Genomic DNA, 70338 nt, shown 5'->3' with positions numbered 1-70338 from the left:
TATACACTTCTATGATGTCTCCTCTGACCTGCCTTTTCTCTAAGCTAAAAAGCCCCAAATGCTGCAACCTTTCCTCGTAAGGGAGTCGCTCCATTCCCTTGATCATTCTGGTTGCCCTCTTCTGAACCTTTTCCAACTCTATAATATCCTTTTTGAGATGAGGCGACCAGAACTGTACACAGTATTCCAAATGCGGCCGCACCATAGATTTATACAACGGCATTATGATATCGGCTGTTTTATTTTCAATACCTTTCCTAATTATCGCTAGCATGGAATTTGCCTTTTTCACAGCTGCCGCACACTGGGTCGACATTTTCATCGTGCTGTCCACTACAACCCCGAGGTCTCTCTCCTGGTCGGTCACCGCCAGTTCAGACCCCATGAGCGTATATGTGAAATTCAGATTTTTTGCTCCAATATGCATAATTTTACACTTGTTTATATTGAATTGCATTTGCCATTTTTCTGCCCATTCACTCAGTTTGGAGAGGTCTTTTTGGAGCTCTTCGCAATCCCTTTTTGTTTTAACAACCCTGAACAATTTAGTGTCATCAGCAAACTTGGCCACTTCACTGCTCACTCCTAATTCTAGGTCATTAATGAACAAGTTGAAAAGTACAGGTCCCAATACCGATCCTTGAGGGACTCCACTTTCTACAGCCCTCCATTGGGAGAACTGTCCGTTTATTCCTACTCTCTGCTTTCTGCTTCTTAACCAATTCCTTATCCACAAGAGGACCTCTCCTCTTATTCCATGACTGCTAAGCTTCCTCAGAAGCCTTTGGTGAGGTACCTTGTCAAACGCTTTTTGAAAGTCTAAGTACACTATGTCCACTGGATCACCTCTATCTATATGCTTGTTGACACTCTCAAAGAATTCTAATAGGTTACTGAGACAGGACTTTCCCTTGCAGAAGCCATGCTGGCTCTGCTTCAGCAAGGCTTGTTCTTCTATGTGCTTAGTTAATCTAGCTTTAATAATATTTTCTACCAGTTTTCCAGGGACAGAAGTTAAGCTAACTGGCCTGTAATTTCCGGGATCCCCTCTGGATCCCTTTTTGAATATTGGCATTACATTTGCCACTTTCCAGTCCTCAGGCACAGAGGAGGACCCGAGGGACAAGTTACATATTTTAGTTAGCAGATCAGCAATTTCACCTTTGAGTTCTTTGAGAACTCTTGGGTGGATGCAATCTGGGCCCGGTGATTTGTCAGTTTTTATATTGTCCATTAAGCTTAGAACTTCCTCTTTCGTTACCACTATGTGTCTCAGTTCCTCAGAATCCCTTCCTGCAAATGTTAGTTCAGGTTCAGGGATCTGCCCTATATCTTCCACTGTGAAGACAGGTGCAAAGAATTCATTTAGCTTCTCTGCAATCTCCTTAGCGTTCTTTAGTACACCTTTGACTCCCTTATCATCCAAGGGTCCAATCGTCTCCCTAGATGGTCTCCTGCTTTGAATGTATTTATAGAATTTTTTGTTGTTGGTTTTTATGTTCTTAGCAATGTGCTCCTCAAATTCTTTTTTGGCATCCCTTATTGTCTTCTTGCATTTCTTTTGCCAGAGTTTGTGTTCCTTTTTATTTTCTTCATTCGGACAAGACTTCCATTTTCTGAAGGAAGACTTTTTGCCTCTAAGAGCTTCCTTGACTTTGCTCGTTAACCATGCTGGCATCTTCTTGGCCCTGGCGGTACCTTTTCTGATCTGCAGTATGCACTCCAGTTGAGCTTCTAATATAGTGTTCTTAAACAACTTCCAAGCATTTTTGAGTGATGTGACCCTCTGGACTTTGTTTTTCAGCTTTCTTTTTACCAATCCCCTCACTTTTGTGAAGTTTCCTCTTTTGAAGTCAAATGTGACCGTGTTGGATTTTCTTGGCAATTGGCCAGTTACATGTATGTTTAATTTAATAGCACTGTGGTCACTGCTCCCAATTGGTTCAACAACACTTACATCTCGCACCACATACTGTAAAACGTTACAGTAAATTAAAATGCATAAATACTATTAAAATACATAAAATGCATTATGCACATACATACATAAAATGCATTATGTATACACATGCAAACATACATACATGTATATATGTGCATACACATATAAGAAAGTGAGAATAAAAGAACTTAAAAGATAAAGATAAAAGATAAAAAACTTAAAAGGGTGTCAGGCTGACCCGTCAGTCCCAACCAAAGGCTCTCCGGACTGGAACAAAATAGTTTTTACAAGTTTCTGGAAGACCATCAGGGAGGGAGCAAAGCGGGCTTCTTGGGGCAGGGAATTCCAAAGTCTGGGAGCCACAATTGAAAATGCTCTCTCCCATGGGCTTATCAATCTAACTTCTTTCATTCCAGGCACGCAGAGGAGATCAGAGGTAGATGATCTTAAATCCAGGCTAGGAACATATGGACATTTAGGGCTTTAACGATCAAAACCAGCACTTTGAATTGGGCCTGGAAATAAATTGGGAACCAATGGAGTCGATAAAGCACAGAGTGATATGTTCCGTGCACCATGCTCCAGTTAACATTCTGGCTGTTACATTTTGGACCAACTGTAGTTTCCAAACCATTTTCAAAGGCAGCTTCCACGTAGAGTGCGTTAGAGTAGTCAAGCCTTGATGTCACCAATGCATGTGTCACTGTGGTCAAGTCAACTGCTTCCAGGAATGGATGCAGCTGGTAGCCCATTTTGAGATGGTCAAAAGCACCCCTGGCTACCGCAGACAACTGATATTCAAGCAGCAGGGCAGGATCCAGGAAGACTGCAGACCTGCTTCTTCAAGGGGGGTGCAACCTGTGATGCCCTTCCCTGGCTCTCCCTGTCAGGTTCCTACCTGCGCGTGGCTACTGCCTGTCACTAGGCACCACCAGGGACTCCACCAGTCCGGACTGTCCTTTTTTATTGTTTCTCTCCCCGCTCTAGCACAGATCTCAACAGATCCCCCTGCTAGGCAACCACCAGTCACGTCCTAATACTAGTATTCCCAGAGACTCTGAATACTGGTATTGTTATTCTCTTCACTGCTGCCACCATTTGTTACAGTTTCCCTTCAGCCTTGGTCATTACCTTACCCTCCCTTCTGGTCTGTGAAACCCCAGCCAAGGATCAGGCCTTTGGTAAACCAAATTAAGTATTTATTAAAGATAACAAAGCTAACAAGATTAACAAGATTTCTTCTTAAGGCACATAAGCATATGGTTTTACTCAATACTAATCCGAACTCCACCCCCCTCCTTCTCCACTCTCTCCTGGTAAACCACTCTCTCAAACCCACCAAACAACCCACTCTTTCTCTTCTCCCCCCAGATTCCACTCTCACTCTTCCTTTTATATGTTCAGCCATTTTAAACACTCAGCCAATCATCTAGCATTCTACTGCCCATTCACTTCCCCTCCTCTTTCACTCCACTTACCATGTATCTTCTAAACAACCAACACTTACCATATATACATTAATATAGGAACATCACATTTCCCCCCCCTTAAACAACGGCAGAGTATTATTCCTGTTCCAGGATTTATACGTCGCGTTAACAATATAAACAAGTCTCTATGGGGAAAATGTCTTTCTTTGTCCCTCCGTCTGGTCACGTCACTGCAGTCCCGGCCACTTGCCTGGAAAGTCCATCGGCCAGTACATTGTCCTTGCCTTTTATGAACTGGAAGTCCACTTGATAGTCCTGTAGGGCCCAGGACCACCTCTGCAGCATAGTGTTATGGTTTTTCATAGTCTGCAACCATAACAAGGCCCGATGATCCGTAGTTACCGTGAATCTTCGTCCCCACACGTATGGGCGCAACTTGTTCAGTCCCCACACGACCGCTAGGCACTCCTGGACCGACGAATAGTTTTTGTCCCTCGGCGTCAGCTTGCGACTCAGGTACGCCACTGGATGTCTGGTGCCTTCTCTCTCCTGCAGCAAGACGACTCCCAGCGCCAGGTCCGACGCATCTGTAGCCACGATGAATGGTTTCTCATAGTCTGATGCTATTAATATGGGTCCTTGGCACAAGGCTTGCTTCAGTAGATCAAAAGCCTTCTGACATTCATCCGTCCATACCACACGCTCAGAACACTTTTTCTTTGTTAATTCATGCAAGGGGGTTGCTATTTCCCCAAAATTTCTCACAAACTTCCTATAAAATCCAGCCACACCCAGAAATACCCTTACTTGTTTTTTGGTTAAGGGGATTGGTCACGCTTGTATTGCCTCCACCTTGCTCCATAAGGGGGTGATTTTCCCACTCCCCACCTTATGTCCTAAATAGATTACTTCTTTTAGTCCAAACTGGCATTTCTTAGCTTTTATTGTGAGGCCTGCTTTTCTTAAGGCCTCCAATACTGTTGTCAGGTGTTGGACATGCTCAGGCACCGACTTGCTAAAAATGGCCACGTCATCGATATAGGCCACTGCAAAATCTGACATGCCTCGCAACACAGTATTGATTAGCCTCTAAAATGAACTTGGTGAGTTCCTTAGTCCCATGGGTAAGGTCACAAACTCATATAACCCATCTGGTGTACTGAAGGCAGTTTTGGCTCTGGATTGCTTGTCTAGTTCCATTTGCCAAAATCCTTTACAGAGATCTAATGTAGAGATAATGGTTGCTGCCCCCAATAACTCTAACATTGCGTCTACCCTAGGCATAGGATATGCATCTGGGACAGTAATTTTATCGATTAGCCGATAATCAATGCAAAACCTTGTCGTTCCATCTTTTTTCGGAACCAGGACAATACTTGAGGCCCAGGGACTGATGGATTCCCTGATCACTCCTAATTCCAGCATATCTTCCACCTCCTTTTTGATCTCACTCAAAACTTTCCCATTCACACGGTACGGAACAGATCTGATTGGGGCATGATCTCCAGTATCAATGGAATGTATAACTATACTGGTTCGGCCAGGTTTGTTGCTAAAGAGATTCCTATAGGTTTTCAAAACTCTCAGAATCTCTTCTTTTACTTCCTCCTTCACCTCCTCTGACCATTCCACTTGATCTACCCCTCCTTTGTCTTTGCTTTCCTGTACCAAATCTGGAAGTTCAGGCCCACTTCCCTCAGGGAATAAGGTAACTTGCAACACCTGTGCATCCCTGGTATGGTAAGGCTTCAACATATTTACATGAACCACTTTGCTTTTGTTTAATTGGTCTGTGGTGATTACATACGTCACTTTGTCAAGCCTTTCTCTGATGGTATATGGTCCTTCCCAGTTAGCCTGTAATTTGTCATGTTTCCTGGGTATGAACGCCATAACCATATCTCCCACGAATACACTGCCTTGATCCGTCAGCACTTCATGAGGAAAACCCAGCCTCATAAAGATTTTTAATAAAGCCTCTGCCACTACAGGGGCTTCTACAGATCTTAGTGCTTCTGCATCTGGGTACCTGGTGGCAAAATCCACCACCACCACTAGATATTTCTTGCCATGCCTTGTGGGTTTGGAAAAAGGGCCCACCAAATCTATTCCCACTCTATAAAAGGGTTGTCCAATTATAGGAAGGGGCTTTAAGGGTGCCTTAGTCTTTACTCCACTTTTTCCCACCTTTTGGCATATTCCACAAGGTAGACAATGTTGTTTTACATCTTTGGAGATGTTTGGCCAATAATAGTGTGCTGCCAATCTCCTCTTGGTCTTTTTTATTCCCAGATGTCCTGCACATGGGACATCGTGGGCTACCTCTAGCAATCTGGTTCTGTATTTGCTAGGTACTATCAATTGCTTCACTGGTTCACATTCATCCTTTCTCTCAGCGGGCATCCACAGTCTATATAAAATCCCATTCTCACACACAACTTGATTCCTCAGTTTGTCAGTGAAAGGAATCTGTTGGGTCAGAGCTTGTTCCTTTATCTGCTTCAAACTTATATCTTTATGCAGCTCTTCCCTGAATTGCTCTGCTTCTTTCTTATCAGAGACCACTTGATACAGTTTGTCTCCTTCAGCAGGCCTGCTAGTGGTTGCTATGGTGACCTGAGGCTGGTTAACAGATTCCACCCTGTTTGTTTCAGCCCCCCTTAATATGGCTTCTTTTTCTCTGCCAATTTGCTGTCTGGTCACTACATATATCTTTCCTTGGGCTCCCATTACATCTCTTCCCAGTATTACTGGTTCTTGTTGCTGGGCATTAATGCCTACTTTATATCGGCCCTCTCGGCCTCTCCAAGTCATTTCCACCAGGGCCACAGGCAAACTTTCTGGTTGACCCCTCACTCCTTGGATAGTCACAGTTTCCTGAGGTAATATTACCTCAGAGTTTATTAAATCTGGCCTTTGTAATGTCTGAGCGGCACCAGTATCAAGCAATGCCCAATAATTTGCCCCTTGTACACTCACTTCCTCTCTCAGACTTGAATCAAGGTCTGTTACTTCTGTCCAGTTTATCTGGCAGAACTGAACCTTTTTCGCTGTTTCTAAAGCCTTGGGCTCTGTTTTCACTGCCCTTGTCTGAGCAGGATTACTAATGGGGTTGGCAACCTCACATTGAAAACATAGGTGCCCCGGTCTACCACATTTGTAGCATAATTTCTCCTCACTTTTAGGGTACACAGATCCACTCTGGGGTGTCCTGTGCCCTTCAGATTTTACTGGAGGACTCACTCGCTGTGGTACCACATCCCTTCTGCCAGCATTATATGGTCTGGGTTTAAAATCTCTTGATGTTTTCCCCACCCAGCCAGTTCTGTTGGAGGCAAAGTGATCCGCCATCTCTGCGGCCTCCTGCACCGATGTAGGGGACCGGTCTTTGACCAGGAGCCTTATTTCTGGTGGTAACTGATGGTATAATTGATCCAATATCATGAGGTTTTTCACCTCCTCCACAGACTGAGCTTTTGCACTTGTCAGCCATTTCCCAAATATGTCCATCAGTTTTGCCCCCAGCTCCACGAAAGACCTCCCTGTCTGTATCTGGCAATTTCTGAAAAGCTTTCTAAAATAATCAGGCCCCAGTCTGAATCTTTTAAACACTGCTTCTTTGAATTCAGCATAGGTGACGGGCCTGTCTGAGAGGAAATATTGGTATACCTCAGCCAATTCCCCTTTAATCAGGTTTGATAAATACTGCATGTATTTATCTTCAGGTAGCCCCCACAACTGAGCTGCTTTTTCAAAGGTTGTGAGATAAATTTGAGGATCTTGACCAGGCTCATAGACAGCAAAGTCCTTTGGAGTAATTTTTATTTTTGCTCCATCTCTGTCTTTCCTTGTCTCATCAGAATGAAACTTCTCTCTTTCAAATTTTAACTTTTCTGCCTGTAATTCCGCATCCACTCTCATTCTCTCAAATTCCAACTCCCTCTGTTTTTCCTTCTCTGCACCTTCCATCCTCAATCTCTCAGCTTCCAACTCCCTCTGCTTGTCTTTCCCATCAGCTTCCATCCTCAATCTCTCAGCTTCCAACTCCCTCTGCTTGTCTTTTTCCTCAGCCTCCCATCTTAACTTCTCTGTCAAGTACTCTATATAAGCGGGATTGCTTAAATATCCTTCTGGGGTCTCTTCCCTGACAGGTTGTTTTTGCTGGGCAGTTGCAAATCCTATAAGTGCTACCCTCAATTCATCTACCCCTTTACCCTCGTGAGGTAAATTGAATGTTATGCACTTCTCCACCAGCTCCTATCTTTTCATTTTTATGTATTCAGCCATGGTGTTTGAGTTCACTCACTCTTTGCCACACACTCTTTGCCAGTCACTCTCACAAGAAATCTTGTTTTGTTATTTCTGTTTGCCACACCACTGTTCTGGATTCTCTAGTATTCGTATCTGGATTCTCTGTTGTTCGTATCCCACCGCTACTGCCACCACGTGTGACGCCCTTCCCTGGCTCTCCCTGTCAGGTTCCTACCTGAGCGTGGCTACTGCCTGTCACTAGGAACCACCAGGGACTCCACCAGTCCGGACTGTCCTTTTTTATTGTTTCTCTCCCCGCTCTAGCACAGATCTCAACAGATCCCCCTGCTAGGCAACCACCAGTCACGTCCTAATACTAGTATTCCCAGAGACTCTGAATACTGGTATTGTTATTCTCTTCACTGCTGCCACCATTTGTTACAGTTTCCCTTCAGCCTTGGTCATTACCTTACCCTCCCTTCTGGTCTGTGAAACCCCAGCCAAGGATCAGGCCTTTGGTAAACCAAATTAAGTATTTATTAAAGATAACAAAGCTAACAAGATTAACAAGATTTCTTCTTAAGGCACATAAGCATATGGTTTTACTCAATACTAATCCGAACTCCACCCCCCTCCTTCTCCACTCTCTCCTGGCAAACAACTCTCTCCAACCCCACCAAGCAACCCACTCTTTCTCTTCTCCCCCCAGATTCCACTCTCACTCTTCCTTTTATATGTTCAGCCATTTTAAACACTCAGCCAATCATCTAGCATTCTACTGCCCATTCACTCCCCCTCCTCTTTCACTCCACTTACCATGTATCTTCTAAACAACCAACACTTACCATATATACATTAATATAGGAACATCACACAACCCCATCCAGAATAGGTTGCAATACTACCCTGACACAGTTTTTCCCTTGGCCAGCAACACTTTCATCTTGTTTGGATTGTTTCAATTTGTTAGCCCACATCCAGTCCCACAGCCTCCAGGCACCGGTTTAGGATGAGCATTCCCTCCCTGCAAACAGATGATAGGGAGAGATCGAGTTGATCTTCATCAGCATATTGATGACATTGTACTCCAATTCTCTGGATGACCTCTTCCAGCGGTTTCATATAGATGTTGAAGAGCATGGGAGACAGAATGGAACTCTGCGGGACCCCATAGGCCAACGGCCAGGGGAACTAGCAGTAGTCTCCCAGCACCACTTTCTCAGTCCTCTCCATCAGGTAGGATCGGAACCACCATAATGATAGCCATCAGCCTCAAGTAACACATCATTGGCTGGCAGCAGTAGCTGGGAGGAACCAGCCACACATATAAAGTCAGAGCACCCTAGCGAGGGAGCCTGCTCCACGAGCTAGAGGGAGCCCCAGCTGACGAAGCGTCAAGGCCCCAGCTGACAAAGCGTCAAGGCGAGTTAAGCAGCAGAGCGAGTTCAGCAGCAGGGCGAGGAGGCCAGGGCCCCCCACTCTGCCTGTCTGTTCCCTGACCTCAACTAAACCGCAGTCTCCAACCCATTGATGTAATAAACCTTAAACAAAACTATGCAGGTAAGAAGCCAGCAGGGGTGTGGGGGCTTTCCAGTGTTTTGCACCGCCTGCAGCATGTACGACTATCTGCCTGTTGGACAGAAGTTGTGGGTGTGCTCTCGGTGCAATGAGCTCCTGGCTCTCCGGGAATGACTTCATTTCCTTGAGGCCAAGGTGGCAGACATGGAAAAGCTGAGAGAGGCAGAGAGGTGTGTGGAGGATGCCTTCAGGGACGTTATAGCTGTGTCCCACTCCAACGATGATAGCTCTCCTGCTATCATGGACAACGATGGTCTCGGGGAAGGAGAGCATCCAGCTGAGGAAGAGGGAAACGATCCCTTACAAGGGACCCATTCCTTGGGGGATGAGCAGCTATCCTCTCGTGCCGAGGATATATCTCCAGGGGGTGGAGGGATCCTTGTAGTGGGTGATTCGATCATTAGGAACATAGACAGTGGGGTGTGTGATGGGCGTGTAGACCGCAAGGTGTTTTGCCTGCCTGGTGCGAAGGTTGCGGATATCACCCATCGTTTAGATAGTTTGGTAGACAGTGCTGGGAAGGAGTCAGTGGTCGTGGTGCACGTTGGCACCAACGACATGGGGAAATGCAGCCGTGAGGTCCTGGAAGCAAAATTTAGGTTGCTAGGTAGGATGCTGAAAGCCAGGACCTCCAAGGTGGCTTTCTCTGAAATGCTACCGGTTCCACGCGCAGGACCAGCCAGACAGGCCCAGCTTCGCAGTCTCAATGCGTGGATGAGACGATGGTGTCGGGTGGAAGGGTTCGGATTTGTTAGGCACTGGGGAACATTTTGGGACAAGCCGGGCCTGTACAAAAGGGACGGGCTCCACTTGAACCAGAATGGAACCAGACTGCTGGCACTTAAAATTAAAAAGGTAGCAGAGCAGCTCTTAAACTGACTGAGGGGGGAAACCCGACAGGAGCTGAGAAAGGTCCGGTTCGGAATAAACCTCCCCCCTGGGATAAAAACCAAAGAAATGATGAAATTTTAAAAGGGGTAGGCCTAGAAGTAGGCATTGTGAGAGCAGGGGCACAGGATATAAATTCAGAACAGCAAAATTACCACAGGCCTAACCACAAGTGCCAAAGACACTTGAAGAGAGACACTGCTTACAAGTGCCTATACGCTAATGCAAGGAGCCTCCGAACCAAGATGGGAGAACTGGAGTGCTTGGTCTTAGGGAAGAGCATTGATATAGTGAGCATAACCGAGACCTGGTGGAATGGAGAAAACCATTGGGATACGGTTATCCCTGGATATAAACTATATCGGAAGGACAGGGAAGGACGTATTGGTGGCGGAGTCGCTCTATACGTGAAAGAAGGCATTGAATCCAGCAAGCTCGAAACCCCAAAAGAGGCAGACTCCTCCACAGAATCGTTGTGGGTGGTGATACCATGCCCCAGGAGGGACTTAATACTGGGAACGATCTATCATCCCCCTGATCAAAATGCTCAGGGAGACCTTGAGATGAGATATGAAACTGAGGAAGCATCCAAACTAGGAAATGTGGTAGTAATGGGTGACTTCAACTACCCGGACATAGACTGGCTGCATATGTGTTCCAGTCATGACAAAGAAGCAAAGTTTCTAGATATTCTAAATGACTATTCCCTAGATCAGTTGGTCATGGAACCGACCAGAGGGACGGCAACCCTGGACTTAATCCTCAGTGGGGACCGGGACCTGGTGCGAGATGTAAGTGTTGTTGAACCGATTGGGAGCAGTGACCAAGGTGCTATTAAATTAAACATACATGTAACTGGCCAATTGCCAAGAAAATCCAACACGGTCACATTTGACTTCAAAAGAGGAAACTTCACAAAAATGAGGGGATTGGTAAAAAGAAAGCTGAAAAACAAAGTCCAGAGGGTCACATCACTCGAAAATGCTTGGAAGTTGTTTAAAAACACTATATTAGAAGCTCAACTGGAGTGCATACCGCAGATCAGAAAAGGTACCGCCAGGGCCAAGAAGATGCCAGCATGGTTAACAAGCAAAGTCAAGGAAGGTCTTAGAGGCAAAAAGTCTTCCTTCAAAAAATGGAAGTCTTGTCCGAATGAAGAAAATAAAAAAGAACACAAACTCTGGCAAAAGAAATGCAAGAAGACAATAAGGGATGCTAAAAAAGAATTTGAGGAGCACATTGCTAAGAACATAAAAACCAACAACAAAAAATTCTATAAATACATTCAAAGCAGGAGACCATCTAGGGAGACAATTGGACCCTTGGATGATAAGGGAGTCAAAGGTGTACTAAAGAACGATAAGGAGATTGCAGAGAAGCTAAATGAATTCTTTGCATCTGTCTTCACAGTGGAAGATATAGGGCAGATCCCTGAACCTGAACTAACATTTGCAGGAAGGGATTCTGAGGAACTAAGACAAATAGTGGTAACGAGAGAGGAAGTTCTAAGCTTAATGGACAATATAAAAACTGACAAATCACCGGGCCCGGATGGCATCCACCCGAGAGTTCTCAAAGAACTCAAAGGTGAAATTGCTGATCTGCTAACTAAAATATGTAACTTGTCCCTCGGGTCCTCCTCCGTGCCTGAGGACTGGAAAGTGGCAAATGTAACACCAATCTTCAAAAAGGGATCCAGAGGGGATCCCGGAAATTACAGGCCAGTTAGCTTAACTTCTGTCCCTGGAAAACTGGTAGAAAGTATTATTAAAGCTAGATTAACCAAGCACATAGAAGAACAAGCCTTGCTGAAGCAGAGCCAGCATGGCTTCTGCAAGGGAAAGTCCTGTCTCAGTAACCTATTAGAATTCTTTGAGAGTGTCAACAAGCATATAGATAGAGGTGATCCAGTGGACATAGTGTACTTAGACTTTCAAAAAGTGTTTGACAAGGTACCTCACCAAAGGCTTCTGAGGAAGCTTAGCAGTCATGGAATAAGAGGAGAGGTCCTCTTGTGGATAAGGAATTGGTTAAGAAGCAGAAAGCAGAGAGTAGGAATAACCGGACAGTTCTCCCAATGGAGGGCTGTAGAAAGTGGAGTCCCTCAAGGATCGGTATTGGGACCTGTACTTTTCAACTTGTTCATTAATGACCTAGAATTAGGAGTGAGCAGTGAAGTGGCCAAGTTTGCTGACGACACTAAATTGTTCAGGGTTGTTAAAACAAAAAGGGATTGCGAAGAGCTCCAAAAAGACCTCTCCAAACTGAGTGAATGGGCGGAAAAATGGCAAATGCAATTCAATATAAACAAGTGTAAAATTATGCATATTGGAGCAAAAAATCTGAATTTCACATATACGCTCATGGGGTCTGAACTGGCGGTGACCGACCAGGAGAGAGACCTCGGGGTTGTAGTGGACAGCACGATGAAAATGTCGACCCAGTGTGCGGCAGCTGTGAAAAAGGCAAATTCCATGCTAGCGATAATTAGGAAAGGTATTGAAAATAAAACAGCCGATATCATAATGCCGTTGTATAAATCTATGGTGCGGCCGCATTTGGAATACTGTGTACAGTTCTGGTCGCCTCATCTCAAAAAGGATATGATAGAGTTGGAAAAGGTTCAGAAGAGGGCAACCAGAATGATCAAGGGGATGGAGCGACTCCCTTACGAGGAAAGGTTGCAGCATTTGGGGCTTTTTAGTTTAGAGAAAAGGCGGGTCAGAGGAGACATGATAGAAGTGTATAAAATTATGCATGGCATTGAGAAAGTGGATAGAGGACTTCCGGGAAGGGTGACTTCGCTTGTGCCTGCTTTTGAGACGGGCTCCCGCCTCAAAAGAAGCTTATTCAGATATAAATCAGTCAGAACATTTTTTTTTTGACTGATGAAATTTCTCCCGGGCAGGGAGAAACGTAGAGATCAACCTCAAAAGCCTGTTTTTGTTGGGAGGACTGGATTTCATTAATTTATGAGAAAAGGTCCAGCCAACAATGCCGGACGGACTTCCAACTTTTGCTCTATCTGTTTAATGCGATACGTTTATCTTTTCTTCAAAGAGAAAACCGACTAACAGGCAAGCACCCTTCTTTCTATTATTTTTCTTACTTGGTTTAAATTGTTGCAGCAAAAGGAGATTTGTCAGATTGATCGGCTTTGAAGTACTTCTGGGTGAGCTATAAATCTTCTCTGTTATTCACGAAATTAACAGCTTATCTCTGTTTCTGTTGCAAAAAGCTGTCCTGGAAGTGCATTTTAAAGATATAAACAGAAGAGGGATTTCTATTCCGAGGAATGTTATATTGTCTGGGACTATTCTCTTTTTGGTCTATTTTATTTCGACGAATCTGCTTCTTCACGACGCCACTAACTGTTTTGATGCTGGGAACCAAATTTGTTTTGTATTCTTGAACATAGAGAGATAAGGCAGGCTGCTCTGTTTATACTGTGATGTCATCAAGCCTGGAATATTAACCCAATTGCTGCTGAAATAAGAAGTGGTTCTTCTTTACTTCTGTTTTGCTTTGTTTTCGTGGTTTTAAAAATGGCAATCAAGAAAGTGGCTGAGAATCTGGAAGTAATTATGTTTCAGAAAATAATGGATGAGATTGAGATAACGAAACAAACCCTGCGACAGGGCAGTAAGGAGCTGAAAATTGAACTGAGCAAAATGACGCAGGAGCTTAAAGAAATAGGGGATCCTGTGAGAGAGGAGAATGAGATCAGAGACGTTATCTCTGAAGAAATTAATGAAGATATTAGAGATAAAGTTATCAATGGCTTGGATAATCTTCTGGACTGGAATGACGTGATGGAGTTTGATATAGTGAAAATCTATGGAATTAACTGCAGCCATGTGACAATGGAAAAACTCTCAAGAGATGAGCCAGTGCATTTTGTAAAAAAGAAGAACAGAGATATGACTTTACAACAGTACTTCAGCAACTTATTCAGAATGGATGGCAAGAAAATATTTGGGATAGAGGAAATTCCCATCAGACTCTTATTATATGACTATGGCTATGACAGCAAGATTATTATGGAATACTGATAATGGAAGATTGGACACTGAAATTACTGGACTTAACAGGACTATTGAAGATGGAAGATGAAATTAATAGGGATAATGGAATAATGGCTATTGAAATTATTGGACCTAACAGATTTTGATGAGATGGATTAATCCAAATGTTTATTTGGAAAAAAATTGATAGATATATTTCTTAAAGAATTGAAACCTCTCTTTGACTTTTTGTGGAAAGAATAAAGTAATGTTTATGAGATTTGATGATTAATTAAGATAACTACTGGAGGAAAGTGATTTTATAATATAATTTAAGAGACAGGATTGTTATATATTGTAGACCTATAACTGATCTGCGACAAATGGGAAGTCAATATTTTATTTTTATTTTTTGTTTAATCATTTTTGTTTTGTTTTGTTTTTTGTCTTTGAATGTTTTATGATTTTGTTTTGTATGTTTTATGAAAATTTGAATAAAAATTATTGTAAAAAAAAAAAAGAAAGTGGATAGAGAAAAGTTCTTCTCCCTCTCTGATAATACTAGAACTCGTGGACATTCAAAGAAGCTGAATGTTGGAAGATTCAGGACAGACAAAAGGAAGTACTTCTTCACTCAGCGCATAGTTAAACTATGGAATTTGCTCCCACAAGATGCAGTAATGGCCACCAGCTTGGACGGCTTTAAAAGAAGATTAGACAAATTCATGGAGGACAGGGCTATCAATGGCTACTAGCCATGATGGCTGTGCTCTGCCACCCTAGTCAGAGGCAGCATGCTTCTGAAAACCAGTTGCCGGAAGCCTCAGGAGGGGAGAGTGTTCTTGCACTCGGGTCCTGCTTGCGGGCTTCCCCCAGGCACCTGGTTGGCCACTGTGAGAACAGGATGCTGGACTAGATGGGCCACTGGGCTGATCCAGCAGGCTCTTCTTATGTTCTTATGTTCTTATAAAACAGTGCCTCCCAAACCCATCCCAGCTAGACAACCCAGAAGGATACCATGGTCGATGGTATCGAAGGCTGCCAAGAGGTCCAGCAGCACCAACAGGGACGCACTCCCCCTGTCTGGTGCCTGGCATAGGTCATCAAGCAGGGTGACCAGGGCAGTCTCTGTCCCATGACCAGGCCTGAAGCGTGATTGAAAAGGGTCTAGATAATCCGATTCATCCAGGAAAACTTGGATTTGAGCAGCCACCACCCTCTCATAAGAACATAAGAACATAAGAAGAGCAATTTTACACTTGTTTATATTTAATTGCATTTGCCATTTTTCCGCCCATTCATTCAGTTTGGAGAGGTCTTTTTGGAGCTCTTCGCAATCCCTTTTTGTTTTAACAACCCTGAACAATTTAGTGTCGTCAGCAAACTTGGCCACTTCACTGCTCACTCCTAATTCTAGGTCATTAATGAACAAGTTGAAAAGTACAGGTCCCAATACCGATCCTTGAGGGACTCCACTTTCTACAGCCCTCCATTGGGAGAACTGTCCGTTTATTCCTACTCTCTGCTTTCTGCTTCTCAACCAATTCCTTACCCACAAGAGGACCTCTCCTCTTATTCCGTGACTGCTAAGCTTCCTCAGAAGTCTTTGGTGAGGTACCTTGTCAAACACTTTTTGAAAGTCTAAGTACACTATGTCCACTGGATCACCTCTATCTATATGCTTGTTGACACTCTCAAAGAATTCTAATAGGTTACTGAGACAGGACTTTCCCTTGCAGAAGCCATGCTGGCTCTGCTTCAGCAAGGCTTGTTTTTCTATGTGCTTAGTTAATCTAGCTTTAATAATACTTTCTACCAGTTTTCCAGGGACAGAAGTTAAGCTAACTGGCCTGTAATTTCCGGGATCCCCTCTGGATCCCTTTTTGAAGATTGGCATTACATTTGCCACTTTCCAGTCCTCAGGCACGGAGGAGGACCCGAGGGACAAGTTACATATTTTAGTTAGCAGATCAGCAATTTCACATTTGAGTTCTTTGAGAACTCTTGGGTGGATGCCATCTGGGCCCGGTGATTTGTCAGTTTTTATGTTGTCCATTAAGCTTAGAACTTCCTCTCTTGTTACCACTATGTGTCTCAGTTCCTCAGAATCCCTTCCTGCAAATGTTAGTTCAGGTTCAGGGATCTGCACTATATCTTCCACTGTGAAGACAGATGCAAAGAATTCATTTAGCTTCTCTGCAATCTCCTTATCGTTCTTTAGTACACCTTTGACTCCCTTATCATCCAAGGGTCCAATTGCCTCCCTAGATGGTCTCCTGCTTTGAATGTATTTATAGAATTTTTTGTTATTGGTTTTTATGTTCTTAGCAATGTGCTCCTCAAATTCTTTTTTAGCATCCCTTATTGTCTTCTTGCATTTCTTTTGCCAGAGTTTGTGTTCTTTTTTATTTTCTTCATTCGGACAAGACTTCCATTTTCTGAAGGAAGACTTTTTGCCTCTAAGAGCTTCCTTGACTTTGCTCGTTAACCATGCTGGCATCTCCTTGGCCCTGGCGGTACCTTTTCTGATCTGCGGTATGCACTCCAGTTGAGCTTCTAATATAGTGTTTTTAAACAACTTCCAAGCATTTTCGAGTGATGTGACCCTCTGGACTTGTTTTTCAGTTTTCTTTTTACCAATCCCCTCATTTTTGTGAAGTTTCCTCTTTTGAAGTCAAATGTGACCGTGTTGGATTTTCTTGGCAATTAGTCATTTACATGTATGTTTAATTTAATAGCACTGTGGTCACTGCTCCCAATCGGTTCAACAACACTTACATCTCGCACCAGGTCCCGGTCCCCACTGAGGATTAAGTCCAGGGTTGCCGTCCCTCTGGTCGGTTCCATGACCAACTGGTCTAGGGAATAGTCATTTAGAATATCTAGAAATTTTGCTTCTTTGTCATGACTGGAACACATATGCGGCCAGTCTATGTCTGGGTAGTTGAAGTCACCCATTACTACCACATTTCCTAGTTTGGATGTTTCCTCAATTTCACATCTCATCTCAAGGTCTCCCTGAGCATTTTGATCAGGGGGACGATAGATCGTTCCCAGTATTAAGTCCCTCCTGGGGCATGGTATCACCACCCACAACGATCACCTTTGGAAGAAAGGGGAGATTAGAGACTGGGCGGAAGTTTTAAGATCTGCAGGATCTAACAAAGGCTTTTTAACAAAGGTCTTATCGCAGCCTCCTTCAACAATGTTGGCATAGAACTTTCCCTTAAGGAGGTGTTAATGAAACATACCAGCTAACCAGCCCCTCCCAATCTGGCAGATTTAATTAGCCAGGATGGGCAAGGGTCAAGTGAGCAGGCAGTGGCCCTCATTTCTCCCAGAGTCCTGTCCACATCCTCAGGCTTTACAAGCTGAAAAGTATCCATAGGAAAATGACCAGAGGAAGCCTCGAGGACATCTGGCACAACTGCAATTAACAAGGAGTCCAAGTCAGTCCGAATGCAGGCAATTTTATCTGCAAAGTGCTTCACAAACATGTCACAACAAGTGACTGAGGGCTCAGAATCTAATGTAGGGCCAAAGCCCAGAAGGCCCTTGACCACCTGGAAAAGCATCATCGAATGGCACTGAGCAGACACAATGGTGGCAGAGAAGTGAACTTTTTTCGCTGCCATCACCACCACATGATAGGCTCAATAATGAGCTCTAGCCAGTGTTCAGTCGAAAGCAGATTGAGTTTTCTCCATCGTCGCTCTAGCCATTGTCCCTGCCGTTTCATCAGACCCAAGGTTCGAGTAAACCAAGGTGTATTATAGGCCTTCCCTGGTGGGAGAAGGCACTTTGGAATGATGGTGTCACTGCCCAGGACACTTCCACATTCCAGAGATTGACCAGGGCTTCAGTGGTATCGCCAGCCATGTTGGGAACATCCCCCAGAGCATTCAAGAAACCATCTGGGTCCATAGGTCTCCAGGGGCAGACCATCTTAATCCTCTCTTCACCCCTGCAAAGATTACCGGGGGCACAAAGTCTGAACCTGATCAGGTGGTGATCTGTCCATGACAACAGAGTCACTAAGAACCCCTCCACCCTCAGATCATCTTCTTACTGTTCCAAACAAAAGACACGATCAATCGTGTGTCATGCCACGTGTGTTGGTCCAGATTATATTAAGGACAGCCCCATGGTTGTCATGGCAGCCATGAAGTCCTGAGCCAGACCTATGAATCTAACCTTGGCATGTGTGTTGAAATCACCCAGAACAATCAGCTTGGGGAACTTCAGCACCAATGCCGAGAGCAGCTCCACCAGCTCAGGGAGGGAGACAGTTGGGCAGCAGGGTGGATAGTACATCAACAGCGTCCCAACTTTTTGCCGTAAGCCATGGCTTCTTTCACTGAAAGTGTACCAGAGTAGCATAGAGGAGGAATTTTAAATTAGGTCTCCAGAACTTTTGGTGGGCTGTTTTTCTTTTGTGTTTTTTTAAAGTGTAAAGGCAAGGGTCTTGCTGGTTGGTTTACTGAGAAGAAAAATGTGCAGGTAATATTCTACTCAGTCAAAGCATGACACAACATAAGGGGCTTACCTTCAGCATGGGGAGACATAAGTAAGAATTATGACCCTCAGAAATAAATAGCATGAGCATGCATAGAGTGCATCTGCCTCCCCAGTGAGGAATCTCTATTTGTATTTATTAAGATGATTTCATAATAACCTGAAATATAAACTGTTCATTGCCAGTCAGCCACATGGAATCACTGCTATTCTTTTATCAAATGGATCCCCAAGATCTGAACAACTTTCGCCCAGTCTCAAATTTGCCATTCTTAGGCAAGGCGATTGAGCGGGTGGTGGCAAAACAGTTGCAAGCGCACTTGGAGGAAGCGGATTATCTGGATCCATTTCAATCGGGCTTCAGGCCTGGACATGGGACTGAAACAGCCTTGGTCGCCTTGGTAGATGATATGAGGAGGGCGTGGGATAGGGGCGAATGCACCTTCCTTGTCCTCCTTGATCTGTCAGCGGCTTTCGATACCGTTGACCACGTTATCCTCCTGGACCGCCTGAAGAGGTTAGGCATAGGGGGCACTGTATTGCAGTGGTTCCACTCCTTCCTCTCTGGTAGGTACCAAAGAGTGGCATTGGAGGATGAGGTTTCGGATCCTTGGCCTCTCACTTGTGGGGTGCCACAGAGTTCCATCCTCTCCCCGATGCTGTTCAACATCTATATAAAGCCGCTGGGGGCAATCATCAGGAGATTTGGGCTGCAATGTCATCAGTATGTGGATGACACGCAGCTCTATCTCTCATTTAAATCTTCACCGAGGTTGGCTGTAGAAACCCTGTCCAAGTGCCTGGAGTCGGTGAGTGGCTGGATGGGAAGGAATAAGCTGAAGCTGAACCCTGACAAAACCGAGGTACTGTTTGTGGGAGACAAGGGAAGGCTGGGGGATGTGGACCTGGTGCTCAATGGGGTACGTTTGCCCCTGAAAGACCAGGTCCGCAGCCTGGGGGTCATTCTTGACTCCCAGCTGACCATGGAGGCTCAAGTCTCGGCTGTGAGCCGGGCAGCGCTGTATCAACTCCATCTGATACGGAGGCTGCGCCCCTACCTTCCCAACCATCTGCTCCCACCAGTAGTACATGCCCTGGTCACCTCTTGCCTAGACTACTGTAATGCGCTCTACGTGGGGTTACCCTTGAAAACGGTCCAGAAGCTGCAACTGGTACAGAATGCGGTGGCTCGTCTGATTAAAGGCTGCCGCCGGCAAGATCACATCACTCCAGTGCTGAAGGAGTTGCACTGGCTACCGGTTGTTTACCGGGCCCAATTCAAGGTGTTGGTTTTGACCTTTAAAACCCTATACGGTTTTAGCCCAGTCTATCTGAAGGAGTGCCCCCAGCATTGTCAGGGATGCCGCTCAACAAGATCAGCCTCAGAAGACCTTCTCTCGATCCCACCGGTTAAAACAGCTAGACTGGTGAGGACTAGAGAGAGGGCTTTTTCAATAGTGGCCCCCACCCTGTGGAACTCTCTCCCAAATGATCTCCACCATGCCCCTTCTATGATAAGCTTCCGCCGGGCCTTGAAGACCTGGCTCTTCAGGCAGGCTTTTGGGATGGGTTAGGTTTCTTACTGTTATAGTTTTAAATTTTAATGTTTTAATGTATTGTGTTATCTTGTATGTCGCCCAGAGTGGCTGGACAACCAGCCAGATGGGCGACTAATAAATTAAATAAATAAATAATAATAATAAATTGCCAAGAAAAGAAAAGAATCCAGTAAGTGTTTTATGTCTTTCACTGGAGACTAGAACGTAACAAAAACTCAGGAGCCTAGGCTCTGAGGCTGTTGAAGAGAAAGATTTCTGGTTATCATGCCTAATGTGTGTTCCAGTTCATTCTAAATAGGTGTTCTTTGTGCAAGGAATACATCTAACCAGAGCTTGGAAAAGTTACTTTTTTAAAACTACAACTCCCATCAGCCCCAGCCAGCATAGCCACTGGATTGGGCTGATGGGAGTTGTAGTTCAAAAAAAGTAACTTTTCCAAGCTCTGCATCTAACAATCACCACACAATATTGTTCTCAGAGCTTGGAAAAGTTACTTTTTTGAACTACAACTCCCATCAGCCCCAGCCAGCATGGCCATAGGATTGGGCTGATGGGAGTTGTAGTTTAAAAAAGTAACTTTTCCAAGCTCTGATTGTTCTGCCCTCAGTCTCTCCATATCAAAACTGGCAATGGCTTACCCAATAAATAATCCGTGGTTAAATCAAGCTGTGAGAGCATGTGTGCATGCACACACACACACACCTTCTCAGACTCTTTTAGAGCTTTAAACTACCATTCCCATCATGCAACAAGTTGCCAAGCTCAGTATTCATTGCTAGCCAAAAAGAAATGCATGTCCCAGTATGCCTTTGAAAAAAGCCTCTCTCCCCTTCATAATTACTCTATTACTTCCATCAGCTTTTAAAGAGGATGAACTGCTGCAGAACTGTCAAACACATTTTTAAAATAATAATTTAAGCACCCCTCCAGTTCCAATCCATTAACCAAAATGTTAAACAAAGATAAAACATGTATTTTAAAAAGAAGCAATTCACAGTATGTCCAGTGGTGCTCACTCATACAAACAGGCATATCAATGAAATAAAAATAAGTGAACTATAAGATTGATCAGGTAACCAACAGCTTCAAGAAATGTGTGCTCTTGGAAGTGGCCTTCAAGGAAACAGCTCTGAGCATGCTCAGAAGAGATGCATGATTCTGATTGGGCTGAGAGAGCCTCAGTCATCCACAGTCAATGTTGTATCCATGGATAGCCCTCATGACAACAGCAGGGAGTGGGAGTCTGCACAACTAGAACTGAAAAGCCGGCAGTTCTAATATTCAAATTTCACTTTTTTTTCTGCCCTGGGATGCATGGGAGGGACCTCTTTGCCATATCTATACTTTGTCCCGGCTCCCACCCAAAAACAATAACAGGTGCACTTTCTTGCAAGTAAAAAACACCTATTATTGTTCAGTGTTGTGGAAAGAGCAGAATATAGTCCAAGGCAAAGGGGTAGCAATAATGAATTCATTTCAGAGACAATGCCAAGGCTCAGGTGTCCAAGATTTCAAGGCTGCACAGGAGGTGTGAAGTTGTTCCAACAGGTTTCTCCATCTATCTGCCAAGATTTTAGGGAGAGAATGCCCAGCTAGTTGCAAGAATCCCTATTCCTGTTGGAATACATGGCCAGAATTTGGGCACTTCTGCCTGAGACTTTTCTTTTCTCTTGATGTGCTGCCTCTCCCTGGGAGACATTGCCAGACCTTCCTCCTTGTTCTTCAGTGGAGAAACAGCCTCCACGGTCTGTAACAGCTCCCTCTCCTCTGCGGGTGAGAGAGAGGCAGCCTCTGGGACTCTGGCCTTATCACCAGATGTGGGCGCATCTGGAAGTGGGGGGGATTTTTCTAAAGGGCTCTGCTCTGAGCCAACCCCATCCTTCCATACAGTTCCTCAAATGCCTCTCACTATTGGTCTGAATTAGAGTACTCAGAAGGGATTATGCCATACTTTTGGATTAGGATTGGCTGAGTGGTGCACATAGCTGATTGGCCCCCAAACAGGAGATTGACAGAAATGTTTGCAGGAGCATCTGAAAACTCAAATGAAAGTACAAAGTGTGTGTCAGACAGGAAAGACTGCATGGCTTTGAGATTTGGGTTTTTTTTTAAAAAAAATGTTTGACATTCTCCTTGGAACAGCTGTGCCCCAGTAGCCCTAGCACAAGAGCCTCTACTGCCCAGACCTGTTCCAAGAAGTGGGAAAGAGCATAACTTTTCTACTTCCTCCTTAGCTTTAGGTTCTTTTCAAGGGGATAAAAGGTAACCACCCTTGCCACCTCAGGATGAAAGAGGGGGGGGACTCAGAGTCTTCACAGGCTCCAGGGGAAGTCCTCAAGAGTGCCATGCCATTGTGTATACAGATACCACATTGGCAACACCAGGTTTACGCTATTAAAACTAATAATTGTAATGTAACTGACAAAAATGCCTTTCAGGTCACAGGGAAGCTTGCCTAGCAGTGGCCTCCTTATTTCCTGCCTAGTCTTTCCAGTATTTGTGCTACCTCTCCATGGTTAAGATGAGACAGTGACAATATTATTGGGCCGCTATCTTCTGCACGAGTGATTTCCTGTCTCTACTGCATTACTAGGGATGGAAAGATCTGTCTGTTTCAGTTCTCTCGGTTTCTCATTTTTCCAATGTTAAATTCAGTTCTCTACATTTCTTCAGCAATCTGCAATTTTTTTAAAAAAAAATCCTCATGAATATTCTCCATCATTTTAGTGTGAATTTCTCCAAATAAACACATTTTTGTAGGCAGTTTTGACAAAGGTACACATTTTTGCAAGCCATTTCTCATCATGCGTTTTTGCATGTTATTTTCACTCATGTATTCATTTTTATGTACACTTCCCCCTAATATATGCATTTTTGTAAATGTTGTTTAGTTGGCGAACTGCATCCCAAAATTCTAATAAATGTAAATGTTGAAGGATGGTTGTGTTTTGGTTCTCATATTGTTTCAGAAATTGCAAATTTGATAAATTCTCCTTGAAATGAGAACTGAATCGAAATTCTCACCCATCTCTATGCACTTACAGAGCTGCTCTTTAGTCCTGTTGCTAACTATGTTCAGAGCATCCCACAATCCTACATTCAGTTTTAGTAAATTAACCAATAATCTGCTATTTAATTCTTACTGGGTCTGTGAGAGTATAATAAAAAAATGTTGTTGTAATAGTCAATCGGTTAGTAACCAACTAATAACTAATAACCTGGTTTGCAGCTCACTTTTTAAATGGGATATAGTTTGGACTGCGCTAGCGTTGAAAGCCAACAACTCTGGTTCCACTTGCTGATTCACTCCCAGAGAAGCCAAAATACATGCAAAAGGATGTTTAACACACAACCTCTAAGTGTGAATAGCAACAACAGTTTTGATACAGCCCTTCCCTTAGTTACCTGAGTTCCTTGTTGCTATTGGTCTGTGTGAGCAGGTAGTGTGCATAATGGCGTGGGGGACCCCTTACATATCCTCTGTATCCTTTCACACTGGGGGAAATGGAGTTGAAGAATCTTTTGCTGAGGTGGGTAAAATGAGGAATGAATGAATAATGAGTTAACCCCAAGACTGCTAAATCCAAGACAGAGGATTGGACTTGGTTGAACTTAGATCCCATTGAAATAATGTGAACAGTTAGTAATGACTAAGTAAAGTCCCATTGATTTTGGTAGGAACTAAATGCAGCCCCAAAGAAAATAGCAGCTAGAATTACATCTGTTAATGACTTCAGTGTGATAAAGCAGTGAAGATGTTGCTGCAGTGTAACACAATTATCTTCTGGAGTCTCTCCATAATGTTGCATGGCCAAGATAATGACTGAAAATGCAGATACTTTTATCATTCACACATCTAAGAAAAAGCATAGGAAGCTGCTTAATACTGAATAAGGCCATTGGCTGATTTACTCTGTATTGGCTACACTGCCTGGCAGTGCCTGTCCAGGGTTTCAGGCAGGGTGTTATTCCCAGTGCTACCTGGAGATACCAGGGACTGAACCCAGGACCTTTTGTGGAAGGCCACAGAGTGGATGGCCCTTCCCCAAGAAAAGTGAAGTTACATCTTCTTCCTATGTACAGATGAAGAACAGCAGTTGTACGTACAAATGATCACCAGCCAAAATGACAGTTGATTAAGAATACTGTCACAAGTCCAAAAATAAAGGAGGAAGTTTCAGTTTCATCTGATCGTAGCTCAGAGTTTTGTTTTAAATAAAATTCTATTTGCTTTTGCCTTATGTCTGCACAAAGTGTCAGCCAACAGGTGTTCATTGATGGTGAACAGCCTATAAAAATGTTTCTAGTTCTCAGTGACAGAAGTCTAGAAATGCTGGCTGATAAGCAAATACATATTATGTGGCAACAAACTATTTTAACAACAGAGAGTTCCACACAAAGGTTTCATGTGGGAACAAAAAGAGGAAGAAAGATTTAGTTGTTGTTTGACAATAAAAGGCTCTTTAAAAAGCTCTTCCTCTGTCCTGCAGAGGGATTTCCGTTTAAGAATCTCATGTAACTAAGATCTGAGGGGAAAACCACTTGCCATCCAGATGGCTGTAAATGAAACTCTTACTCATTAAGGGGAAAAAGGTGTTCCACAAAGAGCTTTTAAGGAACCCAAACGCCTGCACAACATTTCTGTACACCATTACTTACCTGCTGCACAGTCCTTTTCTTTAAGGAGAAACTTAGTTCTTGAAGGTAAGTGAGCACTTAAATATACCATATGCATACTATGTTTCTTGCATGTGGCTTGATTCTCTCCACTGTACATGCTTTATGATGATGCCCATATAATTTCAATGAAGGGAAAGCTAGATTTGTAAGGATTTTAACCATAGTCTAAACTGCAAACAAAGCAAGTTTAACTGAAGAACTTGGATGGAAATTAAATGTGTCTTATTGAGACATGAGGTGCACATTTCTACATTTTGGCCATAAATCTTTCTAAGGAAGGGTGGACACAGAAGACATGGTCACCTGTGAAAATGGTAGATAGGATTCACACAAGTGTAAAACAGAAAGGAAATTAAACTTAAGCTATATACAAAGACAGAGACCAACGAACTATAATATGCTGCCTTCATGCACAGATTCATCCTTTTTTTCCCCAGCAGACAAATGTAATGGGTCACCTGTAGGGCAATATTGTGTCTGCACTGTCTGTACTTTTGTAACTGACTTTGCAGGAAGACATCCATCAACATTTGTCCCCTTCGTAGTGCCCAGAAGCAGAATTATAGGAGGTTGACAATATTGACTTTCTGATCAGTTCTATACAAGCTTTGTATATGATGCTGTGTTCCTGAAAGTGTCTTTCCCCCCTCCCCTCTGCCCACTCTTCCTATGCATACATCAGTTATTTCTAGGAAGAGCAGCTATAGGCAATGGCTGTGAAGAGTTAGGCCACACACCTCCCACTGCAGAACATTCACTGTTCCATAAATTTACAAAGGATTATTAGAACATACTTCATCTGTCAAAAATCTAGAAAAATGTTATAAACAAATAAATAAGAACCTGAAGCCCCCAAATAAAAAATAGCACAGCTTCTCTGCTACTGCTCAGAAAGTTGCCAGGAACATTTTGTAATTCTTTTTGCAAAATTACTATTTACTTCTGTCCCTTTCTTAAATAGGATGAATGACCTCTGTTCTGTTTCCCTGAAACCACTGCCCTTTTCTCTCTTAACCAACAGCTTTCCAATTTTCTTAGATTTTCCTTTAAGGCAGACATAAAACTGGTGGTGTAAATAAATAGCTGAAGCATAATGTTCAGCTGTGTTTCCTAAGTCCAGCAAACAGTCTGTGGAGGTTTCTCTGGAGATTCATAAAATATCTGTAGGATCAATGAAATGTGTTTCTGAACAAACAATCCATTATGTCAAAATTTATGGAGTTTCTGGCTTCTTGTCATTTGTATGTAAACATACACATGCTGTGATCTAACCCTGAAAGAAAAGTAAGTATTGTAGTATGTGGCTAGACCATCTCAGATAATATGAAGTCCACCTACCTCAACATTTTTCTCATCACCTTCATCTACTTCCCTTTATTTCAAGATCCCTATTTCCCTTCAAGGGCAAGGCCCATAGTTCATTGGTAAAGCACATTCTTTGCATGCAGTCTTAAATATGATCTCCAGGCAGGACTATGAAAACCTCTGTTTGAAACCTCAGAGAGCCATGGCCAGATAGTATACTATAGACAATACTGAGCTGAATGGACCAATGCCCTGCCTTGGTGTGAGGCAGTTTCCTGTGTTCCAGGGGAGGTGCCAGGTGCTGATATTGCTGTAGACCAAGGCTGCTTACAGATGGTATGATGTTTTATTATTGTATGTTATTTTATTTTATGTCTCTCACTCCTGGCCTTCCCAGTAGTGCAGTCCCAGATCATACTGCTACTTATTGCAGCAACATTTTAGCTCTGGCTTGACAAACCATCCTGCAGTCTTGGCAGCGATGGAATACCCTGCAAAATGTCCTGTCCTGCAGGGTTGGCACTAGGCCAGATATTCCATCTGTCCAACATGTGAGCCATTGCTACTAGGCTTGAATAACAAAGACAATATTTTCACTGTTCAGCTGCTTGCCACATTATGGTAGAGAGAGAGGAATGAAAGAAATTTACTTCAAAGCACTACAGCAGTCAGTGAACGTAGAAAGTATAACTAATTATTCTAAAAAAAATCCCAATGCAAAAGTGATTGACTAAACATTCATCACTGATTATAATAGACAGTAGTACTCAGCATGGCATCTTAGATAAAGCTTTGCAGTTTTCTCCTCCCACTTTGTAATTAGTATGCATTTAATGATCAAGAGGTTATCTAAACCCTCATGTCTCATATCTCCCTTATGGCTGGTTTCAGTTGAGTTGTACTTTACACACTCATGTCGTCTGCTGTTTGCTCCTATTATGTCATTCTCTCACCTGCCACATTGTTCCTTATGCTTTGAAGAGCCCCCATCTCTTTCTCTCCAACTCAAATCCTCAAACCACTTCTCATATTTTCTGTGAAGAGCATTGTAATCCAGACAACGTTTCAGAATGGTGTAGAGGAGGAATTTATCTGCGATCTATTAATCCATTCACTAACAGGCAAAAAACCTTGCAGTTTAAGAATGTACCTATAGCCCACAGATATTTCTATCAAACTTTAAAAAGTAGGGAAATTGGGCACCTATAAATGAATCCACCAGGGGAGCAGAGGACCTGACCTTCTCTCTGACATATTGTACTATCCTATAAATATGTAAAAATGTAAACACAATTTGGGTTTGTTTTTCACAGTCCAATCCACTTCCTGTGTAGCTTGGAAGAATTTGGTAACACCCTTCACAAACTACACTCCTCGGGATTCTTTGGGGGAAGCCATGACTGTCTCAAGTGAAATAAAGGTCTGGCATAGGTGTGGCCACCTGATTAGGCAAGCCAAGCAGCTGCGAGTCTGGCTTTGAGAATACTGACAGTTGATTCTTACTGAACATGTCCAATGTTATCATTTTCAATGTACAATTTCTTAAATTAATTAAAAATCAGCCAGGCATTTTTTAAACTTTTAAACTGTACTCAGTGAACCTGGCTGATTTTTAATTAATTTCAACAAATTATGAGGACTCTGACAGAAAGAGTCCAAAAGGGGTCTGGTTTTTTCTCTCTCTTTTTACACTTTGAACTCTTGATTCTCTCCGACTATTTTGTGTATTGCCATGAAAATTTAGAGGGTTGTTAAGCAAGCGTTTCTGAATTTAGGACTATAAGTTTGGTATGGTTTTGTTTTGAAATGAGCTTATGGGATGCATCAGAATGGCATGGGGTATTTTCAATTTAACATTGCAGAATGTGAAAAATCCACACTGGCTATAGTATACAGCCTCTCTTTATAATAAAGAATCTCCAAGTTCTACTAGCCTTGGATCAAAATCTCTTCTTCAGTTTCTCCATTAGTCTTTCCTGTGACTTAGAATTTATGCCATCTGGACCATGCAATTTTTGTACATTAGATAATACCTAACTCATTCTTGGTAGCAAACAATAAAAATGGCTGGCTGGCTTTCCAGGGTACTTCTGTTAATACATTAATGTTGTTTTTATAGTTATAATAGTTTACTGAGTAATTGAGTTTACTTTTTTATGTTAATAACTTTGGAAGTTTTACTGAACATGTATAAATCCTATTAGCATATCTGTTAATTAATTTAATTTAATTTATGCCTTTATTTTAGAGTGGATTTTGTCATGTTTTAATTAAATTTGAGACAGAAGACTTATTGCTAATATTTTCAACTTGAAGGATATATATTCATATTGCATCCGAGGGTTAGTCCAAACAGTGTATCTTAAAAAACCCAAGTTGTCTCAAGTGTGAGTCTCTGTGACTGAATGAACTCGTAAGTCAAGGATCATCATTATTAGTTGGCAGTGACTTCTCTTATTTTAGACCCTGACCACTAGTATTATATAGCCATGATTTCTAGGCTCACACATTATATTTTATCACATGACCATGTTTGGTCTACTAGATCCCAGTACAACACTCTAACCACTACACCACAATGTCATTGGCACATTGAATGAAGTACTAACAGTATTATAATAAATAAAATAAATAAATCCAGTAAAACTCAAACAAGCAAATAATGTAGTCTAATTAGGCTGCAATGCTACACCCTTTTACCTGCAAGTCCCACTGAACTTAATAGACATGCATAGGGTTGCACTGTTAATATTTCAGTGACTTTGTATATGACAGTGTGGTGTAGTGGTTAGAGTGTCATACTGGGACCTAGTTAGGGTTGCCAGGTTCAGGGCCTGAGACTGATCCTGTATCTTTAGGAGAAGAGAAAGTCAGCCAAATGCAGGTGTCCTTGCAACACTGTAATGGGAAAAACCACAAGGTGGAATTCTTCCTTTCCCCTGCACAGCTTTTAAAGATACAGAAGACGTCTTGGAGGCCGGGCCGGGCAACCAAGAGGTTTTCTGTATCTTTAAAAGTTGTGCAGGTGGAAGGGAGAATGCCACCTTGTATTTTTTCCCATTACAGTGTTGCAAGAACATCTGCACTTGGCTGACTTTCTCTTCTCCTAAAGATCATAGAATCATAGAATAGTAGAGTTGGAAGGGGCCTATAAGGCCATCAAGTCCAACCCCCTGTGCAATGCAGGAATCCAAATCAAAGCATTCCTGACAGATGGCTGTCCAGCTGCCTCTTGAATGCCTCCAGTGTCGGAGAGCCCACTACCTCTCTAGGTAATTGATTCCATTGTCGTATGGCTCTAACAGTTAGGAAGTTTTTCCTGATGTCCAGTCGAAATCTGCTTCCTGCAACTTGAGCCCATTATTTCGTGTCCTGCACTCTGGGATGACCGAGAAGAGATCCCAGCACTCCTCTATGTGACAATGTTTCATGTACTTGAAGAGTGCTATCATATGTCCCCTCAGTCTTCTCTTCTCCAGGCTAAACATGTCTCTCCTCATAGGGCTTTGTTTCCATTTTGTTTGATCATCCTTGTTGCCCTCCTCTGAACCTGTTCCAGTTTGTCTGCATCCTTCTTGAAGTGCGGAGACCAGAACTGGACACAGTATTCAAGTTGAAGCCTAACCAGTGCTGAATAGAGGGGAGCTAATACTTCACGTGATTTGGAAACTATACTGTTGTTGATGCAGCCTAATATAGCATTTGCCTTTTTTGCAGCCACATCACACTGTTGGCTCATATTCAGCTTGTGATGAACGACAATTCCAAGGTCCTTTTCACATGTCGTATTGCTGAGTCACGTCTCAGGCCCTGAGCCTGGCAACCCCAGATCTAGTCAAATCCCTGCTCAGCCATGAATTTCACTGGGTGACCTTGGGCCAGTCAATGTCTCTCAGCCTAACCTGCCTACACAGGGTTGTTGTGAAGATAACATTGGGAGAAGGGGAACCACATTTGCTGCCACCTTGAGCTCTTTGGAGGAAAGGTGGGATATAAATGTAATAATAAATAAAATAAGTAAATGTCAATGTCCTTATACAAGTTTCCTTTCTTTTTTTAGAGAATGTTGTCAGAAGGGTACCTTTGCATAATTCCTTATCATAATCTCATGAAGCTCAGTAGCAATCAAGGAGAAGAGACAGTACATGAGATGAGGTCTTTGAATGGTATCACCTACGAATCGGCAGAGGAAACACAGGGCAGAAATCTTTTTTGGAGGTGTAGGTCTGTTGGCAAGTTCATCTTCTCTGTTTGTTCCAATGAAAACAGAAACAGTAAAAGACAGTTGGATACTCTGACACAGGCTACTCAAAACCCAGTAGCTGAAAGGGAAGTATCTGAAGCTGTGGAAATCTGTATGGGACCTGCTATAAACAGAGTCACTTACCTAGTTCCATCTTCTTGTAAAAGCATTTGCAAGAATTACAATGACCTGCATATTGCTGGTGACCAGGTGCTGCCTATGAGCTCAATAAAAACAGATGTTACTTATGACAGCGGAATAGGCCCATTCTTGGAGTCATCAGAGATCCCACCACCAATGGAATCCATATCAATGCCACCTGCTGAGGTCCCTCGCAAGCCAACCCAAAGGTATTCATCATGCTGGAGAGTGGCCAGCATCATGCAACACCAGCAGCCCCTCTCTAATTCACTACTGAATAACTACTTGGAGGAGAAGGTGGTAGAGCTGTACAAACAGTATATCATGGATGGCATGGGCAACAGTGCATCCCCCACTCAGATCTTGGCATCAGAGTTTATCATGACCAATGTAGATCAAATCAGCATGAAGCTATCACAAGAAAGGAACATGAAGACCACTAAAGCCAAAGATATGGTCATTAACTGCCTATTGCGACTAGCCAGCGGGAAAGTCTCCACTGAAATGAGCACTCCTAGTCTGCATATTTCCCAGTTAAGCACTGTAACTAAATAAATAAGGTCTGAATCTAGAAATTTCTGGATCTCCTAAACCAGTGGTTCTCAACCTTTTTTGCTCCATTCTCCCCTTTCACCATTGTTCAGAATATAATTCCCCCCTTCCCAAAATAGTCTCTCATAGTGTGTTGACGTTTCGTGAGTGACGGTGGTGTTTCTCGTGAGAGAAAAATTTCTTAGTTTATATTATAACAGAATTTCTTGGAGCACTTTCTGGTCTTTAAATAATAATTTAATTTTGCAAATGAAAATAATGCTGCATGTTCAAGAATCGATTTTAATCTGTGACATTCAATAAACTTTATTGAATGTCGCAGATTAAATTAAAAACAAACTAAAATTTTAGATTGTACATAATCTACAGGACATCACATTTTGCTGAATAGTGGTCCCAATTCCCCCCCTGGAACCCTAAAATTCCCCCCCAGGGGGGAATTCCCCCCTTGTTGAGAACCCATGTCCTAAACAGTCAGTTTAGTTTCAGTGAGGTGAAGCCCTTAGGACATAGTCAGAGCACCAAATATTAATTATTATATAGGTGAACTCTTGCACAAAGGATTGGTTTGGAGACCATAAGGAAACCTTAGATTCCCCCCCCGAATGTAAATAATTCCTGCTTCCTTCCAGCAATCATGTTTTTACCTGTCTCCACATTTTATTAACTCCTTCCCAAACTGTTCTTTTACCTGTAAACATATTCTTATATTTTCCCTTCAAATTTTGACTGCTTCACAATGCTAGTATTAATCCTATCTAGTGCTAAGCCAAAATCTCTCTCCTTGTGTGTGTTCATAAGGAGGCAGGCGTAAGGGCAAGACAGAGGGCTCATCCAGACGACTGCAAAATGTGATACACGATCGCTTTGTGTTTTCATTATTTTTCGGTCGTCCATATGATGTCTCATGCTGTTGCGCTTTTTTACGGGTTAAATCCGCTCCTAGCAATACCGCAAAAAATGCAATTTGCCTTTTAAAATCAGGAATCATCTGCTGTGCCTTCAGGAGCTAGGACGCAATATGGCGGACTTTACAGCTGATGGGCGGTTCTTGGGTGTTTCCTGTGCCCCTTCTCCTCATTCCAGCCAATCACGTATCTGCACTTTTGCACATGTGCGTGAATATCGGGGGGGGAGCCCAGGAAAATTGAACCAATCATCATGATGGTGGGGTGTTGGGGGGGCCTCTGCAACTACTGTGCAGATACAAAATTCCAAGTTTATTTTTAGCCAGCCTGTGAACTGGGCGGCCGCTCTGGGTGAGATCTGCAATTGTGGTTGTGTGTAAAGTCCCCCTTTTCCTGGCTGGTCTCACTGAAGTGTGGCTGGTTGGTGCAGGGAGCCGCTCTTGGATCGGGCAGGGAATGCGGGCAAACAGCCCCACTGCGCTGAAGCCCATCCTAGAGATGCCATAGACTGAATTTGGGACCGTTTGCATGTGAGGCAGATGCTCTTAATATGTATAAAGGTAGAAAAGCAGGGAGCAGGAACCCCCCTTTGGGGGGCCCTCCTTGAGGAGCTGCTTTTGGAAGGCAGCCAAAAGAAGGGAGCCAGCAGTTTTGTCCCTTCACATCTGGTTCTAACCCAGATAAAATGAGTTATAATTGTGATGGGTAAAGCAGCCAGGCTTTCCGGTGTTCCGTCTAATAAAAGAAATGAAAATGGAAGGGCAGGGAGCAGGAACCCCCCTTTGGGGGCCCCTCCTCGAGCAGTGTAGTCCCTTCCTGTATTTTTGTTAGCTTGCATTTGCGGTATAGCGCAAAAGTGGCTGTATGCTTTTCTACCTTTATACATATTAACGTTTCTGGAGATACACAGGGCTGACAATTCCACTTATTTCTCCAGAAACGCAGGTAAATGGGAGGGAGGGGTGATAGTGGTTGTGACAAGGCGTTCTCGAAAATGGAAGGGCAGGGACCAGGAACCCCCTTTGGGGGGGCCCTCCTGGAGGAGCTGCTTTTGGAAGGCAGCCGAGTCTGGCTTTCCAGCGCAAAAAGAAGGGAGCCAGCAGTTTTGTCCCTTCATGTCCCCTCTCCTGCTCCCCAACTGGTTCCACTCTATCACTCTCCAGACATTTTGCAGGGGGTTGCAGCCTCGTTGCCCCATGAAGTTCGATGGGTTCTAGTTCTACGGACAAAAACGCATCCTGCAACCAATCTGTTGTGGGATATCCATCCCACTGACTTGTGGAGCTCGCTTACCCACATCTTCCCCCCCCCCCCGGGAAACTGCCTGACACCGAGTCAGACTATCGGTCTATTGAGCCCAGTACAGGCTACCCTGTCTAGTAGTGACTTATAAGCCCCAAGATTTCGGACGGGAGTCTTTCACAGCCCATCCTGGAGATGCCAGAGACTGAATTTGGGACCGTTTGCATGTGAGGCAGATGCTTTTAATATGTATAAAGGTAGAAAAGCAGGGGGCAGGAACCCCCCTTTGGGGGGTCCTCCTCGAGGAGCTGCTTTTGGAAGGCAGCCAAAAGAAGGGAGCCAGCAGTTTTGTCCCTTCACATCCCCTCTCCTGCTCCCGGATTGGTTCTAACCCAGATAAAATGAGTTATAATTGTGATGGGTAATAACAGAAGAAAACATGAATTGTCCTTGTGTGGGCTCGAACCGCCAACCTTTCAGTTAACAGCCGAAGGCGCTAACTGATTGCGCCACAGAGAGACCTGTAAGTAGCAAGCAGCAAGGAACTCCTTTACAGCCACAGGGAAATTCAAACTTTTGCGCTCTAACGTTCAAGTGCATGCGCAATATTGTGCATTGCAAAGGGGAGGAGGAGCATGCATCATTTTTTTGTGAACCAATTGGCTGATGGGGGTGGTTTTACAGGTGGGGCTTGGAAAAAGCAAAAAGGATGTACGGATCTTCCTGCTGCATGTGCGGGTGCAAAAAACACGTATTTTTTAAATCAGAAAAAAGCAGTGGGGAAAGGCAATGAGGACTGTCAGATGGCAAACCGGATATGAAAAACATGAATTATCCTGCTCCATTTGGATGAGCCCTGAATGTACCCCCACTGCTGATCCCCAGTTGAGATCACCCAGTGAGCCTCCAAATGTGGATGTTGTCCCTTGGCATTGAACTAATTTGCATCCCAATGAGAGGAAACATTAGCCCTGTGGTCTTGGTAATGCAGCCATTCTGTCTACACCTCCCCTCAGCAAGCAGCAGCAGATTGGAGGAATGGTGGCTTCAAACTGGTGTAGAAAAAGAGTGGGAGAGTAGGAGGTAGGCAGTGTGCAAATATTTTTGTCCCCTGCTGCCCCAATAGATTTTTAAAATAATCTTTACTAAAGAAAAAATTACAAAGAAATATTAAAGATAAAAAATAAAGAAAAGAGAAAATAGAAAAAAACAAGGAAAAACTTTTTAAGATACTTCTCTTACAGCTTATATATATGTATAACAAAAATATTACTAATAATATATCTATATGTAAATGAATGAATGAATAAACTTTAATTGCTCAGAGCCATTGGCCACCACAATAAAATACATACAAATACAAATACAATGCAGGTACAAAAAGCATATACTAATATTAAAACCGAGCAATAAAGGAAATAATTAAAAGAATAATTTAAAAGGGAGGGAGCACCTTCCAATCTTGATTTAAAATTTAGGTGCAAGTTTGCTTCTGGGCCACCGCTAATTGTTTTACATATTTGGCTCTGATTTATCCGGCAGCCAGGGCAAAGTTTGCCACTTGTTGTGTTAAAAAAATATCACTGCCAACTAAAAGGATGCTTATTTGCTCCATAACGGGCCTACTTGACATGGAGTGAATGACAGAATGTAAAAATTTAAACCTTGGATCTTTATAAAGGGGACATCTCAAGAGATAGTGGGCGATGTCTTCCACTTCTCCCAACTGACATATGCAGACACGGAGGTGCATAGGGGTGTTGGCATAACGCCCTTCAAGCATGGCTGTGGGCATAGTTTGAAGGCGTAAAGCCGTGAAAGACCTTCTCAATGAAGGAGCTGTTAGGAAAGTGAGATATTGTTCCATGGTGAAGGTCGTTTTAAACCATGGATACCAAAATGAAAGAGACGATAGAGTGGAAGAATGGAGGGTCCATCGTTTAGTATACAAATGAATTCTTTCCTTCAACAATTGTTTAGCCCTCATCAGGGGTTGTGAGGGGGAGGGCTCTATATTAATCCCATAAACGGCCAGAGTAAATTTAGTCTGTTTTAGCCAGGTGTTATAGACTGGGGATTGTAATTGTTCGAGGAAACATTTTTTGGGTAGGTGGGAATCACTCATGCCTGCGAGTCTTAGCCAATATATGGCCAGGGCTGCATGAGCCAAAGATTCTATGGAATAAAGGCCTGTCTCTAACCTTAAAAAGGATACAGGCGTGCCTCGGGGAGTTGCCAGGACAAATCTAATAAAGGCATTTTGGACTTTCTCTAGTGAAGAAATATTTCCATGTCCCCAAATCTCTGCGCCGTAGAGCAGTTGCGGGATTATCTTCTTGTGGAAGATCTCTAATGCTGGGGGAACCAAACTTCCTCCTTTAAGTTTAAAAAAACGGCAGAGAAGTTGAGAGGAATGGGCAGCCATCAGCCTGACTATTTCAAAATGAGAGTTCCAAGAAAGGTTAGAATTAAAATTGAGACCCAAGTAGCGGTAACTTCGTTGTTGTTGAATGGGTCTACCATTAAGTTTCCAGGCATGATTTTTCCTTTTTTTCCCAAACACTACCACCTTCGTTTTAGAGTGGTTAATTAGAAGGTGTTCCTTGGAGCAAAACAAGCCCAGACTACTTAGCAATCTCCTCATGCCAATTTGAGTAGTGGAAATTAGGGCTAAATCATCGGCGTATAATAACACCGAGAGCTTAGCAGTTGAAATTGAAGGCGGAAAGTATTTTAAACCAGACAATTCCTGAACAATATTGTTGATGTAGAAATTGAAGAGAAACGGGGCCAGGAGACATCCCTGGCGAACCCCACAATTAGTGGGGATCGCTCCAGAGAGGAGACCGTTGGCCCCAAGCCTCACCCTGAGGGAGGTGTCTGTGTGGAGCATTTGTAACAGGAAAAGCAGCCGTCTATCTATGTTTGTGGAGGATAATTTTTGCCAAAGCCGCTCTCTATCTATAAGATCGAAAGCAGAGGAAAAATCAACAAAAGAGACAAATAATTCTTTTCTGTTGTGAAATGCATATTTCTGAATTAAATGTGATAGTACAAAACATTGATTTACGGCAGACTTACCCCTGACAAATCCAGCCTGCTCCTCTGCAATAATTGCATTCTTAGTGGCCCAGGTTTCCAGTTTGAATAGAAGGTATTTGGCATAGATTTTGGCCACTACATCAAGGAGGCTAATTGGCCTAAAAATTTTTGGATCGGACTTAGAGCCCCTTTTGTGGAGAGGGATCACTATACTGGTGCTCCAGCCCCTAGGAACTACACCGTACTGATTAATAAAAGTAAACAGTTTGGCAAGCACGGGAGCCCACCACTCGAAATTGGATTTAAAAAGTTCTGGAGGGAGCATATCCTCACCCGGAGCCTTTTTGTTAGATAAGGAATTAACCAGAGTGGCGACTTCATATGGGGAAACCGGGTCCCACTCAGGGCAGGAGTGAAATGGTTGAATAGTTATTCCATAATCTATTTGGGGTTAAACGAGGCATTGTTGAAGAGGCCAGAGAAGTGATTAACCCATTGATCCGATGTTATTTGGTTGTCAATAAAAGTATGGTCCCCATTTATTCCTCTAGACACTAACTCCCAGAACTTAGCCACATTGTTTTCTAGGGCAGCAAGGCCCAGCTCCCTCCATTGTTTTCGATTATAATTAGCTTTTTTTAAGCCTAGGAGATTTTTGTAGGACCTACGGCACTGCAAATAGATGTTAAATTTTTCTTGCGAGTCATCCTGCCTTAAGATCCTTATAGCACATGATAGCTTTCGTTTCGCTATAGCACAATGATTGTCAAACCAACCTTTATTCCTTGTAATAGGGGAACAAGTGCTAGTTAGCATGGGCCTTAAATTCATAACAATAGAATTGTAATAATTTAAAGGATCTGACGAAGACAGGAGAAGGTCCCATAATTTTAATAGTGCGGGGAGATTTAAGTGGAAGTTTATGGCATCTTCGATTTTCCTATTCCATCAGATCCTTTTACTCCCATGGGAAGTTAAGTTCTTAGACAGTAGTGATACGCTAGGCAGGGGGCATAATGGAGTGGTGAGAAGGGAATAAATGGGCATATAGTCACTCTCTGATCTAGTCAGCACGCCAAAAGACTCAGTGAAGGGAATGAGGGACTGAGAGATGATCATAAAATCGATCATGCTCTTGCCTCTGGGACCAAAGTAAGTGTATATATCCAAATCCGGGTTTATAGGCAAGCCGTTGCATATAAGAAGATGATATTTGTATACCAGATTAAAAAGAGATCGACCTGCTGAATTTATGACTGGATCCTTTGATCTCCTATTAGGAAGAGGTGATAGATCTTCCAGAAGCAGCCCCAATTTACCACCTATGTCTAGGTTGTTTGAGCCCAATCTAGCATTAAAATCGCCAGTCAGCAAAATTAAAGGATCTTGGGACGTTTGATAGAGGAAAGACAGTACCTCATCTAATTCCAGCCATAACGAGCAACCCCCTTGTTTAGCTCTCAATGGGGGTATATAAACATTAATCACAAATATTTTGAAGTTTGTTGGCAAAGAAATCTGAGTGATTAAAATATTACTTGATGGCACCACTGAAATTTGAGTGATGCTTGGATTTTGATCTACTGAAATTAAGGTGGCCAGACCACCCTGTGGTCTACCACCATTAGAAGACTTAATGGCAGGAAGGACATAGGCAGCATAACCTGCAAGTGAGGGAAAAGGAGATAGAGTGACTCAGGTCTCTTGAATGCAGATAATTTGGAATTATGTACAAAGTTCCTTAAAAGCTCTGTCAGCTAATTTAGACAGCCATCCCGCTACATTCCATGATACTACCTTTATAGGTGTCTGAACTGGGGGGAATCGGGATGAGGACAGTCAAGGAAAGGGACTGGCCGACGGCTCAGGCATAACTGGAGACAATTTTTGTGTTTCCCCAAGATGAATTATTGCCTCACAGGTGTATGCCGGCCTACAGACATTCGAGTAAGGACGCATCATAGAAGGTAGCGGAGTCGTGGCTGAACATTTAGATGGTGATCCTAATTCTGCATTTTCCAAAAATCTTACATCAGTCCATGAAGGGACAGAATATTCAAAAATTCCCTGCGAGTGCAAACATTAGTTGAAGAAGAGGGAGAACACACAACATCTGCATATGATTGGTGATATAGAGGAGGAATCTCCTTAGGTGCCATGGTCGATACTTCATGTGCAGGATGAGAGGAGATTTCTATACATATTTGCGTTTCCAGCCTCACTTGGGAAGGGGGTGCTGCTGGAGTCATCCTGGCCTGCAGGTGGTTATAGAGTTTCTGCAGTCTAGCAATGATATCCCTCTGAGCATGCTCTGATAGGGTAGTAAAATTTGTGAGAAGCTCCTCCTCTTCTTCGCAATAGATGCTGGACGGTTCTTCCTTATTTTCAATATAGCCTCCGGGCTCTTGAGACAAACAAGGTGACATACTAGCAGGGGATAAGTTGGAGTCTGGGCTCGTTTCATCGATAATGATAAAACCTTGGCAGGAAGAGCCCATACCAGGTATACTGGGTGTATTTAGAGGCTTTGAAGTTAAAAGCATTGTTCCATTTTCCAGTATATCATCAGAGGAGGCAATTAATGCAGGGCCTGAAGGCTTCTGATGAAGGGAAGAAACCGAACCGGGATGACTGATCTTGTTTAAATGATTGATGGTCAAGAAAACTGTTCCCTTGCCCAGTTCAACAGAGGGCACAGTTGGAGTTAGGTGAAGTGGAGTCAAGTGTGGACACAGAGGTTGTGGGTCCGCCATATTTTGAAAATGCCTTTGAATAAATATTCCATGCGTGTGTAGTAAGTATCTATTTGCACGCAGAAGGCATACTGCCTCCGAGTTCCTGAAGGTAAGCAGGATCGGTTTATTTGTGGAGGTACTGTACAAAAAATCCACTTTAATAATGTCATCAGCCTTTATCTGTGCAAGGTTCATTAGTTGCAGGACTTTAAGGACATGAGTTTTCCTCCGGTGGTGAGATTCTCCAAAATTGAGCCCAAGAAAATTGAACAAGGCTATTTTAGTTCGACTGTATTTTAAATTCCAACGCTTCTCATTGAAAAGGAGATACGAACCCTTCAAATTCTGATCCGAATTAACCCGCCCATCAGGTCGCTGAACAACAGGTGAGTTCACACGTGCTGGGGCTAGAAAGCCCGGAGATGAAGGCATTGTCTCAGGTCGAGGTTGAGACGATGAGCAAAAAGGATCTTGAGACAATCCCTATGAGAGTTCTTGGAGTTTAATATCGCCTCCAGGATTTTAAAAAGTCTATTAAAATTCATTTTTCTGACTCTCAGTGGCTTATACTTTTTGATGTTTTTGGATTTTTTTACATTTAAGGCCACTTTAGGTTTAGATCTACGTTTGCAAGGCTGGGCAGAGAGGTGATTGTCTGTGATAACACTCTGCCTATGATGCAAATTTAATTTTTTAAATTCCTCTGTGAGGGTCTTTAGCAGACCATTAGCCTCCATAATAAAGTTTTTGATGCAGCCAATCTCTTTTGAGATTATCGCCATCTGGGAAGTCATCCGTAGAAGATCAGGTGAGAAAAAAACATGATGTTTGCTTTCATCCCCCTTAGAGGTATCACAGAGCTTGGAAGATTACTTTTAAAAAGTAATAAATTACAGTTACAATTACTTGGCCCAAAAAGTAGTAATTACCGTTGCAATTACAATTGCTCTGAAAGTAACTGATTACTTTATTTTTTCTCAAATGTAATCACTACAGTTACATTTCAGTTACTTTTTTTAAAAAAAACTCCTACAAAGTTCTGGCCTTGGCTGCTGCACATCTAAGTAGCCTAAAACAATATTAAAAATAAACACACACACAGGGGATAGTAGAATAAAAAAAATTATCCATAAGATTAACAGAATGGCATAACAGAATCTTACATCCCCCCACCCCGACCTCACATTTCAGGGTAGTTGGGTTGATCCAGTGGGCTGTTACCCCAAAGAGGGAGAGAGCAGAGACAAAGGTGTCTCCTCTCTCTCAGACAGTCAAAGAAGAGAAGAGGGGGAAAGGGTGGAAGGAGGAAGGACAGATAAGCTTCCCTAAGCATATCAGTCTGCAAGGGAAGGAAGTCAGGCAGAGCATCACAGGTAAAGGCAGGCAAGCCTAGCCAGGAGTTTTATCTAAGAATTATGACTTCTAAGAGCTGGTTGTTGGGAGAGCAAGAAAAGTTATCTCTTGGAAGCAAGCTTTGTTGTTGTTATTATGTGCCTTCAAGTCAATTAAGACTTATGGCGACCCTATGAATCAGTGACCTCCAAGAGCATCTGTCATGAACCACCCTGTTCAGATCTTGTAAGTTCAGGTCTGTGGCTTCCTTTATGGAATCAATCCATCTCTTGTTTGGCCTTCCTCTTTTTCTACTCCCTTCTGTTTTCCCCAGCATTATTGTCTTTTTTAGTGAAACATGTCTTCTCATTATGTGTCCAAAGTATGATAACCTCAGTTTCACCATTTTAGCTTCTAGTGACAGTTCTGGTTTAATTTATTCAAACACCCAATTATTTGTCTTTTTTGCAGTCCGTGGTATGCAAAATGTGTGTGTTGTACCAATCTTTCAGTAACAGTTCCACAAAGAATTTTCTGAAGCTTGCTTGCTTTCTTTTGACAGATGCTCATTCACTTGAAGTGAATTTTTTTAGTCAATAGATTCCTACAAGTCTGAACAGAAGTGAGAAATCAATACATCTTATTGTCAAATTAACATTGTCACAAGGTCTTCAGCTGCAGTTTCCCATAATAAAACCTCCATATGAGGAGGGCGTGGAATGAGTTTCTCCTATGAAATACTAATTTTGTTTAGCAGAGAATAGACTTAAGCTCAAAGTTCTCTTGCTGAATAGCATCTTAGATCCAGGCAGCAGTGTGGGGGTTTGTCTCTAGCTTCACAAAAATGCTAGTCATGGTAGTTGGAGGGAAAGAGGTGCAGGTAAGGGTAGAAACAAAGCAGAACTAATCTTAATGATTTTAAGACAGCAGGTGCTAATGACTTACACCTCAGGGTGCTGAAGGCACAGGCAGTGGAAATATCTAAACTGTTAGCAACTATATTTGAACATCTGTGGAAGACAGTATAAATCTCCGATAACTGTGAAAGAATGAACTATATATTTTTTCAAGAACAAGATTTGGTGATTTACAAATCAATGCATATAACTCATTTGTAAAGTAGTTTGAAAAACTGTTTTAAGAAACCTAATCATTAGCTTATAGAGGGAAAACAGACAATCACTAGAAACTCAGGGAGGTTTGAAATAGTTACAACTTGCTTTGGAAACATTAACACATCATGTACACACTGATCTTTCCCTATATTCTTTCCTTATGACTTACATCTTTAAAAATGTATTTCTGACCAGTCTCAGGGCATGGTCTGAGATCACATGATGCAACAACCTGAACTGAAAGTAAGCCTGGGGTCTGGTCACTGCCTGAATAGGAATCATTTGTGAGATCACTGAAAATATTTTTAAAGCTATTACAGGATAAGCTTGCTGTATATTTTAAAGACCTCTGGAACTGTTATCTAAAGTGGCACCCTTGCTTTTCCCATTTTGGTCCAGCCAAAACTCTCTGGAGATGGAGCCAGGAGCTATGCCCATGAACAAAATTCTAGTTTGGGACTAAAACAACCTATTGGGCATATTGAAGATAACTTTGTTGAGTGGGTGGGAGTTTGTTGATAGCTTGAGTCTTCAGACAGAGATTCTGGCTTCATACACAGACTTGCTTTGTCATGCATTACAAACGTCTTTTTAGCTTTTGGGAGTGACAAGAGTTTTGACAGTACAATCCTGTGCATGCTACTCAGATATAAATCCCACTGAGTCCAATCCTGTATATAAGATTCAGCCTAACTACACAAACCTTGGAAATCAGTCTTGTTTTCTCCAGTGGGTCTTACTTCCTAGTAAGTGTGTTTAGGATTGCAGCCTGAGCGTAACTATTCAAACAGCTAACTGGCCAAGTGCACAAAATTCTTCGCAACATCATCAAGCTGATCTTACTGATGAATGTGGGTGTTGTGTTGGAACCAGAAAATGTGGGGGAACACTCTTGATCTTAGCTTTCAAAGCAGACACATGAAAAGGTAAATGCAGAAAATCCTCATATTACATGTTCCCCAATTTGTCAAGTCATGGAATTTGCCAACAAGAATGGAAGCCACTTGAGTGTCTTGAGGGTATTTGCCCAGTTCATGGGTATGTGTATGGATGATACCCAATGCTGATGACACTCAGGTAGACCTATTGAAATCAGTGGACTTAAGGAACTTACATCTATTCATTTTAACTCCTCTGACACACACAGACACACACGTGTATGTAACATCCAACATACAAACACACATACCCTGATTAAAAGTCTGCCTTCCTTATCAAGAAAGGTCAACTTGGGTCAAGTTGTGTCACTAAAAGAATATGATTCCACTTCCACACACACAGAGCCACCCACCCACATCAGTAAAAAAAAAAATCCATCTGTGAACAGGGGTGTACAAGAACTAGGATGAAGCAGACTCCTTGGCACACCCACAGACCGACCACCTGCCTTGTGGCGAAGACTGCGCGGGGTGGTGGCTGTCTGCGTGTGTTCCCTCGCCTGAGAAGAGAGAAAGGAGCACTCTGGCACAGCAGCCGTGAGGCAAGCCGCCGTGGGGAGCTCTGACTGGGCGAGCTGGGGAGTGGAGGGAAAGCAGGACACGCGGTGGGGACGGCAGGAGCTGTGGGGGTATGAGCAGTGGGGGTGTGTGGCAGGACACACGGGGCACACGCGCACACGCACACACACCATCCTCACTCACCTCCACAGCTCTCTTCCCCTCCATTCTGCTGCTGCCTTCTCAGTCCATTTTTTCTCTCTCCGGCACTCCACAACCTCCTCCCTCGTGCCTGCTAACACAGAACACGAGGGAAGAGTGACGCTGTGGAGACCTCCAGTGTGAGGCACATGTCTTCTGTCCACCAATCACATGAGCAGAAGACTTCCTCTTCCTCTCGCCCCTAGTAACGTCCAAATATAACGTCAGAAACGTTACAGTTACTGCTAAAAAGTAGGGAAATTGCTAGTCGTTCTATTACTAGCAAAATGTAGCGAAGTTACGCCCTCGTTACTTAAAAAAGGAACGAATTACAAGTAACTCGTTATTTTTAACGAGTTACTTCCAAGCTCTGAGGTATCAGATGAATGTTGCGGGGAAGAATTTGGCATACATAGAACGGGCAGAAACCCATGACTAGTGTCAGAGGTGGCTATGGCTTCAGGAGGGGTGCAGGGATGAAATTTTAGCAGATTTTCGGCTTGCTCCAACTCCAAGGCTAGATTTTGTGGGGGGGGGGAGGGGACAAACCTTGTGCTCCAAGCGTGTCTCTAATATCTATGGACCAGTCCAGCAGCACGTTAGTAGAAATTGTTGGGACATCATTTTGAAACGGGCAAGTTGAAAAGACATTGTCCGTACGCCTTGGGCCCACCTCCACCGGGGACGAAATGGCAGGTGTCTTTTCATCCATGGTCAAGGGAAAGAAATGAGTGATTTTTAATTGCTTCGCACTGTTTGAGAATAAACCTGTTTCCCCTTCTAACAGGATTCCCTGGTCTTTACACATTTTCCTGGTACAGACCATTTTTGAAGTGATGACTTTAAGGGGGGGGGGAATCAAAAGGCAGACACGGCTTCTTAAAGAAAAAGGGACTGGCAATTCGTTGGTAAAAGGAGAAAAAATGTTTTAAAAAATAACCACTTTCTTGTCTTGCACTGAGCCTAAGATAGTTTATGTCAAGATTAGTACTCATGGCTCATAAACAATCAGTAGCTGCTCCTTATCTCCCCCTCAGAGGCATTTAGAGGCCTGTACGATGAGTCACAGGACTATTATTAAAAGAAGAAACAGAGAGCCGGCGTTTACAGTGTCCTTGGAGAGGCTAATTGTCTGTGAATTGAGAAATCTGTAGGATATAGTTACACAAACTTAGTTAAAGGCTCAAAAAAGAAATATTAAAAGTGCGGCAGAGAGAAGCAAAAGCGCACTCCTATCTCCACGGTGGCCATCTTTATCCTCCTATCTATATGTAAAGGTGTTGGACTACCACCTGGGAGACCAGGGTTCGAATCCCCACGATGACCTTGGGCCAGTCACTGCCTCTCAGCCTCAGGGGAAGACAATGGTAAACCCCCTCTGAATACCATTTACCATGAAAACCCTATTCACAGGGTTGCCATAAGTCAGAATAGACTTGAAGGCAGTCCAGAAAAAAAATATTATCAGAAATATACACAGTTACATATATTAGATAAATCAAAGCAAAGAAAATAATTTGTATGGATACTTATTCTCCTGATACATTTGATTCCAGAAAATAATAAAAATTGCCCAATTTTCTATATATTTACTTATTTGCTCATTCTTTTCTCTTGAATATTATGTTACAATAGAAAATCTTGCAATGGAAAATTAATCCTCGTGGGAATTTGGCACAGCATTAATTTTAACCACCCCTTCTAGTGTATCATCATTTTCTCATTCTTTTCTCCCTTTCCAATACACTGAGCCTTGAACCACGCCAAATTCATGTATCAGTGTATAGATGACCCTATGACTTTCCACGTGGAGCAGGGTGGCTTGGTCTTGTCATCTTTGCCCAGGTGGCTACTCCTTCATTGTTGTCTTCCCCTGCCCCCTCAGCCGACTGCACCTTGAGAATTCCAGCAACTGCCCTAGGGCCCTGAAGAGCATGTGTGTGCCCTGATTGCTTGATCTCCTGATTCTGCCCGAGATGCTTTTTTCAAACATTATGGCACCCTCCTGCCCACTCTTTCCAGATTATGTTCCTATTGTCTTTTCTCTCTCTGCTTCCCTTCTCCTGTTCCCTGTGGAATTCCTGCTCCCTCATCTCCCTTAGCTATTATACCTTATTATACATCCACAAGAGTGGCTGTATACTATAGCCAGCATGGATTTTTCACATTCTGCAATGTTAAATTGAAAATACCCCTCATGCCATTCTGCTGCTTCCATAAGCTCATTTTGAAACAAAACTTTACAAAAAGTATAGTCCTGAACTCAGAAATGCTTGCTTAACAACACTCTAAGTTTTCATGGCAATACACAAAACACTCAGAGAGAACTGAGAGTTCAAAGTGTAAAACAAGAGAGAGATAAATCCAGAACCCTGTTGACTTTTTTCTGTCAGTGGTCTCATAATTGATTAAAATTAATTAAAAATCATCCATGCTCACAGAGTACCTGTAATCCTATTAATGACCTTGCCTCATACTCTGACCTTCATCTTCTGCAGTTTAAAAGTTTTTAAAAGTGCCTGGCTGATTTTTTATTAATTTAAGAAATTTGGCATTGGAGTCAGTGATAAGCTCCAATGGATAGAATGGTTTAACAGTCAGTCCTTCTTCTGGAGATTGTAGCTATCTGAGGGGAATACGATGTCTCCTAGTGACTCCCAGCACCCATCACAAACTACACTTCCCAGAATGCTTTGGGTGAAGCAATGACAGTCTAAAATGAAATCTCGTGTGGATGTGGCCAGGGGCAGCTTTGGTTTAAATTTGGGTGGGACCTGTGGCTGCTATAGAATTAAAAGTTAGGGGAAGCCCTGAAAACCAATGTTCACAATGTTTTCCTTTTGGAAAGAAATTGAGATTTCCTTCTGGCCAGTGCTGACCCAATCTACTCCCTGACCCCTCCCTTTCCCTCCCCCTTCCTTCCTCCCCCTACCCTTTATCCCCTTCTCTCCCCTTTCCCCTCCTCTAACCTCCCTGCCCCTCCCCCAGGTCAGTTTCACATATCCTAAGCATGATTGTACAGAAGTAAATCCCACTGAACTCAAAAAGCATGCAAATGATCAAACCTCCCCTCCTCTCCTCCTCCCTCTCCTCTTGCCCCTCCCCTCCCACTTCCTTCACCCCTCCTGCCCCTGCCCCTCCCCCTCCTGCCCCTCCCCCTCCCCTCTTCTTTTACTACTTCCTCCTCTCCTCCCCACTCCAGCACTCACTCCCTTCTCCTTCTCTTCCTCCCCAGTGGTCAGGTTTACCTGTTCTAAGCATAATTGCATGGGAGTAAATTGCATTGAACTCAATAAACCTGCAAATGATCAGATCAGCCTTTCCCCTCCCCCTTCCCCCTCTCTCCTTCCCCTTCCCCTCTCATTTTGCTTCTCTCCTTCCCCTCCCCTCCTTCCCCTCTCTTCTTCCCTTCTCCCTTCTTCCTCCTCCCCTGTCCACTCCCTCCCTCCCTCCCTCTCCTACTCCTCACCTGTGGTCAGCTGCACCTATGCTAGGCATGATTGCATAGTAGTAAATTCCACTGAACTCAATAAACATGCAAATGATCAAACCTGCCCTCCTCCTGACTTGACCTCCTCTTTGAGATATTGGACTGCACTACAAATTTGTCAAAATGCAAACACCATTTGGGTTGGTCTTTCACAGTCCAATTCACTTGCTGTGTAGCTTGGAAGAATTTGGTAACATGTGCCTCTGAGCATATGGTGAGTGGTGGCAACACCTGCAATCAGCCCAAATAACAGAAACAAGACATGTGCTGTGCTGATCTTGTTTTAGCAGGGAGGAAGCAACAATATTAAGGTACAGTTGACATAGTTCAGATAGTCACTTTAAATATGTTTGATTTACTTTGCATTTTAATGAAGTTTCCTATAGTAAATTATTTCCTTTTGCTTCTGTTTCTGTGAATATGTGAAGTACAGCAACGCTCTGCATAATTTACACTAAAAAAACTCCCAAAACAATTGTGGAATAATGGCACTGACTATTCTGCAGAATATTCTCCAATGGTCATGAGGAGTATCTCAGGTTTAAGCACAACAGGCTGAACACATGCATCTTGCGCAAGCCAAGTTTGTTTTTCCCCAATAGCTAGATTCATTGCTTAAGTAGCAACATGTTGTAATCAGTCTGATTTTACATCAAACTGCAGTTTCAAATTCAACTGCTAATGCACCCAAAATAGAAACAGAGCATAACCTCCATTTTGAAACACAAAAGGCTGTCTTCAACATCATATGACACTGAATAAAAAAGCTTTGAAATTAATAAAAATAACTCTGATGCAGATTTCTAGGATGAATAATGAGAGAAATATAATTCTAGGTCAGATTCTCTGTAGAAACAGTAGTAACACAGGAAAGAAGCAAAGTAAGAACACCAACAAACATACAAAAATGTAATTCTCCATCTTTGGAGATGGCAGGTGTTGCCACCACTCACCATATGCTCAGAGGCCTATTTATCCGATTTAACCTTTCCCAAACATCGTAAGGCCTTCACATGGATGAGACTAAACGTTCTTCCCTCAGCGCTTCTAGGTAGATTCAACAAGATTCCGTATCAGGAGAGATTGTGCCTGTGTGGGTTGGGAGAGATCGAGACCAACGCACATGTCCTATTCCGCTGTCCATTCTATTGTGCCCAGAGACTCCATTTAATCTCTCCCCTTTTAGAACCCTTTGTATTTAAACCTGAATCTTTTTGGCTGGACTATCTGCTCGGCGATCACTTGCCTGCGATATCTTTAACAGTTGCCAAGTATAGTCTAGCGGTACTAAAACATAGGAAACTAAATTAAACCCGGTTTAATTTTATACTGATTTTAATTTTAGTTTTAAGTTGTGCAGTTTTAATTAGCTATATTTATTATGCTAAATGATTTTATGGCTTAAGCCCTTAAGGTTTTGTATAGGAGCTAATCCTTATACTTATTTGTCCAGTTTTGTCAAAAATTAAATTCGATCTACCTACTATTGTTAATGAGTTTTAAATCGCATTTGTTTCAATGAAATTGTAGCAGTTTAATAATTAACAGTCTTTGTGTTGTTTGTTTGTATTTTTGCTAACTGGCCTAATGACTGTAATAAATAATTCTATTCTAGAGGCATATGTTACCAAATTCTTCCAAGCTACAGAGGAAGCGGATTGGACTGTGAAAGACCAACCCAAATGGTGTTTGCATTTTGACAAATTTGTAGGGCAGTCCAATATCTCAGAGAGGTCTCCTGCTCCTCTGGTGCATTCACTATAGCTGCCCAATTTCCCTGGTTTTTAAGGTTTGATTGAAATATCTGTTGGCTATAGGTACATTCTTAAACTGCAAGGGTTTTTTTGTTGGCCTATTAGTGAATTGAAACTAAGTCAAAGTATGTGTAATTGAAATAATAACACATTCTTTCCCTGTCTTCCTATATCTGCCTCCATTTCCCTCCCATTTTAGATTGTTAACCTTCATGTGGTAGGGATATGTCATATACAACAACAACTGATTTGATTAGAACCTTCATACTGCACAAGATAACAATTGTCTCAGGTCTGTGCTTGAACTAAATGAGAAACATGATTAATTTTCATTTCACAGTATTCTTTTATTATGTCTTCAACAAGCAAATTCTTATTACTAGTCATATAGTTCAGTGAATAGAATGAAATATGATCAAACTGAAGCTAAGCTAATTATTATTACCAATAAAAATAAAGATGATTGATCTCAATAGGTTTGTCAACAAATTCAGACCGTTTTTGTGGGTCAGCTCTGCAACAATGGAAAGTTATACAGTGAGGAAATTATTCTATGGCCAAGAATGTTAAAGTAGATCTTTTCTCATGTTACAATTATACTTTCCATTTCCTGTAATTTATGTTTTCTTCCCTACAGTTAGAGGTCTGTGCCATAGCATTCAACCCATACTTATTCCTTCTTTCACAGGGCTAATGTGCAATTGCAGATTAGTACTGAAGTGCATTGTCTTGCTATGGATCCCCACAATCTCAAACTGAGCCTACGCTTAATCTTGAAGGTCTGGCAGACAGAACAATCACATGTACGCCTAGTCTAACTTGGCACTGCATCTTCAGTTTTGTATTTTGCATTTATAATTAAAAAGTGAAGACCTGCCTGCCCCCTTCCACCTTCTACTCTCTGTGCAGCAGGGCTGAAGGTGCAGCAGTGGCCCTGTCACTCTGTTCAGCCTCACCACTTCATTTGGCCCCACCACTCCTTTCAGCCCATCTGGGCAAAAGCAAAGGTTAGGGTTACCTCCAAAATATATGGATGCATTTGGCAGAAGTTCATTTTGCTCCTAAACCAGTTTTTTTCTATTTTAATTGAATTGTTGGAAAGACTGCAACTTAATAGAATGTGAATTCCAAAGACACCATTTAAGTAAACTAAAACCCTTCAAAGCAGAGGATAACCAGGACCTCTGGTTTATAACACATCTGTAGCAATTTCTAGCCTGAGTTACTCTGAACACCACAACACCACAACTTGCTCTCCATTTCACTCTCACAACTTCAGAATTGCCTTGATGGTAACAGTGTCATTGGATGGAATATAAAAAAAGGAATCCTCCTTCAGATCCAAAGCTGCACTAGAGGTATACAAAATATGTACAGACCTGCATGTCCATGTACAGGGGAAGAACTGAATCCTCTCCTTAACTGACATATATTTAAAAACTCATATTTCCTAAGTAACCTAACATTTTCTGTTTCTGTATTTTAACTACATGCCTTCACTAAAGCTAGCATATTTTTGTGGGTTGAGGAGTTCTAATACATCCTTACTTTCCCCCTCCCTTTGGACTTTCTGTGTATGCCTGTTTTGTAGCTTTTGGTCCCTTATCTGATAAGGGAGGGGGAAGGAAGAACTCTTCACCACTGCAAAAGCAACTGGGCAGATATTCCCTTTCATAGAGATGCACATCTATTGAAAGCAATGCAATGTGGAATGACATGTGCATTAATATCAGCATATGGATCTCTCTCATCTGCACGGATGGTCTCCATACTCATTTCAGTGAAGTAAGTTGATCTTTGTGCATATGCCTTTGTGTATATACAGATATTTCTTCATTAAAACAAATGGGGCAGCTCATGCCATGATTACATTATTTGTGTATATCACTCTTCTGTATAGATTATGCTCAAAGTGGTTCATGGCAAAAATAATAACCTTAAATACATCAACACTCACATTATGGCCAATGATTAGTGATGTAGCAGCCAGAATGAAACATTTTCTGGCCTAGGTGACAAGGAATAGCAACAGAGCTCTGTCCTCAGGTGATGATGCTCAAAACTGAAGGCTTCTCCACACAGGAGCATTAGTTCGTACTAAAGATGCTGTTTTTACCTCCATTTTCTATTTGCACCATCCACAGTAAGGGCTCTATGCGAGCTGCAAACACCATATTTTCTATTCACACTGAGGGGAAGGATCAATCACACAATTTCCTAATGACTATGCCCTCTAATTTTACATTTCCACTCCCTCTGGTTGCTTGGCATCCGAGCATGCTGCAGTGGGTTCCTTTAAAAAAACAACCCAGAAGTGCTAATATCTGTGTTTTCCCTGGTAGGAAACAGCTGAAATATAAATCTTTGTTTGAGCAATGTTGTATGTCCCCTTCCTGGGCATTCAGGTTTCCGAGGTACCAGAGAGATGAAGAAGGCAGACTGATCAGCAGGTTTACTTAAAAGGAGACAAAGTGTTTATTGAGTAGCTTTCAACCCACAGTTATACCCAATAAATGGAACAGGCTGCCAGGCTCTGCACGAACATGGACCAGGCTGAACACTGAACCGGGCAGCCAAGAACCCTTTTATAGGATACATGTTTACAGCACAGTAATTACTACAAAGGATTAAGTCATCACTTTCCCAACATAGCCCTTCAGTGATGGGGCTCTTTCCCAGGATCATACAGCATAACAATAACTGATAAGCTGCATGCCCCAATTGCCTGGCAGGGAGTTAACTGCTTCAAGGCCTACTCTATCTGGTTAACAAGGCACCTTCCCAGCATCACACAGCACTCTTGGCAGAGCATCAGAGCTTTGCCTGTTAGGAACCCCAGATTAGACCCCAGGTGGTGACATTGACTGTCCTTTGACCCATCTTCCTGCATGCTTAGATGCTGAATGCTAAACTAGAGAGAACTAAGGCTGGGGGGGGGGAATACAAGTCCCCTTTGCCTACAAGCAGCTGTTCTGCTGATATAGCTGCTGAGCTTGCCCACAGGCCAGTACAAACGTTATGCTTTTGCACACAAGTTAGGGGAAAGGAAAATAAAGGCACCATTTGCAGCAACGTAAGAAAGGCCAGCAGAATGGAGGAGAGCAACCAGAAGTTGCTTCAGGAAGCAAAATGAACAAAGGGACGAGGAGGGAGTGGGTGTGGAGAGGGGAACAATTGACACACCCACCTAAAAGTATCAAAGCAAAGTGTCTGCAAGCACTAGAGAAATGGAGTGAAGACTTTTTTCTTCCCTTTTTGTATTATCAGTGGATTGGGTTAGTATGGATTTACAGGCGGAAACTCTGTGATAGCTTCTGTTTGCTGGTAATACCTTGTGAACCATGCAAATTAAAAGATGTGAGTAGCACCAAACACACAGTAAACTACTGTGCAGATGAGCCCTTTGTCAATAAAATAGCATTATCAGAGTTTGCAAGTGAGAAATAAACATGCACCAGGACTAAGGCATTTACTTTACTGTTGGTTCAGCTGAAAATTAGTAATGAGGCCTTGAATGTTGCCTGTATATCATTGAATACACCATTGATTCCCCAACTATCCCCCTCACAGACTACTTGAAAATTGCTGATGGTTTTGGTGGACCACTTATCGATTTTTCTACCTGTTGTTGCAACTGTAATGTGCTGTGCTAGATGCTGTAAGATTTTTACTTTTATTTTTATATTGTATTGCAATTTGCATTCCATAGGATTCAATTTGTGAAACAATAAAATACAGTATAAGAAATAAAACAGCAATAAAATACAATTAAAAATAAATACAAATACAAATATTTAATGCAGACATGTTGCAGACCACCTGAGTGAAGCTCTGGGAACAATGGTGGTCCATGGACCACACTTTGGGAACCCCTAGAATACAGACAGAAATATTGCATAACCCACCCCAAATGAGCCACAATAGTTGTCAAGCATGGACAATGTTCTCGTCCATTATGTATGGCATATAGCAGATGCATGAACCCAGCTGACTCTGGGTTCCTGGATGAGAACCAGGATTCACAAATGTGGGCACACAGGTGTTTAAAGAAGGGTGCACATACATAAATTACTTTCCCATTTTATATACCTGCTGTAGAAAACACTGGCATATAATACCTATGTTTCCCATAGCAATCACCATGTATACTTGCTAAAGTTGCTCTGTTAAAGTTGTCGAGTTTGTGACAATTTAAGTCACAGACTTTTAAAAAAGCTTTTGTTGATTTATCAGAACAAAACAATAACATACAGGAACAGCAGAACAGAAAATAGATGAACACAAAATATACAATAAAGTACAGGTCTTCCAGGAGTGAAACAGAATGACAGTTAATATATTATTTTTTCTTCTCCAGCACGGGAGGGGGCAAAGCAAATGACCATACAAGCTAGGTGTTCCATATTTCAAGAGAGGCAGCTGAAGAAAGGTGTTAAAGATCATTATCAGTAATATAAACAATAAAACACCACCATGTTGTATAAAAGGCTTCATGTTTTACTTTCCCCTGATTAAGTCTCTTATGATATGTAATTTTCTCAAGACTAGCATTTTTATACCATAGTGGTATTGTAAGATGACTTAAAGTTTTCCATTTCTGTGTGATGGATAGTCTTGCCGCAATTAAAAGAAAGAGTTCTTTGGATTCAGTATCTACATTAACATTCTCAAACAGCAATAACAGGCATAACAGGGGCATGGCTTGCACAGCTTCATGGACTATATTAGCAACTTCCACAAGCATCTCCAACCAAAACTGTGCCACTGCTGTGCAGTCCAAAGGTGGAAATATGTACCTCTCTGCCTCCATCCCCTCCAGCATAAACAGCTTAGAAAAGAAGTCATATGGGACAACTGAACAGGCATCCTGTACCTTCAATACAAAAGTTTCAAACTGATTGCATGTATGGCAGCTGACACCGATTTGTTTGGTTTATTGATCCACATTTTTGCCATGTCCCTTCTTCAATCTCTGTATGAAGATCGTCTTCCCAAAGTCTTTTCAAACCAACCATCGGACCACAGTGAGTTCAATCAATACTTTATACAGTTCTGACTACGGATGTGCTAGAATTTCACCCAATTTGGATTTGGTACCAAATTTTCCATTAATTCACTTATTAGCTATCATTGCAGATGGAATTTTTATGTAGTGATTTCCTGTGGCTATTTTTGGAAATGGACTTAAAAAAAAAACCTGCATCCAAAACACTGATATTAACACTGATCTTTTTATCAATATTTCCTTCAATTTATCAACATTTCCTCTAAAAATATTGGTATTTCCTTTAAAAATACTGATATTAATATCAATATTTTTCCAAGGGAAAAAACAGATCAGTAAAAACAATGGCTTGAGGACAAAAAACAAACTCAAATTGAGACCAGCCTGTTAGGTCAATGGAATACTTTCAAGCCAGCACTGGCCAATGGATTCCATCCCTAGTTCAACTTCTGACACAATGCCAGAGGAACTGCACCTTAATGTGATTGATTCAAAACTCGTAAGAGGTCTCGTGGCTTGTACGTTGACCCCAAGTGACAGGCATGTGTGCCTCTTCTGCACAAATATGTAGCAGGACTTTGTTTCACTGTTAGTGTTTTTAATATGGGGGTTATATTTCAAGTGTGTTTGTATGAGGGTGTACTTCAAGGCTTGTTCATAGGTGTGGTATACTTTAAGGGCTTAAGAATTCTGAGTGCAATCTGGAAAGTTAAGAGTTCTTCTGTCTCATAGAAATCAAAACATTTCAAACACTTTGTTTTCCAAGTATGTACATTCTTGGCTTAGGTATGTGGAGAACAGCTGAAGTGTAACTCATAGACATAGCTTTATACTCACTCTTTTGAAACAGCAACTAATGTTAAGGATCCCATATTCTAAGAGGGCACAGCTACCAGAAAAAAATCTTGTTACATTAAAGTCCTTCAATGGTCTTTATTCAAGGAAATTCCAGATAAAACCATGGACGTGCAGATTTACTTATAGAGTTTTACTGAATCTCTGATTATTAATATATCTTCCAGAGAAATTTGTGACATAAAAATGTGAGGTGATGTAATGATATTCATGAAATCAAGTTGAAACTATTAATATTATGCATTCATCTCTGTCCCAATTGAAGGAGAGTATATTATTTTTAAAGCAGGAACAAGATTACTTCCTAATGATTTTATCTCTTTCTTGGGTATTTGTGTTAGAGGCAATGAATTTGATGACAGCCTCTATTAAATACATTACAAGAGTCATTACACCACTGATACATATAAGGGAACCTATAAGTGTTTAAAGACTAACATCAATTGCTAGAAAATAAGACAGTTTTAGCTTCTGTTCAATTTACATTTCAGTTGGCAAGAACTGTGGAGTTTAAGTTTTTCAGTGACATATGGCTATATTTGATTCATACAGGTAAGATCAACTGCATATAAGAAATGCCACTGATCTTTGTTTCATCTTGATATATTCAGACAACCCCTTATCCTTTCCTTTGAGCTGTATTTCAAATTTGGGACTATAGGTAAGCAGTCCTGCCAATTTCAGATTGTAAGAAACAGGGTTGGTTTCAGGTTTGAGGAAGCCCTCAGGCAAGGTGTCCTCTCTAGGCCTCCTCTCATATCAGTAGGCAGGGCCGGCACCAGACTGCAGCAGGCCGTTGGGCACCAGACTACAACAAGCCCTCGAAGGCAGTGGCAATGCAACAGCACTACTGCCTCTGCCTTAAATAGGCCCAGTTGCATCCGTGTCTTAGTGTGCTGCGCACACATACCTCCCATCACCCAAGATGGTGGTGAGTGCGTGTTGATGCCCCTGCTACCATTTGGGGTGATGGTAAGCATGCAAGCACAGCGGGCTGACATGGCAATGCAGGAACAGGCCTGGCCAGCCAGTGTGGGGGGGTGTTGGCTGGGAGGGTGGCTCCTGCTTCACAGTCCGCACCAGCATTGAGTCACAGGGTGCACACTCTGCAACTCAATGCTAGCATGGATCACAGAGTGGGAGCTACATCCGCCCAGCCCCAGGGGCCCTCAGTCACTGCTCAACCTGGCCACCTGCTGGCACTGGGCCTGTCAGTAGTCCCACCTGACCAAGAACTTATCTGGCTGTAATTGCAGATACCTGCACTATTTGAGCCACCTTGGGCTCCTTTGGGAGGAATGGTGGGATATAGACGGAATAAATACATAAAATATTTAAAATCTCCCACAATAAAACAATGCTATGTCAGGTGCTCTGACAGCATGGTAGGAAATTTAAAATAACATGACCATTGCCTATTGAGAGAGCCCAGGGCAGGCATCAGCATTAGTAGGCCCCTCCAATGTACAGGAGCCCCAGCAGCTTCCCATGGGTGCCAGACGCTGATGCTGGTCCTGTTAAGAAACATGCAGTACAACCCTATGCCCGTTTACTCAGAATTTAATTCCAAATCCCACTTGTACCAAACTGGAAGGAAGGTTGCATTGGGAGGTGTCCCTCCTTCCAGCTCTAAAAAACTGGTGCCTCCCTCCGTTCAGCTCTGCCATCTTAGCCAGTCTACTGCAGGCTGCCAAGTGTGTGGGCATGCTACTGATTGGATCCCTGTTGGTTGTAGCCATTAGAAAGCCCCAATATGGGGCAGCCCAAGGCAGGAAGGGCTGAGATGGCTCCCAGGACAGTTTCACTGCAGCTGTGTGACAGCACTGGGACCAATCTCGGCTCACTTTGCTGCGCCAGCTCTGATCTTCCTGCTCCCCCTTTCCATCCTGGCCACTGCGTGCAGCAGAGCTTCAAATAGAGCAGTGGTCCCATTGCTCTGTAATGCCCTGCCACTAGCGGGGGAGGGGGATTTGGACTGTGTCCTTAGTGTGCATAGTATTTTAGCTGGAAAAAAATGACCCTCATTCTTATGGGACCCAGTTCTGTTATTCCAGCCCATCTCTTGCTCATGTTAGGCAGCCCTTTGCTCTGCACGTAATAGCTAATTATAACATTACATTTATGAACACACATCTGTATCATCTGGCTCCACAGCCCTGAAAGGTATTTAGGAGATCATTACTCCTTGTTTGTTTCTATGGACATGAAAACCACCTAGATAGAAAGATTACTCTTTATAGGTAACTGTCTATCTAATATAAAAACAGGAGCAATACCTGAGCTAATAAGATTTCTGTGATAAACATTTAACCTGTTTATTCTGAGGGTGAATAAACAGTATGTTTAAAAAGAAAAGAAATGCCAACCAACTCAAATTATTTTCCATTCAGTAGTTTCATTTGAAGGTGCAGTTTTCTTTTACAATAAATGTGCAGTGATAAGGGGAATAGTACCAAAGCCCAATCTGTGGGTTTGGTATGAGGTAGCAGCCACCTGCGTATAATGTCATAAAGCAACAACAAGAAGACACTTCCTCAAATGACCAGAAATGGAAGTGGTAATTTTGACCAAGAGGGAAATAATGCTTTTAGGACACCAACAAGAACCACCAGTCACTATTCTGTCTTGGCCTGAACTCTGTCTACTTAAAGTGTCACTGTTAAGATCTGTTTCCTAATCCCAATTGCACCTCGAATGAAGCACATGTGTGGCTACTTTGATTATTCTGCCTCATTGCTCACCGACTTGAGGAAAGGAAGACAGAAGAGGCTTCTGACAAACTGGTGGGCACTTCTGTCAGAGCAATTTAACTGCATCACAGAGGCCTGTGACTCTTTGTCTGTTGCAGAGATGGGGAATTTGGTGCTCTTCAGATGTTGTTGGACTCCAGCTCCCATCAGCCCCAGCCAGCATGGCCAGTGGTCAGAGATTATGAGAGCTGTAGTCCAACAACAGCTGGAGAGCCACAGGTTCCCTAGCCCATGTCTTTTGCCTGCCCCTGGACATCCGCCCATAACAACGTAACAAAAGAACATCAGAAAAGCCTGCTGGATCAGGCCAGTGGCCCATCCGGTCAGCAACTTGTTCTCACAGTGGCCAACCAGATGCCTATGATAATCCCCCAAGCAAGACCTGAACACAGCAGCACTCTCTCCACCTGTGATTCCCAGCAACTGGTATTCAGAGCCATACTGCCCCCAACAGTGGAGACAGAACTTAGCCATCATGACTAGTAGCCATTGATAACCTTCTCCTCCATGAATTTGTCTAATCCTTTTTTAAAACCATCCAAGTTACTGGCCAGCACTACTTCTTATGTGAGTGAATTCCATAGTTCAACTATGTACTATATGAAGAAGTACTTTTATTTTGTGAGTTTCCCCCTGAATCTTATGTCTTCTTTATACATCTCTTTTCTGCCCTGGGTTCATTATGAAGATTTTATTCTGTGTTAGTTGACTGGCTGCACAAGTGAAGTAAAAAAAAGGCATTGTTTTGAAGGCTGCTTCAAGCAAGAAAAACTTTCCTTGTATAAAATTGACTCTCAAGCATTATAATAGATTCTTTAAGTGTGAAAAACATACTAGAGGTATATAACATTATGCATAGTGTAGAGAAAGTGCATAGAAAAACATTTCCTCTCTTTCATAATGCTGAGCATTCCTGCTCACCCAATGAAATTGATTGGCAATTTGATTGAAACTGATCAGTACTTACAAAAGGAAATACGTCTTCACACATTGCATAATTAATTTATTGAACTGGGGGGCTTTGCCCCCCCCGCTCACCAACCCCCATCCCCTTAGGCACCGCCACCAATCTGTTTGCCTGACCTGTTCCTCCACCACTGCTGTCCCACCCCACCCTGAACACTGCCACAGTGCAGCACACCTAGGCTGCACATCGGCTTCCCATCCACCTGCCCAGGCTGCTGCCACCACCTACACCACGCTCCTAGGCCACACACTGGCCTCCCATCATGCCTCTGCACTCACCTAGGCTGCCACTGCGTCATAGTCACCTACCACACCTAGGCCACCCATTCACTCACCAAGGCTGCTGCTACCTCTTTGCCTGCTTGCCAAGGTAAACAGTGGCAAGTGGTGTGAGCGGCATGCAGGTGGGTGGTAGTGGAAATATTCATGCATCAGTTCACAATGCCACCTCTCTGTGGCACTGCCAAGTATAGCATGGCACTTACATTTTTTATGTATATAAATTTACTGCCATAGACATGCATACATGTTTAAATGCTTTAAAAAGTGGATAAAATAACGACAGATCTATCAGTGGCAAACCTGACGAGGTGCACCTGGTGCCAACACTGTTATCTTTTCGGCGCCAGGTCAAGACTTTCCTCTTCTCCCAGGCATTTTAGCATGTGTTTTAAATTGTTTTTATATTGTTTTAAATTTTAAAATTGTGTTTTAAATTGTTTTTAAAATATGTGTTTTAAATTGTATATTTGTTTTAATGTTTTTGATTGCTGTAAACCGCCCAGAGAGCTTCGGCTATGGAGCGGTATACAAGTGCAATAAATAAATAAATAAAAGCCATGATGGAGATATGAAATCTCTATATTAAAATGAATACCAGTTGCTGGAGGACAAATAGCAGGAGAGAGCTATTCTCTTTATACTCAGATTGTGTGTTTCCTGTAGACATCTGGTTGGCCACTACAAGAAACAGCATGCTGGATAGATGGGCACTAAGTCTGATTTAGCAGAGCTCTTCTTAAGCACTGCTAAGTATTTTGGTCCTAAGACCGGTCTTCTGATATTTGACAGCATTTTTTTGTCAGTATATACCTATTTTCTGTTTGTATTGTGGCATATGTGTCTGGGTTGTGTAGGATAATTGGGATGTGGTGGGTGGAAGGTCTGTTGTGGATGATGGTGAGGTGGTGGATGGGCCTGCTACTTTAAAGATGGTTTGACAAATGGGCTTGAGTACAGCTACTCTCCTGCAAGGTAGGATGGGCTATATGACATCCTTTGTGACTTACTCTGAGGTAGTATAGTAGTATAGCTTTGTATGCTTTATGGTATCTTCTATACAAATTATAACATTCAGCCAAAATGTTTTGCATTATATTGCATCTGCAAAAGTTCCTTTTGGAGAAGGGTGTGTGTGTAATCTCGTTTTCACAAAACTGCTGTTTCTCCCGTTCTTGATGGAAGGCCTCACTGCACTCCTTGTCTTCCATTTTTTAAATGTACATAGTCTTTCAGTAATGCAGGAGTTCACGTGGATGGGCTGACTCTGTTATACCTTCTCATGCAAGCACTTCATGGGTGCCTGGTGATGCTAGTGTAGGAAGTAATCATTTCATTGCCATCTCCTCATGTGACCAGATTGCTTCACATGTTACTGGCAACAGCATAAGAACAGCCGTGCTGCAACTGCTCCTATGCCACTGAAGGTAAGATTTGGGCCTCAAAATTCTTTACGGGTGGCATGGTAAAATCCTACACTTCCGAATGACCATATGCTGCTGACACCAGCTATCAAGGGTGTCTTCAGGGGAGGAGCAAGGGGGCTCTTCTCCTCCCTAGAATTCTAAATGTAATGGTGGGTAGAATGGGTTGCTAATGACCTGTAGTAACAACTCATAGACCTCACATCCCTCAATATTTCTGTGGATAATCTTTTCGACTATGTAAATGGCGGTGCAATGGTAATACCAAGGTGACAGATACAGAACAGCAATGAGGTTAGAAGATCACTAACATGTGTGCTAATTTCCAGTATTTTGCTTTGTCTAATACATTAATTACATGTGGAACCTGCAACAAAATGTTGCAGTGTCTGGAGTGCTCCTGTTCAGGATTCTATACATACTATTTCTCTGTCTACACAGTTTTCTTTCTCCTCAATGATCAATCAGCATTTCATGCCCACTGAGCAAGTTCAGTCATTGAGGGCTTTTAGGGGGGGCAGGAAATGTTGTCCTCCTCAGGATTTTTTCCTAAAGATTTTTGTACTTCTGCAACCCTTTGCGTTCCCATGAACCTACTGATACCTTCCTTTTGTGCATGACTGGTACCATTTTGTCTGCATAAAGACTGGCACTTGGAGAACTGAAATCAATAATTATATATCCAGTTTTCTTAATTTCAAGTCACAGAGCAGTATGTACAGAGGCAAAAAGGAGTTTAAGGAGTTTTAATATGATTTTGTAAATTCCCACTAAATAGCTTGTTTTCCTTTTCTAGGCAGCCAGCTTCTTGAACATCCTTGCTAGTCTGTACTCTCCCTGCTTCTCTTTTGTAGATAAGGAGTGAAGCCAAAATTTCACCCTGAGGAGTTGGACGATAAAATATTTAATTCTCCTGGAGGCACAAGAGAAAATATCACCACAGTTCTTCAGAGGAGAAAAGATGCTAAATAGGAATGACTGGATAGATAAATGGTAACTAAATCATTTTATTTCCTCCCAATGCTTCCCCTGCACTGCTTCAGGTGACTTGAAAGAAAATGAGAAATTTGGAGCCATGTCTGTTGGGAGAGACACCTCTCACCTGTCTGAAGTGCAGTGTCAGGTGGAGTGCTTTACCAGGGATCCAAACTTTCCCCTCTACATATCCCTGTTTCTCTGAGGACATCTTAGCCATAATGGCTGAAATATTCTAGTTCAAATGTTAGTACAAGACAGCCCATCAAGGTGAAAACGCTAATATTTTCTTCCTTAGGACTCCACTTCTGGCAGCCGCTGTAGCAAATTAATTGTAAAGTGTGAACAAAGGGAGTCTGATATGCAGTTCACATATTCCATATGCTAAAATGAATTTAAAACCCACCATTACTTCTCAAAGGAATTTTTACAAGGCTGATAGATTTGGAAGGCTTCCTGCATAGACACACAGCCAAATGGATTAACAGAAAACCAGTTCAATTTTTGTGACAGAAACATCATTATTAAACAAGAACATTTTAATACAAAAAAGTGTGTTGTGGGAGTGGAGAGTTGAAAGGACAACAAACACATAAAACTAATTTAGGGCTGCTTTACATTTTTGCTAATGTGTTAGATCTTTGTATACCTGAATACAACAACTGAGGCATTTAAAAGACATTTCAACAGAACATCATTCAGGTTTCTGAACCTTTACTTTTAATGTAATATCCGAAGTGGGAAGTGTCTGCCATAAAAGTCTATATTGCAGAGGTCGTATTGAGCTTTACTGGTCAATCTTCTCACTGCAACTTAGGCCTGGTTTGCCCATAACATTAAACCATAGTTTATTAAATCATGGCTTAGTGTTATGTGTGAGAGCCAGTGTGGTGTAGTGGTTAAGGTGCTGGACTATGACCTGGGAGACCAGGGTTCAAATCCCCACACAGCCACTGGGTGACCTTGGGCCAGTCACTGCCTCTCAGCCTCAGAGGAAGGCAATGGTAAACCCCCTCTGAATACCACTTACCATGAAAACCCTATTCATAGGGTTGCCATAAGTTGGAATCGACTTGAAGGCAGTCCATTTCATTTAGTGTTATGTGTGAACTTTGCCCAGCAACTTAACTATCATTTGTTTACTGCCAACCATTATCTGAAGTTATTTTAACTATGGTTTGGTTAACAAGTGAACCCAGCACCCTTCCTCAACCCATACTATCCTACCTTAGATGCTCACTAAACAACATAGACATGAGGCAAGAGCAACGGGAAAATACACAAACCTTATTGAAACAACTATATTTTACTTGATATGGAACAATTCATGGTAAACTGGTGATTTGTTAAACAAACAATGGCTTAGTGTTATGTGTGAACCAGGCCTTAGACTGCAGTGTTATGGAGGTAAATCCCACTGAACACAATGGGATTTAATTCTGAGTAAACATACATAGATAAAGCACACTGTGTTTCTAAACCTCCCACTTCTCTTAACTATTGTAAACTACTCTTGCATATACCACATATACCTCAATTTGATTTCTCTTCATTTATCAACACTTGACTGGTAGCTAGATGTGTGAACTTGTTCTTCTGAAAAACATTGAACTTGAGAAGATGTGAGGTGATATAAAAGTTCTATCTATGGTGCTTACCCTGAAGTCTGTTTCCACAGTCAATAGCCAGCTCATTTGTGCATGTGATTGGGCCTACCTACGTGAGCAATGTAATGTCAGGACTCAGGACAAAGAAAGCTTTAGTTTGCAGTTCTCCTGTTCATGGGAAGCGACTGTGATCCTATGAGCATCCATTACTCTATGTTACACTGCTCACATGAGTTAACTGCTTTTATTGAGAGGGCCTTCTCAGTGGTGGCCCCCAAATTATGTAATGACCTTTCTGACGAGGTGCGCCTGGCGCCATCACTGTTATCTTTTCGGCACCAGGTCAAGACTTTCCTCTTCTCCCAGGCATTTTAGCATGTGTTTTTAAATTGTTTTAATTTTTTTTAATTGTGTTTTAAATTGTTTTTAAAAGATGTGTTTTAAATTTGTATATTTGTTTTTAATGTTTTTAGTTACTGTAAACCGCCCAGAGAGCTTCGGCTATGGGGCGGCATACAAATACAATAAATAAATAAATAAATATTGATAATAAAAATAGCTCTTTGATGGTTCATTGACATATGAAAGCTACCACTTGATCCTGTAGTCATCAAACAATGAATGTGTCTGTAGGAACTGACCCTTTGCGTGTGTGCTTGAGTGAAAGAATCAAGCCTCCACAGAAGGCAGTAGTGTAGTAACAAATTCAGAAGTGCAGGGTCCCTTCATGATAGTCATGCCACACCCCCTCACAGCCATGTCCCCTTTCAACTTTCCCTCATCTCCCTTGCTCTTCCTGTCATCTTGTAAGTCCACATTTCACTACAACAGACGTCCCTAGGAGCCAATCAGCATGAAAGCCCCCCCCTGTGTATTAACTACTGAGAAGAGTCTTCTTAATGGCTGACTCACCTCTTTTCACTCTGATTGGCTCCCATCAGCACGAAAGGGCAAAGTCTCTTCTTAATGGCTAACACACTCCCTTTTCATGTTGATTGGCTCATGCATAAGGACCTTGCTGGGACCCTGTTCCCCAAACAGTAATGGATCTATGACCCCTCCCATGACCCCAGACGATTATACCTCTGGAAGGCAATCTTTATAAGAAGCAGAGTATGAAGAATTCTGGATACTTTTTTAACATATCTAAATGGTGTCAGACTCATTCTGATGAACCTTTTAGTCATTTGCTTATCTTTCACTATATTTGCAGAAAGTGATTGTGTTCAACTTACTAAATATAATTTATGTTTGTGCACATTGCTGAACTGTGAGAGCTGATCTCTCATAGTTAAGGTGTCAGATATTCTCTGTTAATTTTATAAGGAATAGAATTGTGATTTTAAGACTATATGTCCTAAATCTTCTATTCCTTGTAAAATTAAGACAATTTATGCTATCAGTATGAAATCTGATATGGGGGACCTGTTAATCAAGGGATACACTTTCCATAATTCACAGAAATAGGGGGGAAATGGCCAAGTTATATCACTTAAAAATGGGTGGCAAAGGGTTTTGCTTTGGTCTTTCAGGTTGAGGGCAAGAGAAAAGAATGGGGACAATCAGTGTTTAGCCAAGCTGATATGAAGCGAGTGTGGATTGGCAGGAATAGTTTATGCTTTGGCACCAAAGACACAGGTAATTGGAGTGGTATATATTGGGTGATAAGACTGAGATGCGAGTGATGTGTATTTATCCACAAAGTTTACAGGAAGCTAGGGAGCACTGTGGATATTGAGCACTGTGTGGGGAAAAGGTGAGTCATCTGCTATTCCTCCAAACCTTGCCAATGTAGATGTCAAATGAATATGTATGTACATGTACATATGCTTTCTGTTGGTGTGGGACTATTAAGACATCGACCTTGAGCAGCAGCCAGGACTCTGACACAGAGGAGGAGGAGTCAGCTGGATCAGGAAGACCAACAGTGCAACCTGTGGAAGTGTTGCACCCAACGCTGGCCCAGAACGTGTCACACTGCAGCCTCCCCTTCCAACCCTACTATTCTATATTTCTTGAGCCAGAGCTCCTCAAACAGGGAACCCCAGAGACAGCATCCTTGATTCAGATTCCTTTGAAGAACTGGTCCCCTTTACACCAGGGACCTAATACTCTCCAGTACCTGCTCACCAGCACAGACAACACAAAAAACAGCAGCTGACTGAGAGGTGACAGATTGAAGCATACTAAGTGGGCTACTGCTTTAATGCTTTCTACTCTTCAGGAAAGGGTTGGAGCCGACTTCCGGGAAGGGTGACTTCGCTTGTGCCTGCTTTTGAGACGGGCTCCCGCCTCAAAAGAAGCTTATTCAGATATAAATCAGTCAGAACATTTTTTTTTTTGACTGATGAAATTTCTCCCGGGCAGGGAGAAACGTAGAGATCAACCTCAAAAGCCTGTTTTTGTTGGGAGGACTGGATTTCATTAATTTATGAGAAAAGGTCCAGCCAGCAATGCCGGACGGACTTCCGAACAAGCTCTATCTGTTTAATGCGATACGTTTATCTTTTCTTCAAAGAGAAAACAAACTAACAGGCAAGCACCCTTCTTTCTATTATTTTTTTTACTTGGTTTAAATTGTTGCAGCAAAAAGAGATTTGTCAAATTAATCAGCTTTAAAGAACTTCTGGGTGAGCTATAACTCTTCTCTGTTATTCACGAAATTAACAGCTTATCTCTGTTTCTATTGCAAAAAGCTGTCCTGGAAGTGCATTCTAAAGATATAAACAGAAGAGGGATTTCTATTCCGAGGAACATTATATTGTCTGGGACTATTCTCTTTTTGGTCTATTTTATTTTGACGAATCTGCTTCTTCACGACGCCACTAACTGTTTTGATGCTGGGAACTAAATTTGTTTTGTATTTTTGAACATAGAGAGATAAGGCAGGCTGCTCTGTTTATACTGTGATGTCATCAAGCCTGGAATATTAACCCAATTGTTGCTGAAATAAGAAGTGGTTCTTCTTTATTTTTGTTTTGTTTTGTTTTCGTGGTTTTAAAAATGGCAATCAAGAAAGTGGCTGAGAATCTGGAAGTAATTATGTTTCAGAAAATAATGGATGAGATTGAGATAACGAAACAAACCCTGCGACAGGGCAGTAAGGAGCTGAAAATTGAACTGAGCCAAATGACACAGGAGCTTAAAGAAATAGGGGATCCTGTGAGAGAGGAGAATGAGATCAGAGATGAGAAAAGAAAAAATAAAGGGAAGATACAAGCCCTGGAGATTGGAACAAATGTGGAATTGGTAAAAGATCTGGAGTTTATGGATATTAGAAATAAAATCTACTGTTTGGAATTTAACGTTATCTCTGAAGAAATTAATGAAGATATTAGAGATAAAGTTATCAATGGCTTGGATAATCTTCTGGACTGGAATGACGTGATGGAGCTTGATATAGAGAAAATCTATGGAATTAACTGCAGCCATGTGACAATGGAAAAACTCTCAAGAGATGAGCCAGTGCATTTTGTAAAAAAGAAGAACAGAGATATGACTTTACAACAATATTTCAGCAACTTATTCAGAATTGATGGCAAGAAAATATTTGGGATAGAGGAAATTCCCATCAGACTCTTATTATATGACTATGGTTATGACAGCAAGATTATTATGGAATACTGATAATGGAAGATTGGACACTGAAATTACTGGACTTAACAGGACTATTGAAGATGGAAGATGGAATTAATATGGATAATGGAATAATGGCTATTGAAATTATTGGACCTAACAGATTTTTATGAGATGGATTAATCGATATGTTTATTTGGACTATGGTTATGACAATAAGATTATTATTATTATTAACGAGATGGATTAATCGACATGTTTATTAGGAGAAAAATTGATAGATATATTTCTTAAAGAATTGAAACCTCTCTTTGACTTTTTGTGGAAAGAATAAAGTAATGTTTATGAGATTTGATGATTAATTAAGATAACTACTAGAGGAAAGTGATTTTATAATATAATTTAAGAGACAGGATTGTTATATATTGTAGACCTATAACTGATTTGATCTGCGACAAATGGGAAGTCAACATTTTATTTTTTTGTTTAATTATTTTTGTTTTGTTTTGTTTTTTGTCTTTGAATGTTTTATGATTTTGTTTTGTATGTTTTATGAAAATTTGAATAAAAATTATTGTAAAAAAAAAAGGAAAGGGTTGGAGCCTGGGACGGGCAGTCTGGCCCAAGAAGGATGAAAGGCTTCAGCCAGAGGCAGTTGTCTGTTTGGAGCTCTCGAGGATCCTACCACTCCAGCATGATGCTACCTGCCTTCTGTGAGTATAAGCAGTGCCCTGGGTGAGGAGTGCCTTTGGTACCCCCCATGGTCAGTTTTACAGGACCATTCAGAGGGTTTATGGGGACTGCTGCAGGTGTGATGTTCGGGGCCCTACTGCTGCCCCCTACAATGACCATGCATGTGTATGCAAAGCTGGGGGCCACCTTTCTCTTTCAACAAGCCTTTTAAGTAGAGATCTTATCCCAGTCTGTGTCTCTGCTGGAATTCCTTTCTAATGTTTTTAAAGTTGTTTTTAAATATATTTGTAAGATGATTTGTTTTAATGTGTTTTTACAGATGTTTTGTTTTAATATGTTATAAAGTCTTGTGTTTTCAGGATGTTTTAAAGTGCTTTTAGTGTTTTCGTTTGCCGCCCTGGGCTCCTTCTGGGAAGAAGGGAGGGATTGTACAGCCACGAGAGTGGCTGTCTACTATAGTCAGCATGGATTTTTCACATTCCACAACGTTAAATTGAAAATACCCCTCATGTCATTGATACTTCCCATAAGCTCATTTCACAACAAAAACTTACAAAACTTATAGTCCTGAACTCAGAAATGCTTGCTTGACAAACCTCTAAATTTTCATGGTGATACACTCAGTCAGAGAGAACCAAGAGTTCAAACTGTACAAGCAGAGAGAAAAATCCAGACCCCCTGTTGGACTTTCTTCTGTCAGCCGTCTCATAATTTGTTGAAATTAATTAAAAATCAGCCATGTTCACAAAGTACCTGTAATACTATTACTGACTTTGCCCCATACTCTGACCTTCATTTTCTGCAGTTTAAAAGTTAAAAAAATGCCTAAATTAATTTAAGCAATTTAACATTAAACTCAATGATAAGCCCAGACATGCTCAGTAAGAACCAGCTGTCAATGTTCTAAAAGCCAGACTCACAGCTGTTTGGCTTGGCTAATCAGGGGCCACGCCCACGCCAGATATTTATTCCATTTTAAACAGTCATGGATTCCCCCAGAGAATCCTGGGAAGTGTAGTTTGTGAAGGGTGCTGAGAGGAGACTCCTATTTCCCTGACAAAGTTCCAGTGGACAGAGAGGTTTAACAGTCAGCCGCTCTGATTGAAGTTCTGTGAGGGGAACAGGGCCTCTCCTTGCAACTCTCAGCACCCTTCCCAAACTACATTTATTTATTTATTTATTTATTTATTAAATTTATATACCGCCCGACTAGCAATAGCTCTCTGGGCGGTGAACATAAAACAGCATAAAAATACAATGAATAACAAAATAATACTAAAATACAATCATCAATCCAATACAATAAACATTTTAAAAAGTAAATCAGTGTAACTTAAGGGGAGAGAGGTGGAATTATGAGGGGAGAGAGGTGGAAAGGCGCTCTCCATAGGCTCAGAGTTGCTCATGATTGCACACAGTAAAGTTCTGGGGCTTCTTTATTACTTGCAAAGGATACCTTGCATTTCCCAGGATTCTTTGGGGGAAGCCATCAATGTCTAAAGTGGAATAAAGGTCTGGTGTGGATATCGCCAGGGACACCTTTAATTTAAATTTGGGTGGGAGACTACATGTGCCTGCTGTAAAATAAAAAAGTGGGGGAAACGCTGAAAAAGATACTGTTCACAATGTTTTCCTTTTGGAAAGGGGCTTCCCCTCTGCCTAGTGCCCAACAACCCAATCTCCTCCCCCCTCCCATTCCTGCCCTGCTCCTCCCCCTCTCTGCTCCTCCCCCAGGTCAGTTTCACCTATCATAAGCATGATTGCACAGGAGTAAATCTCATTGAACTCAAAAAGCATGCAAATGATTAAAACTTCCCTCCACTCCTCCTCCCTCCTATCCCCTTCCTCTTTTCTCCTTCCCCCTCCCCCATGCTCCTCCAATCCCCTCCTCCCCCCTCCCTCTGACAAACGTATTACTGACTACTTGTATTCTTTTGAACAAGACCAACGTTATCATCATTTTGAAGAAAATTGAAACAAGCATCCCCTGATGAAGGCTAGATTTGATTAGCCGAAACGCGTCAGGCTTTTTACATATTTTAATTGCATAAACGGAATAAAATTGTGACTTTTTATCTTTTTGTTTTGTCATTCTGGGCACCTCCCTCCAACCGCTTGTACCCCATTAAGCACCAAGTTAACATCCCCCAGCCTTCTGTTGTCTCCTACGAACAGTACCTCAGTTTTGTCAGGGTTCAGCTTCAGCTTATTCCTTCCCATCCAGCCATTCACCGACTCCAGGCACATGGACAGGGTTTCCACAGCCAACCCCGGTGAAGACTTGAACAAGAGATAGAGCTGTGTGTCATCTGCATACTGATGACACTGCAGCCCACATCTCCTGATGATAGCTCCCAGCAGCTTTATATAGATGTTAAACAGCATCGGGGAGAGGATGGAACCCTGCGGTACCCCACAAGTGAGAGGCTATGGGTCCGAGACCTCATCCCCCAGTGCCACCCTCTGGTACCTATCAGAGAGGAAGGAATGGAACCACTGCATTACAGTGCCCCCTATGCCCAGCCTCTCCAGGCGGTCCAGGAGGACACCGTGGTCAATGGTATCAAAAGCCGCTGAGAGATCCAGGAGGACGAGGAAGGTGCATTTGCCCCTATCCAACGCCCTCCTCATATCATCCACCAAGGTGACCAAGGCTGTTTCAGTCCCATATCCAGGCCTGAAGCCGGATTGAAATGGATCAAGGTAATCTGCTTCCTCCAAGTGCGCTTGCATCTGCTTTGCCACCACCCGCTCCACCACCTTGCCCAGAAATGGTAGATTTGAGACTGGGCGAAAGTTGTTCAAATCTTGGGGATCCAAGGAGGGCTTCTTTAGAATTGGTTTTATTATTGCCTCCTTTAGGGCTGATGGCATTATTCCCTCTTCCAGGGACGTGTTTACCACCGCCTTAATCCCCTTGCTCAGTCTATCTTTACAGCTCATAATGAGTCATGACGGGCAAGGGTCAAGTAAGCAGGTGGTAGGCTTTAAGGTTGAAAGCACCTTGTCCACTTCCTTGGATGGAAGAACCTGGAACCGATCCCAACCCGCCAAGATGCCCCTGGCCGACTCTGGCTCACTCACTGTATCCACAGCGCATGGAATAGCACTGTTTACGATCGATTTTATCTGCAAAGTGCCTTGCCAATTTATCACAGGAGGTCTTAGACTGTTCCATCAGATCTGGAGCAACTGGACCGACCAGGCTCTGGACTACTTGGAACAACCTCCTGGGACAGCACTTTGCGGACGCAATAGAGGCAGCATAAAAATCCTTTTTTGCTGCCCCTATCGCCACATGTTAGGCTGCTGCTGCCACTCTAACCTGTGTTCAATCGTCATCAGAGCGAGATTTCTGCCACCGGCGCTCTAGCCGTTTCACCTCCCGCCTCAGAGTTCACAGCCGTGGATTGTACCATGGCACCGTCTGAGCTCTATTCAGGGGAGAGGGCATTTTGGAGCCACCCGGTCTATTGCCCCAGTGATTGCAGTGTTCCATCTCTCCACCAGAGTCTCAACCAAGTGCTCGTGTGCATGCACCAAGGACTCACCAAGCACATTCATGAATCCATCTGGATTCATCAGACGCCTGGGGCGGACCATCCTAGTGGGTCCTCTACTCCTGCGGAGGGCTTGTGGCATTGAGAGGTCCACTCTTACCAAGTAATGATCTGACCATGACAAGGTGGTGATGGATGTACCCCCCACTTTCAGATTATTCCCCTCCTCTCCTGAGATGTAAACAAGGTCGAGTGCATGAACGGCTACATGGGTGGGCCCGGTTGGAATAAGGTGCAGCTCCCAGGTAGCCATGGCTTCCAAGAAGTCCCGAGGCGCCCCTGTGAGAGTGGCCTCCGAATGTACA

The 70338-nt window shown here is 42.5% G+C and overlaps 1 protein-coding gene across 1 annotated transcript; it reads left to right on the top strand.

Annotated features, from left to right (window-relative positions):
* The first annotated feature begins 24717 nt into the window (after positions 1–24717).
* On the top strand, positions 24718–31091 carry TASL (TLR adaptor interacting with endolysosomal SLC15A4). The gene is made up of 2 exons (XM_061629445.1): positions 24718–24871; positions 30213–31091. The coding sequence occupies exon 2, from the start codon at positions 30216–30218 to the stop codon at positions 31089–31091; it is 876 nt and encodes a 291-aa protein (XP_061485429.1). The 5' UTR covers positions 24718–24871; positions 30213–30215.
* Positions 31092–70338: the final 39247 nt, after the last annotated feature.

Source organism: Rhineura floridana, chromosome 5 (assembly GCF_030035675.1).
Source record: "Rhineura floridana isolate rRhiFlo1 chromosome 5, rRhiFlo1.hap2, whole genome shotgun sequence".
NCBI lineage: Eukaryota > Metazoa > Chordata > Lepidosauria > Squamata > Rhineuridae > Rhineura > Rhineura floridana.
This window is presented reverse-complemented; position numbering and strand designations above follow the sequence as displayed.

What these genes read in the sequence shown, in the direction of transcription:
- TASL (XM_061629445.1), top strand. Translation starts at nt 30,216, where the DNA reads ATGTTGTCAGAAGGGTACCTTTGCATAATTCCTTATCATAATCTCATG.